Source organism: Rhinatrema bivittatum, chromosome 16 (genome assembly GCF_901001135.1).
Source record: "Rhinatrema bivittatum chromosome 16, aRhiBiv1.1, whole genome shotgun sequence".
NCBI classification, from domain to species: Eukaryota; Metazoa; Chordata; class Amphibia; order Gymnophiona; family Rhinatrematidae; genus Rhinatrema; species Rhinatrema bivittatum.
In genome coordinates this window covers 27798729-27868052 of record NC_042630.1, presented here as the reverse complement: position 1 = coordinate 27868052, position 69324 = coordinate 27798729, and the positions used below count along the sequence as shown (strand labels likewise).

Genomic DNA, 69324 nt, shown 5'->3' with positions numbered 1-69324 from the left:
TCTTTGCTGCCCCCGGCGACCACTTAGTTCGCCTATTGGGATGCGCCAGTCCTGTTGGTACTCGGTGGGTGGGGCATATTTAGTATTTGTCCTGGTTGCTGGGATGGGGATGATATTGATGATGCTGGGTTAGAGGTGATGTTACTGGGTGTCTGGGGTATATTTAATATTTGTCCTGGTTGTTGGAGTGGGGGCGATGGTGCTGGTGCCAGATGGGTGGAGTATATTTAGTCTTTCTCTTGATGTTGGGTAGTGGGTGGGTAGAGTATTTTTGTCCTGGTTGCTGGGGTGGGGGTGATGATTATGGTAATGGTGCTGGTTGAAGGGTATATTTAGTATTTGTTCTGCTTGTTGGGGTGGGGGTGATGGTGATGGTGCTAGGCGGGTGGGATATATTTAGTATTTGCTTTGATTGCTGGGGTGAGGGTGAAGGTGATTCTGCTGGGATGGGGGTGATGGTACTGGGTGAATGGGGTATATTTAGTATTTGTCCTAATTGATGGATGGGGTAGGTGATGGTGATGGTGCTGAGTGGGTGGGGTATATTTAATCCTGGGTGCTGGGTGCGGATAGTGCATGCATTTCGTTTTTCTCATGGTCCTAGGGTTATACCGTTCAGATGTAGCCGACTGTTGTGTGTCCTCCTCGCCAGCAGATGGCGCCCCACCTCTCCTCTCCTCGTCTCTCTAACATCCCGGGCGGTTGGAACTCTCTGGACGCGCAAGCGGAGTGAGCCGCTTCCGGTCTTGTTTGTAGACTGTCGGGCTCTGAGCGACAGGCGGCGGCATTATGGGTAAGGGGGGTCACGGAACCGAACCCGAACGATACCGGAAGTTCTGGGATAGGGTTCAGGGGAGCTGGGTTGGAAGAGGCGGGGCTGGGCGGCAGCCCTGAAGCGGGAGGGAGCGGGGATAGGGAACGCTGACGTGGCGGAACCGGCACCCGCGGAAGCTCTTTGTGCGGTAGAGGAGACCTGAGAACCGCGGGGACTAGCAGGGAGAGGGAGAGAGCTGTGCTATACCTTACCCTGTCCCATATACAGAGGGAGAGAGCTGTGCTATACCTTACCCTGTCCCATATACAGAGGGACAGAGCAGTGCTATACCTACCCTGTGATATACATAGAGGGAGAGAGCCTACCCTGAAATATACATAGAGGGGGAGAGATGTGATATACCTACCCTGTGCTTTAGCTACAGAGGAGAGATGTGATCTATCTACCCCGTATCTAGAGGGAGAGAGATGTGATATACCTACCCTGTGCTATATCTACAGAGGGAAAGAGATGTAAAATAACTACCCTGTGCTATATATACAGTGGAAGAGAGATGTGATATACCTACCTTATGCTATACACAGAGGGAGAGAGATGTGATATAACTACCCTGTGCTCTACATACAGAGGGAGAGAGCTGTGATATACCTACCCTGTGCTACACATAGAGAGAAAGATGTGATATACCTACACTGTGCTATACATACAGAGGGACAATAGCAGAAGGAGAGAGGTGTGATATACCTACCCTTTCCCAAATAAAGAGAGAGACAGCTCTGATATACAATCAAAGGGAGAGTGAGGTAAAATACCTACCCTGTGCTATATATACAGTGGAAGATAGATGTGATATACCTACCTTATGTCATTCATACAGAGGGAGAGAGCTGTGATATACCTACCCTGTGCTACACATACAGAGGGAGAGAGATGTTATATATCCACCCTTTGCTTTACGTTCACGAGGGAGAGAGATGTGATATCTCCACCCTGTCCTACATGTACATGAGGGAGAGAGATGTGATATACCTACCCTATCCCATTTACAGAGAGAGAGAGAGCTGTGCTATTCCTAACCAGTGCTATACACTCAGAAGGAGAGAGATGTGATTTATCCTCCTTGTGCTATACATATAGAGGGAGAAGGTGTAATCTCTCCACCCTGTGCTACACATACATGAGGGAGAGAGCTGTGCTATACCTACCCTGTGCTCTACATACAGAGTGAGAGAGATGTGATATACCTACCTTGTGCTATACATACAGAGGAAGAGAGCTTTGATATACCTACCCTATGCTATCCATACAGAGGGAGAGAGGTGTAATCTCTCCATCTTGTGCTACACATACATAAGGGAGAGAGCTGTGATATACCTACCTTGTGCTCTACATACAGAGTGAGAAAGATGTGATATATCTACCTTGTGCTATACATACACGAGGGAGAGAGATGTGAAATACCTACCTTGTGCTATATATATACAGAGGGAGAGAGATTTGATCAAACTACCCTGTGATATACATACAGAGGGAGAGAGATTTGATCAAACTACCCTGTGATATACATACAGAGGGAGATAGCAGTAATACACCTACCCTGTGCTATACATACAGAGGGAGAGAGTTTTGATCAAACTACCCTGTGATATACATACAGAGGGAAAGAGATGTGATATACCTACCCTGTGCTGTACATATAGAGGGAGAGAGATGTGATCTATCCGCCTTGTGCATTACATACAGAGGGAGAGATATGTGATATATCCACCCCATGCTATATTCATTTGGAACGACAGCATATAAAATGTCTAAATAAATAAATAAATATTTAGCGGGAGAGATGTGTGATATTTCTACATTCTGCTGTACATATAGAGGGAGATGTGATATATCCACTGTGTGCTATATATACAGAGGGAGAGAGGTATGATATATCCAAACTATGCTATAAATATATGCAAAGAGAAGGAAATGTGATATATCCACACTGTGCTATTCACACAGAGGGAGATGAGCTATATCCTTGCTATGAGATACAGAGAGAGAGGGCGGGAGATATGATATACCCTTCCCTTTGCTATGCATATAGAGAGATGTGATATAACCACACTGAGTTATATATATATATATATATATATAGGTGAGAGAGATATAATATATCTACCCTGTGATATGTTACAGAGGTCGATATGATATTTGTACACTGTTATATAACACATGGGTACATATGATATATTCACTCTGTGAGGTATACAGTTAGAGATGTGTCATTTACACTTTTGATATATAAATATATCTCATAGGAACACATGCAAATCCCAGAGTGTTTATTTTAAATTTGGATTTCTAATCTGCCTTTTCTTGCATGGTCAGCCCCATCAAATTGGATTACAGTAGTTGAGAGGCAGATTTTAAATTTAGAATGAGTGACAAGCAGATTGTGAATTTCAAACTGGATTGCAAATTCTTATTTGTACACGGCAGTGCTAATGTGCAATGCAGAGGACATTAAGAAATGCCAGGCTGGGTCAGACCAGTGGTCCATCAAGGCCAGCATCCTGTCTCCGACAGTGGCCAGTCTGGGTCACCTGGAACTACCCAGCAAATCCCAATATGAAAGCCTGTTTCATGTTCTCCCCTAAAATTGAGAGGTGGGGAAATCAGTGACTCTCTGGCTAATAGTTAGTTTTGGATCTGTTCTCCAGAAACCTAGTCAAACCTTTTTTTAAAGTGACTTATACTGCTAGCCTTAACTTAATTTTATGTTGACTGAGAAAATACTTTTTAGATTTGCTTTAAATCTGCTTGCACTATGATTGTCTGGCTTGGAGACGGCTGAGACCATCCTGTGAGCCTTGCTGAGAGGGTGCAGTGTCGCCTCATGATGGAGCAGGCGCACGCTTGGCCGCAGAGTCTCCTAACCACTGCTCTCTGCCCTTCCAGTCACCCTCCTGTGTTTTCTGCCTTTAGTGGTTGGCACCGGGACATCGCTGGCTCTGTCTTCCCTGCTCGCGCTGCTGCTTTTTGCCGGCATGCAGATGTACAGCAGGCAGCTGGCCTCCAGTGAGTGGTTCACCATCCTGGGTGGTGTGCTGGGGTCCAGCCTCTTCCTGTGTTCTCTCACTGTATCCTTTGTGACGGGCAGCTGCGGGGGCTGCATGGAGATGAGCGACCTGGCTTCCATGCTGGACAGGGGTGGGGTAAAGAACTATTAATAGACCAGGTATACATAGAGAGAATGCCTCACCTAGACACATTTAATGGTTCTTCCTTTTGACACATTTTATTTCATGTGAATGGACAAAAAAAGCAGTTTATCGAGTTACAGTGACATGCAGTCAGCACCTTGGTGCACTGCAATTCCTGATATGTGATTGTACCAAGCTTTAAACTGTTTTTCTCCAGAAGGCCTACTGAAAAAGGACTGGATAGATTAAAAACCAAAGCCATAAACCTGTTACAAACTGCCTAGGGTGTGCATAGGGCCAATCTGGGAAACTAATTGCACTTGTTAGATTTGTAGGCACCTCCCTTACAATTAGGAGTGTAAAGTTAGGAGGATGCCTTTACCAAGGAATTGAGAGAGTTCTAGCAAAGATGATCACAGAGCAATGTGTGTGATGGGAGGGAGACATACTGTATGTGTGCATATTTGGGGGGAGAGAGAAGAGCTGGGGGGGGGGAGGGCACTGGAATGCATCTGACAGCAGGCGGAACCCACAGATGGAGGGTGTTCCGAGGCTGCAGTGAGGTGGCGAGTGCTAAACCCAGGGACACTGTCACACAGTTGCAGGGATGCCGGGCAGTTAAACGTTAAGTTGCACGCTCTGCTAGCCTGCAGGATCTGAAGTTCTTTGGAGGTGCGTTCAGGAGGGCTCTGCCGTTATGCAGAATGGGACCGGGATACCTCTGCATTTCCTTAACTATCTTGTTTCAGGCTTTCAACAACCTAGAAAACTTGGTCTTCGGGAAGGGGTTCCAAGCCAAAATTTTCCCCGAAAGTAAGTGGTGGTCTTTATCCTTCGGGTTTCATAAGAGAGCTGGCAGAGAGCACAGTGGAAAGATGCTGGTCAGAAAACGTCGGGCTGTGTTGCTGGATGACGCTTTCTCAGCAAAGTCCAATGTACAGAAATTAGATCTGAATTCCATGAAAGTAGAAATTTATTTATTTATTTATTTATTTTTAGATTTTTATATACCGGTGTTCCTATATGAAATAAAGATCACATCGGTTTACATTGAAACAGAACATGAAAATTGCCAAAAGGCATTACATAGAACAAGGTTATGAAACTTGGAACAGTGTACATAAGTTCAAAATTTAACAATAACGTTGTAACATTGATGACCAAAAGATAAAGGAGAAAAAAAAAAAAAAAGACTTAAACAATTAAGTTGACAGGTCTTATTGAGCATAAAAATTATAACGTGAAATGTGATCAAAGGGGCAGCCCTGGCTCAGAGAAATGATTTCCCTGTGCAGTAGAAGATGCTGTGAAAGCTAGATGTCTCTTGGTGGGATCGGAGAGAGTACGTCACCCATCCAGGGCAGGTTCAATTCCATTCAGTCTCGGGTCCTCCGTGCTGCCGAGTTCCCTGATGGTGCCGAGCACCACAACCTCTGGTTGTTCGGCTCGACCGCTGCATGCCCAGGTAGAGTTTTGCAGTGGGGAGCTGGAGCCGGGCCTGCACTCCCCCCCCCCCCGGTTCCTCACCGGTGAACCTCAGTCCTGCCTTGTTCCATTCAGACGTGGGGTGATGATGTTGCTCTGGTAGTGGCTACCTCTACCGGCGTCCCATCTCCAGCCTCATCCTGCTGGCGGTGGCCCAGCAGAGCCTGCTTCTTTAGCCTTCTCTCTGCTGTATGCCAGCTGCAGCTGTCTTCTTTTCTGTGGGGGAAGGTCATTTTCACACCGTTCTATCTGGGGTAATTTGGAAAACCCTGCATAGACTTTGCACCTCCTACAAAGCAGGGGCAAGGCCTAAAGGTACAGAAGCAGCCACAGTGCCAGCCGGCCCCTGGAGTTTTTTTAAAGGGAACTTTGCTTGCAGACCTGCGGGTACAAAAGTACTCATAGATCTGCAGGCACCCCACAGATTTAAAAAATTGCCCCCATAATGTGTGCGCCTCTGACGCTGTCACTCTGTTCTCCTGCAGTTCTTGTGTGCCTGTTTCTAGCGCTCTTCGCCTCGGGCCTTGTCCACAGAGTCTGTGTCACTACTTGGTAAGTTGTGTGTGCAGAGGTAAGCACTGCCTAAGCAGCAGTCCCCTCGAGACCGCTCCTGTCGTGGGAGTTTAGCAGAAGTGACCCTGAGGGGACTGCCAGTAAATACAGGGTCTGCCAGTAAATAAATTTACTGGCAGACCCTGAGGGGACTGCCAGTAAATTCCAGGGCAGTTAATGCTCTGAGCTTTAGGAGAGTGGCGGTGCTGATGACTGCTCTTCCGTAAACTGTTTTTCCCCTCTATTCCAGCTTCATTTTCTCAATGTTTGATCTCTACTATGTAAACAAGATTTCTTCTGGGCTCTACCAGTCAGCGGGTCCTGTTGTAGCACCAACCAAGGCCGTTGGCAAAAGCAAGAAGAGAAGCTGATGTCCTCCTGCCCCCTTTCCTGCTTGGTGGATTGGGTGATGTCGTTCCATTCCATTCTTGCATTCAGTGAACCTTGGTGCCATTTCCAGACTGTTCAGTAACAATAAAGTCCTTTCTATTTGTAACTGATCCTGAGCCCTTTGTCACCATTTTTTATGGGGGTTGATTTCATGCAAATCCATTGGGACTTCTCCACTATGCAGCATTGAGAACACCTGCCCCCATCTCTCACCTAGGATCAAAAAGAAAAAAGGAGTGGATGTGCTAGAATGGGCTCTGGTAAGATAAGATCTGTGACATAGAGACAGCCTCCCCGCCTTCAAATGATGCTCCTACAAAATGCCTTCACAGCTTTGGAAACAGATGATGCTCCAGAAAGGATAGTAAGTGAACGGGAAAAATAGGACAGTAGAGAGGTTGCAATAAATGCCAAAGTGGACCGGATGTCTTTAAGTAAAGTGCAGAAAGATTCCAAATTACTCCGTCAACTGATGAGCAGGTTGTTAATACAAACAAGAAACACACTTTGAAATGTCTGCATACAAATGCTAGAAATCTAAAAAATAAGATGGGAGAATTAGAGTGTATATCACTAAATAAAGAGGTAGATATAATTGGCATCTCCGAGACCTGGTGGAAGGCAGATAACCAAAGGGACACCCCGATACCAGGGTACAAATTATATTGAAATGATAGGATGGATAAAATTGGTGGATGGGTGGCACTATATGTTAAAGAGAGCATTGAGTCAAACAGGATAGAAATTCTGCAGGAACAAAATACAATGTTGAATTTTTATGGATAGACATTCCAGGTGAAAAGGGAATGCTTACCATCCACCTGGCCAGAATAAACAGGGGAATGAAGAAAAGATGATTTATTTTCAGACAACGACTGAATTACATAGTCTGGGTAAACAAGCATGGGTGTAGCTTGCTTGTTACGGCGGTTACTACCCCGAATCAATTAAGCCTGATACTTCACTTTCAATGCATATCCAGCATAGCTCTCTGCTTCAGCGGTGGGGTGGGGGGTGGGGGTGGGGAATGAAGAAAAGTGGATTTATATTCAGACAACCAACAAGGACTGAATTGCACAGGCTGGGTAAACAAATAAGCATGGGAGCAGCTTGCTTATTGCGGCGGTTATTACCCCTAACCAATTAAGCTAGATACTTCACTTAGATGCTAACCAATTAAGCTAGATACTTAGATGCAGTTCCAGCTCTGTTCTCTACATAAATGGTGGGGATGGAAGGGAAATAGAACCAAAAGGTTACTAAGGGCCAAGAGTAACAGATAAGTATGAGGGAAAAAAAAGTGTGAAAGCTAGCTGGGCAGACTGGATGGGCCGTTTGGTCTTCTTCTGCCATCATTTCTATGTTTCTATGACAATAAAATGCTAAAAGAAATTAAGGAAGCTAACAAAATCAGAAGCGCAGTAATAATGGGTGATTTGTTACCCCAGTACTGACTGGGTGAATGCTACATCAGGACATGCTGGAGAGGTAAAGTTCCTAGCTTGAATAAATCACTGCTTCATGGAGCAGCTGGTACAAGAGGCAACAAGAGGAGAAACTATTTTAGACCCAGTCCTTAGGGGAACACAGGATTTGGTGCAAGAGGTAACAGTGCTGGAGCCACTTGGCAATAGTGATCACAACATAATCAAATTTGACTTAACTAAAGAAATCTACTGTAACAGCATTTAACCTTCAAAAAGGTGACTATGATAAAATGCGGAAAATGGTTAAGAAAAAACTGAAAGGAGTAACTGCAAAGGTTAAGAGTTTAGCTCAAGCATGGACATTGCTTAAAAATACCATCTTGGAAGCCCAGACCAGATGTATTCCACGCATTAGAAAAGGTGGAAGGAAGGCTAAATAACTACCAGCATGGTTAAAAGGTGAGGTGAAAGAGGCTATAATAGCTGAAAGAACATCTTTCAAGAAATGTAAAAAGGATTCAGATGAGGAAAACAGGAAACAGCATAAGCACTGGCAAGTCAGATGGAAAGCATTGATAAGGAAGGCAAAGAGAGAATTTGAAAAGAAGCTTGCCATGGAAGCAAAAACACAACGCCTTTTCAGGTACATTCGAGGTAAAAAGTTGGACCATTAGATGATCAAGGAGTCAAAGGGTATTTAGGGATGACAAAGCCATAGCAGGAGACTAAATTAATTCTTTGCTTCAGTATTCACTGAGGAAGTTATAAGAGTTATACCTATGCCAGAAAAGATATTCAAAGGTGATGATTCAGAGGAACTGAAACAAATCTCAGTGAACCTGGAAGATGTACTAGGGCAAATTGAGAAATTAAAGAATAGCAAATCACCTGGACCAGATGGTATACATCCCAGAGTGCTGAAATAACTGAGAAATGAAATTGCAGACCTGCTATTAGAAATTTGTAAACTATCAGAAACATCGTCTATGGTACCTGAAGATTGGAGGGTTGCCAATATAATGCCAATTTTTAAAAAGGGGTGATCCAGGAAACTAGAGACCAGAGTCTAACATCTGTACCAGGCAAATTGGTAGAAACTATCATAAAGAACAAAATTGCTAAACATATAGATAAGCATAGTTTGATGGAATAAAGCCAACTTTTTTTGAGGGCGTAAATAAACGTAGATAAAGCTGCTCCAGATGATAGAGTGTATTTGTATTTCCAGAAAGCATTTGTCAAAGACCAGACCCTCATGAGAGACTTCTTAGGAAATTAAAAAGTCATGGGCTAGGTGGTAGTGTCTTATTGTGGTTAAAAGATAGAAAACAGAGAGTAGGGCTAAATGGTCAATTTTCCCAATGGTGTGCCCTAAGGATCTGTTCTGGGACCACTGCTTTTTAATATATTTATAAACGACCTGGAAATGGGAACAAAGAGTGAGGTGATAAAATTTGCAGATGACAAAATTATTCAAAGTTATTAAATCTCAAGAGGATTGTGAGCAATTGCAAGAGAACATTGCAAAACTGTGAAACTGGGCATGGAAATGGCAAATGAAATTTAATGTGGACAAGTGCAAAGTGATTCATATAGGGAAGAGCAACCCAAATTATAGCTCCACAATGCAAGGTTCCACATTAGGAGTCACCACTCAGGAAAAGGATCATTGTTGAAAATATGTTGAAATCTTCTGCTCAGTGTGTGGCAGCAGCCACCAAAGCAAATAGATTGCTAGGGATTATTAGGAAAGGAATGGAGAATAAAACAGAGAATATCGTAATGCCTCTGTATCCCTCCATGGTGCAACCTCATCTTGAGCATTGTGTGCAGTTCTGGTCACCACATCTCATGAAAGATATAGCAGAATTGGAAAAGGTACAGAGAAGGGCGACCAAAATGATAAAGGGGATGAAAGACTATGAAGAAAGGCTAAAGAGGTTAGGACTCTTCAGCTTAGAAGAGACGGCTGAGAGAGGTCTTTAAAATAATAAATGGAGTGGACTGAGTAAACATTAATCGGTTGTTTACTCTTTCAAAAAGAACAAAGACCAGGGGCACACAATTAAGTTTCTAGGTAATATATTTAAAACTAATAAGAGAAAATAATTTTTTAATCAACATATAATTAAGCTCTGGAATTCGTTGCCAGAGGATGTAGTGAAAGATCTTAGTGTAGCTGCATTCAAAAATGGTTTGGACAAGTTCCTGGAGGAAAGGTCCATTAACCATTATTGAGGTAGAGTTGCAGAAATCCACTGCTTATTCTTGGGATCTACCTACCCCCTGGGATCCTGCCAGGTACTTGTGGCCTGGCTTGGCCACTTGGAAACAGGACACTGGGCTTGATGAATCCTCTGTCTGACCCAGCACGGCAAGTCTTATGTTCTTAAGGGCATCTGAAGTGGTAATAGATTTGCAAAAAGACAACCACAGCACAAAAAAATATGAAAGGCAACATTAAAAGATCCCAATACAATGGGGAACATTATAGTCAAAGGCATTGACTTGACACATTTGGGAGGAAAGAAAAAGGCCAAATGCCTACTGAGATCCTTGGCTAGCAGGAATACAAGGGAAATTATTCTCACTATCAGAGAAGGACAAAGTGATTCTGACATCGATGTTATAGTTCATTTGGGGGACCAATGACCTGGCTAGAAACAGAATCAATGTAGCACAAGGGGAGCCCCAGATTTTGGGCGAGGGGCTTAGACCTCTGGCAAAGACCATAGCATATTCAGAGCTGCCACCTGTTCAAGGCAAGGGAGAGGAAGCCTCTGTTAACATCGCTGACTTCAATACATGGCTCAAAAACCTGGTGCACAGAAGATTTCAGATATTTATCTGATTTATATTCCACTTTTCAGGCACTTCAGTTTGCATGCAGGTGCTGGAGGTAGCTAAGCTTGTACCTGAGGCAGTGGAGGGAAGTGGCCATGTATGGAACAATAATGTAATGATGACCTGAGTCTTTCTGTCTGAGAAAGAATGATCCTAAGTGAGAAAGTCAGATCATATGTTGATAGGAGGGGATACCGATGGATGCAGCCTGTCACCCACAACAAAACAAATGAGGGATCAAAAATGCGAGAAGACAACAGGGAAGGTGAGGGGAGCAGGTAAGAGGCTCAACAAAGTGCAGAAAAGCCAAGGAGAAATACCTGGAAGGCCATGAGCACAAATGCTCATAATCTAAGCGATAAAATTCCTCATCCGCAAGCCCTCTTGGTGGAGGTGGGACCCGCACATCATTGCTATCATCGAGATGTGGTTCAGCGAGTCCTATGAATGGAAAACAGCCATACCGAGCTATGGTCTGCTTAGGAAGGGTGCAGATGGCAGAAAAGCAGGAGAAGTAGCTCTTTACTTAAAAATGTAATATCAAAGCAACTGAAACGCTGCGCAAAGGAGGCGGCCCTGGGGACTGTATTGGAAAGGGGCAATGGCCCTTCCATTTATAGCAGGTGGGGTCTGCAGACCTCTGACTCAGGCAGAGGAAATGCCCAGAGATCTGGCTGAAGACATCCAAAAGGCAGAAAGGAAAGAGGGGGGGAATTTTAGCCTGCTGAAAGGTGGATTGGAGTATCTCGTCTACAGATTTGTTTAGATCATGGACTCCTTTCAAGGAGCTCTGCTCAGACAAACGGTGATGGAACCCAGTAGGGAAGGGGCAATAATGGGCCTGATAATTACGAATGGAGAAAGCATCTCTAATGTCCAGGTAGGCGCCCACCTGAGCACCAGTGATCATCAGACCCTATGGTTTGTTATAACCGCCAAGTCATTCAAAGCTCAAAGTCCTGGATTTCAAAATCAACGACTTGGGGAAAATGGGGAAAAAAGTGAGTGGGAAAGAAACCAGCATGACTCTCCAAAGAAGCGGCTGAAAGAGCAGCTTTCAGGAAGTACAAAGGAGCACATGTCGAAGCCGAAAGAGACAAGGAAAGAAATCAGAGTGGTAAAACTAGCTAATGAGGTATAGTCAGGTGACAAGACTTCATTCAGGTATATCAGTGAAAGGAGGAAATGTAAGATTGAGAGGAGACGAGGAGCTATGTGTGGAAAAAGCAAAAACGCTAGACAAATACTCCTGGTGGTATTCGGTGGAGAAGACGCCGCTGACATTTGCAGGAGCAGGAAAGATACGACACCATTAATGGAAGAGTGCGTAACGTGCACAAAGCCATGGGGCTCCCTAGCTTCGGGGGGAGGAGGCTCTGTTCAATAGATCTTTGGAGATGGGAATCGTTCCATGGGAACGGAGAAGGGCAGATGTGGTCTCCTTCACAAAAGCAATAATAAGAGAGGAGATTGAAAAGTACAGGCCCTCGGAGCCTTCCTTCAGTTTCATGTCGGGTCCTTTCTGGCCCCCGTTATGGGTTTCGGGTTAGGCTGTTTGGGAGGCAGGGTCTTACATGACGGGCACAGACCTCGCTCTTAGGCCCAGGGATGTTGGGAACAGCCCTAGTCTCTCAGATTTGCCGCCAGTGCTCTTGTTCATGTTTGCAGTGTGGCAAAGATCCTCCTCCTGAAGCCTACGCAAAGTCACGGTGCACCTGGAATACAGCTGGCACTTTCTCCTTTCAGTTTGGCTGTCTAACCGCTGGAGAGCAGTCTTGCCTAACAGTGTTTCCTCTTCCCAGCTCTCAGGCCTTCAGTTTCCACTCCTCAGGGCCCGGGTTTAGCGGGCCTGGCACATAGGTCGCAGGTTCAGAAGCTTCTTTCTGTTATTCTTCCCTGGTGAGCTTTCAGTTTTAGACTCTCCTGTGTCCCATCAGAAGGGAAAGGAGCCCCCAGCTTATTTATTCCTGGTGGTCACTGAAGAGGGGAGGGGGGAGGTCAGCAGGGGTCAGTGCCCCCATGGTTTCTCCAGTTTCACTTTATTGGGTCCGAATAGTTTAGCTCAGCAATTATCCACATTCCAGGAGAATTCCTTCTGCGTGGTTGCTTATTCTGTAAAAGCAGCTACGGGGGGGAGGAAAGGATCCCTTGCCTTAATTAAATATTTTGGAGACGCGGGGCTTTAGGTACATCGGGGGAAGCGGGACAGCCTTTGGCACACACTAGACACGGACTCTGTCTCTGGTGGTTGCCCATTGTACACTTACCCCAAGGACGGGACAAGCAGAAAGGATTAGCCTTCACCAGGAACAGCTTCTGAACCCATCTCATTCTGTCTCGCCTCCTGGGGTGGGGTGGGCAAAGGATGCCCATCCTGGGGCCGAGGCCTTAGCTGCAGCAGTACGTGCCGCTGGGAGTAATGGTAATGACTTGCCATTTACTGGAGTGTTGTCACTGTACACGGCACTGAACTTATGCATCTCGTGGGCCTAAGGTTCTTCCAATTTAAGGCTGAGCACTGGAAGGCTTTCTCAGGACCAGACAGTGTGTTGGTGGCAGGGGTGGGATTGGAACTCTGGTCCTAATCTTTCACAGCTCTCTGTACTGCAAGCACTGGTCTGTACTGCTCTGATCTGGCTCCTTCCCTGCTTAGGTCTCATTGGGCAGGTCTGTGACTCACAGCCCCCCCCCCCCCCCCCCCCTCTCCTTGCAGGAGAAAAGTGAGACAGTTCTGGAAATGAAAATCTCCCTTCTCTGCTGACACAAAACGCACAGTTCAGCTCCCTCCGCAGTGCTGCCTGCTGGCGATATCCGAGTCATTCCTTCCCAGTGTTACCTGACGGCTGACGGAGCCTAACAGAGCCCCCTCTTCACCAGCTGTCATAGGAAGGGAAGCTCTGATGAGTGATGCTGCGGTGTCAGGATCTGTCTAGACGAGAAATGTGGTGGGAAGAGGGGGAGGGAGCTCCGTACACCTGAGCAGGTAAAGGCGAGCTCTTTGTTCCTCAGCCAGGGCAGCCGCTGCTTTAGTACCGAGGTGCTCTTCCTGTTCAGGCAGTTTTCTCCCTCTGAAGAGTGGTCAACATTTCCAAGGTCACTCACTGGACGCTCGGAGCCTCCTGCTCCATTTGCGGACAGGGCCCAGTGCCTCCATCATGGCAGCCCCTAATAACCGCTGTACTGACTATTCGACAAAATGAATTAGCACCTCTTAAACATGTAAATGTAGAATGTATTTTTTTTCTATCTATTACTTTACTTTAAATTATTTACATTTTATTGTTTTTGTTTTTGTTTGTTATGTAGTTTTTTGTTTAGTTTTTCTTTTAATTTTTATACTTGACAAAGTCTTGGTCAGACTTTGTCTGTGAAAGTCGGTATATAAAATGTTTTAAATAAATAAAAATACACAAAAGAGAGGGAAAAGGATCAATGTCCAATATCAATCTCAAACCCACTTAATTGGCAAATGACAATATCATAAACAGTCTTTGCTGTGGCGCCATTTTTGAACAAGAGCGGTGAGACATTGTTTGTCCGGGATATTGAAGAATATTGGCTGTGTCAAGTAACGAGCATTGTGAAATGATCCCCTGAAGAAGATTGTTTTACAATCGAAACGTGATTCATGTCGGGAACAATTTGATTTACATTTCACGTTGACTTGGCTAAGTATTCTTTTATAGAAGATTTAGGGTTAAAACAGAGTGAAAAGTGAGAAGTATAAAGTTTTTCATACTGGTATACCTTTCTTAGGGGTGTTTAGAATTAAGTTTAGTGATAAATTATTTTGAATAAAGTTCTGATTAGGGATAGGCAATATGACAATAAATGATTAAAAAGGAATTACACTCTGCTTTATAAGCTGATTGAAGCTTGCGGCCCATTGTGAGGCGAGAGGCTGCAGATGTAAATCTTTTAAAGCAAAGACTGTTTATGATATTGTCATTTGCCAATTAAGTGGGTTTGAGATTGATATTGGACATTGATCCTTTTCCCTCTCTTTTGTGTATTTTTTATCATCTTAGAGAGGTGTTCTGCTTCGTTGGTTACTGATCATTTAAATAAATAAAATACATAAATAAATATGACAGCAGATAAGGATCCGAAGGTACTTCATGGTGCAACGTCCTAGACCGCAGCTGGTCTCCGGCTTCTCCCAAGCTTCCTTGACTTCTGGCTCCTGTTTTTGCCTCCACCACTGCCCCGGGGGGGGGGGGGGGGCATTCCAAGCATCCCCCACTTTCAGTGAGGTATTTGCTGATCTTGCTCCCGAGTCTGCTCTCTTGCTCTAGAGCATTCGTTCAGTTCGGGGAGGCCGTCCTCAGGGCTGGTGCAAGAGTATTTGGCGCCCTAGGCGAACCTTGGGTCATGCAACTCCCCCAGCCTCCTTCAGATTACCTCTTGGCGGCAGCTCCGACATAGCGCTCCCTCTTACCGGTGATAGCGGCTCTGGCACCCCCCCCCCCCGGCCTTACGCTGGCAGGGATTGTATTGGGGGAGGGAGATGTGTATCTATTCCCAGCCTCCCCCATGGCTAGGGTCAGCATTTCTAACTTTTCTTCCATGGTATTTCCTCCTCATTCTCTCTCTCTCTCTCTGCCAGATGCAGCCTGGCCCTCCCGTTTCAGCTCCGCCACTGAATGAGCCCGTCAGGGTAGCATCCCGGCCTTGTCCCAAGCCAGGGGAATGGTTGGTGTCAGGTGGATGAGATCACAGAGGAGATGGAGGAAAGTTACATCTGCAGGAAGGTACTTAGGGGTCCAGGAGGAGGAAGATTTCCCCCAAAAAGAGATGTGGATCCATTCCCTTCCTGAGGCAAGGGACCCGCACTGGTGGCATGGCGGGGGACAGCTGGGACCATGCACCCTACATGAGGGAGACGCGCCTTTGAATGACCAGCACTCGGGGCGGGGGGGGGGGGGAACCCCATTAGAAAGCACCTGGAGCAGGTTAATTAACCCAGCAGCGTCAACTTTTCGGTCCTGGTCTAATCCTCTGGCCTGACCTGACTAACAGGCCGATTCAATACAGTGTGCTCCGGCGGAGCGCACTGTTAACCCGCGATTGGACGCGCGTTTTGGACGCACTATATGACCCCTTACTGAATAAGGGGTAAAGCTAGCGCTTCCAAAACGCCTGTCCAACCCCCCCGAACCTAAGGTAGGCGCTAATTTCTTCGGGCACCGGGAAAGTGCACAGAAAAGCAGTAAAAACTGCTTTTCTGTGCACCCTCCGACTTAATATCATGGCGATATTAAGTCGGAGGTCCCGAAAGTAAAAAAAAAAAAGTAAAAAAAACAGAAAAAAAATTTGAAATGTGCCCGCGGCTCGCAGGTCGAAAACCGGACGCTCAATTTTGCCGGCGTCCGGTTTCCGAGCCCGTGGCTGTCAACGGGTTTGAGAACCGACGCCAGCAAAATTGAGCGGCGGCTGTCAAACCCGCTGACAGCCGCCGCTCCAGTCCAAAAAGAGGCGCTAGGGATGCGCTAGTGTCCCTAGCGCCTCTTTTTACCGCCGGCCCTAATTAAAATAAATTAAAATACTGTATCGCGCGCACAGGAGAGCGGGCGAGCGCCCGCTCTCCCGCGTTTTTACTGTATCGACCCGGTTTGATTGCAGGAGCTCTGCAGGGGGTTAGGCCTTGCTCATTCAGGGAGAGTCTTTGAGGGGGGGGCTCTGGAGGATGGAGGGGTGGGGGGAGGCAATCAGTCATTAGCAGTAAGAGATGGCCTGGAGGTTGGGAGCCCTGTCTGCGGGAGGTCCTCTGTCTGCAGTCTAGACGCCGACGTTCTCCTCCTCCTGTTTGGCCAGGATGACACTTCTTTCCTGTTATCACGTTTCCAGCTGATTGGAAGTTGTTTTTCATTTTGTTTTGTGAGGTTTGGGGGGTTGGTTTGCTGCCAGGCTCACTCTCTGCATTTCAGGAGTAATGTTTATTATTACTCATTTGGCTGAATAAGAAAAGAATCAGATTGTTTTTCTCCAGCAGTTCCTGCCACTTTATTTGCCTCAGGGTAATTGCAACATTTTGTACAATTTCCAATTTCGTTTTCATCTGCAGCGTCAGCTTTAGCTTTACACTCCTGCTAAGCCTTTTGTTATTGTTTTTTTTTTAAACATTTTTGGTTGTTTATTTAAATATTTTTCTAGCAAACAGTGCTTGCAAAAGGTACCTGATGGACAGACAGCGCTATAAACACAATTCCTTACTGCCGCCCCTGGCCCCCCTCCCAACAGAACAGGTACAGCACAGACAGCAGCACTGCAAGCCTCATCCAGTCACACACACACAGTCCCATCATGGAACAGGGACAAGCTTCTGTCTCACACACACACTGCCTCATTACAGAACAGGTACAGCACAGGCAGCAGCAGTGCGAGCTTCTCTCTCTCACACATACACTGCCTCATTACAGAACAGGTACAGCACAGGCAGCAGCAGTGCGAGCTTCTCTCTCTCACACATACACTGCCTCATTACAGAACAGGTACAGCACAGGCAGCGGCAGTGCAAGCTTCCCTCTCACACACACACACTGCCTCATTACAGAACAGGTGCAGCACAGGCAGCAGCAGTGCGAGCTTCTCTCTCTCACACACACACTGCCTCACTACAGAACAAGTACAGCACAGGCAGCGGCAGTGCAAGCTTCCCTCTCTCACACACACACACTGCCTCATTACAGAACAGGTGCAGCACAGGCAGCAGCAGTGCGAGCTTCTCTCTCTCACACACACACACTGCCTCATTACAGAACAGGTACAGCACAGGCAGCGGCAGTGCAAGCTTCCCTCTCTCACACACATTGCCTCATTACAGAACAGGTACAGCACAGGCAGCAAGAATGCAAGCTTCCCCCTCCTCCCACACACCCAACAGGCAGGGCTGGTGCAAGGGTATTAGGTGCCCTAGGCGAACCTTCTGCCTTTTGCCCACCACCCCCTCCCCCACAGTCCAGGCCCCAGCTCGGACCTCATTCACTCATTCTTTGCCTCTTTCATACAGGCTCTCTCCCTTCCTCTCACTAACACCATTGCTCTCTCATACACATACAAACTGAGACGCCACTTGTGGTCTGCCAAGTCTCTGTTTCTCTCGGCCGCAAGCAGGATGGGCACTGTTGGTAGCCTGCCGAGTTTCTACTCCTCTTGGCCGGAAATGGGATAGGCGCCACACGTGGCCCACCGAGTCTTTACTCCTCTCGGCCGTAAGTGGGCTTGGACTCCACTCGTGGCCCCATATGGCCGCTCTTTGCCGCCCCCTACTGGCTGGCGCCCTAGGCGACCGCCTTGTTTGCCTGGTGGGACATGCCGGCCCTGAGAACAGGTACAGCACAGGCAGTGGCGGTGCAGGTTTCTCTCATAGTGATAGTTAACAAGCGGATCGCAGACTGCTCTGCCGGCATATCTCAGCCGTGCTCTGGACAGATCATTGCTAGGGATGAGAGGATTATTCCCTCCCCAGTTCAGTTTGGATTTTGAGGTTTCTGCTGGTGCTAATTAGTAGGGGTTGCAAAGGGTCTGCGATTCCTGATTTCAGCTATAGAACTGCCAGTTACTGGGTGTTGTATGTTTACAGGGAGGGTTTCCTGATTTTTAGGCTGTAAAACCTTTGGGGTTTGGATATTCAAAAGCCATTTAGACGGATAACGGGGAAAGTTATCCATCTAAATGGCTTAAGCCACATATTTAAAAGACTTATTTGGCTGCAATTTAGCCTGAGGCAGAAGGTAGGCGTCCCAGGGAGGAGCAGAGTCAGTCGGTTACCTTAACTCGCTAACTCTAGACACGCTATAGGGCAGGTCTAAAGTCAGCCATATGTCGATCCGGCTAACTTAACTAAGTCACTGAGCAGCTAAATATTGACCCCCTCGTGCTTTCTATCTTAATTTCTCTCTACTCTTTGACCCCCTTCTCTGGTGCTAGAAGGCCACCAATTACTGGATGTTGTGTGCTATAATCCCTCCCACCCTGCCCCTCACCCGCTCGCCTCAGTAACAAATGCACTTGTATAACCCATTTCTTTTGTTTATTTTAAAAGATTTCTAATCCTCCACTCTTGGCAGAGAACAGTAAAACTGTACATAATAATAATTAACTGAACACGAAAACAACAAAAATAGAATAAAATTGCAAGCCTTAAACACAGAAAAACAGCAATAACAGTCCTGCGTTGAGCTAGACCCTGGCAGTTTAGAGAACGTAGTCCATAAAACACCAAAAGAGGTTAAACTAAATCCACTGAGATGGACAGAGAGGGGTAAAATAAATAACCGCAGTTGCCAGCAACCAAATGCGGCCTTAAAGAAGGTGCTCTTCGGCTGTTTTCTGAAAATCAAGATGCACTCGGTCACCCGACTATTCGTCTAGCCTGGCATTAATCCATTAAGGGCTGTGAGCTGACTGAAGTAGGCCCACACCCTCCGTTCTCTTCTGCTCAGGGTTTCACCCCCCCCCCATCACACGGCCCATCGAGGCTATTCCCTCCCAGCCAAGCAGCATGTGCTCCATCCCATCATCTCATCTCTGGCCCCCCCCCCCCCCCCCCCCGCTTCATCGCCTATCTCTCGTCTTCCAAAAACTGGTGGACATTTGTTACCTCTTCATCTCTCCAACTTTTAGCTGTAACTGAGACTTGACCTTCCCCTGAAGCCTTAAGCCTCAGCTGCAGTTTACTCCTGCCTCAGACATGGCCTTGCTGGCTTATCTCAGACTTTGTTTGGTTTTTTTGTTGTGTCTTCTCTGTCTGTCTGCACTAGATTGTGAGCTCCAAGGAGTAGGGGCCGTCCAGACTATGCTCTTGTCATGATGATAATCATATCTAGTCTCCCAGAAACTGTTTTCCCCACAGTTGGTGAACTTCCTGAATCCTTTAGGGAACGATCCGGCTCCGGGTCATGAGCAGCAGCCAGTCCTGGTTTTTCAGCTTCTTTCCTTTGCTTCTCCTGTGAAGAAACTCCGAGGAAGACGAGACCTAACTCGCTTCAGTTTTCATGACCTGCAGCCCGCGGGTTCCTTGCCCGTGGCTACCCCTGCCTTCCCTTCTTGCTTTCTCAGGAAGATTGAGGTTCCGGCGCAGGCAAACCCCCCATAAAACAGGTGTGAGCAGCACTGGAGTTTTCGGCGAGTGGATCCATGGATGTGAAGACGACCATCTCTGCGCCCCCCCCCCCCCCCCCCCCGGTACTCCTCCGTGGCCTGAGGCGGAGAGAGAAGGCAGGCTCTGGGAAGATGGGAAGAGAAATCCCACCGCGCTCGCTGCCTGCTGCCCAGGAGTGAATGGAGGATGGACCTGTTTACCCGTCGGCAAAGCATGGCGGCTGACGAGTCTTTAGGGCAGTCGGAGACCTTGGAGATTCCTTGACAGACAAAAGCGGCTCCAGGGTGGCGGGGATGCGCGAGTGGTGCTTTCCTCTTCCTCTCACCGAGGGCAGTCACTCGCCCTTGAAAAGGGTGCAGTGCCCTGTGCACAGCCGCCCCCCCCCCCCCCCACTGTAAGGCTAATTCTCCTCTGTGGACATCCCTCCCCCATCGGTTATTGGATTCACCCCCATCACGACCAGGAAAATTGTCATCTTTAACGCCCCCCCTCCCCCCCCGAATCCGTACATAAGCAGGTCTGAAGCCTTTCACCGCCGGGACAGCAGTTTGAATTTTGAGAAGGGCGGCACAGGGCTGGGGGGGTGCTATCTCTGTGCTTTCCTGCCCCCGATTCCACGGCCGAGGTGGCTGAACGGAGATGCCCGGGAGGAGGGTCCAGGACCAGCTTTCATGCCGGTGCCTGCTTCTCCATTTCTCCTTCATGGTCCTCATTTGCAGAGGGCACAGCGGGCTGCCGGTGGTTTGGAAGGGAAGGGCTATTTATTTATTTAACGAGTTTTATATACCGTCATTCGGAATCGTCAAAATAACGCCATCGTAATGATTCACAAAACAAGGTTACAGGGATAAGGGACGCAAGGAACAAACTGTTATTAAGCATAGGGGATAACGTGTGTAAGGATTTAGTTCAGTTTTTTTGCTTCATTTCTTATTTATGAAAACCTAGATGTGATGAATTTCATTTCTTTATTCGTGAGGTTGGCTTGGAGGGCGATGATGTTGTGTTGTTCATTGGGTGAGTTGGTATGCTTTGTTGAACAACCATGTTTTTAACTCCTTTTTGAAGGTTTTTAGGTTTTCTTGAGTTCTGAGCTCAGTCGGTAGGGAGTTCCAAAGTTTTGGGCTACCAAGGGAGATTGCTCTTTTTTGGGTTGAGGTGAGTTGATTTGAGTGCGTTGGTGGTGTTTTTAGGAGTCCCTTATTTGCTGATCTAAGGTTTCTGCTTGGGGTATGTAGTTGTACGTAGGGGCTTAGCCAATTTTCTTGTTCTTCATATATAATTTTATGTAGGATGGATAAGACTTTGTATTCAATCCTGTATCTTATTGGTAGCCAATGAAGTGAAATAAGTGTTGGGGTGATGTGGTCATGCTTTTTTGCTCCTGTGAGGATTCTTGCAGCTGCGTTCTGCAGGATCTGGAGTGGGCGAATGGTGTTTAGAGGTAAGTTGAGAAGAAGAGAGTTGCAGTAGTCTATGTTGGAGAATGTTGAGGTCCAGCTCTGCATTCACTCTTCATAAAGAGCAGGGTACCAGGACAACTCTGCTGGGCCACCCTTTCTCTTACTGTCTCTAGAATTGTGGGCTGGGCTGAACAAGATGGCCTAGTGGTTCAGTCAAGAGGCTAGAAGGCACTCGGGGTTTCTAGTCCAGGCCATGTGCCAGGAGAGTTACCTTACTTCTCTGTGCTTCTAGTGGAACATCCGCTCTGCCGCTGACTTTCTGCAGTTGTGAACGAGCGCCTTTAGATTTGGGGCTTCTCTTGACCCAACTTTGATTGGATAATGAGTGCAGTACTGGTACAGCAAATGCTCCATATAAATCAAAATATTAGCTGTCATGCTCCTGATGGGAGACCTGCGAGCGCACGCAGGATGCCCTGTACCTGTCCGAGCACATGCAGCACCCGAGGGCTTTAGACTGGGATTGCACAGAGATGTTATGAGGATACGGAGGCCAATATTCAAACAAGCTGAGCTCCTAAGTTTAGGGACCTAAAATTACTAAATTCAGGCCTGTACTTCACGTGCCCAGATTTTTCGCTCCTAAGTTAGGGGCCCAGTGCTGCAATGCCACCCCTGTAGCCACCCACCTACATGTAAGCCCTCAGCTGGGCTCCCCTTTCAGAATTGACCTCATGGAGGGTATCAATGGGCGTGGCTGAGAGATTTCACTGATGGCAGATTCTAAAATACTATAATGAACTGTTACCATGAGAATGCTGCTTGGGCAGTGCCACGTAGTGTCTTGAGGCCTTTCACTAAGCAGTAGGGATCCCGATGGGCCCGGTGGCTCCAGCTGAATATCAGCCTGGATCCATGTGTGACAAGGACCCCTCAAGCAGGACACGGCGATGTCTTCTCAGATGATTTCCAGCCACCCCCTGCCCTGCTGGATATTTCGCAGCCTCTAGGAAGGTAGAAGAGTGGTTCGGGGGGGGGGGGGGGGGGAGGAGGTTGCTCTTGTGTTTTCAGGGGAAGAGGCGGTGACGTTCCCTGTGCTGGAGCCATCTTTACCAGAGCCACAAAATGCGATTGGCCTGACAGTTCAGAACTGTGTGGCCCAGGCGTTCGGCCGCGCGTCACGCCGTACGAAGAAAAAGCCAACAGTCTCGCTCTTCCAGCCGGTTTCTCCCGCTCTCTGCTCTGCGGCTCTGTCCCATTCTGGCGCCACTGGAGAGCTGAAGCGAGACGGCCCTTGAAATCATGCAGCCAGGTCTGGCGGCCGTTCCTTATGGATCTGGTGGGATCGTGCTTCCGCCTGGCCCCACGCCGAAGGGATGATTACGTTTGCCACAAAGCACCGGGTCGTAGATGGCTCTCGCTTTTTTTTTTTTTTGCTGATACCTAAACCACATTCAGGAGTGTTTTCACATGTTACCAACAGCCCTTTCTTCTCTCCTGGGGAGATTATACTTCTCAAGCCTTAGTCGCAAATGCGTTAATTTAGTCCAGTCATCCAGTGAGAAAACCTCTGCCTCTGTCACGCAGCAAAAGCCACCCTTTGCCATTACAGCTTCTGTCCTGTGCCTCATTTACTAATTCTGTGGTAGAAGAAGGGGGGTCCTGAAGGACCCTGGAGATCTGGGAGCAGCTTCTTATGTTCAAGCCAACATGGCTGAAGGCCATCGAGTCAGAAGGCCAAGGGCCCCACATGAGGAAGTACAGCCGTACATTTTGGTTACAAACTGGGGAAAAAAGATTCAAGTCACTTTATTTCAGCGGGGCTTTACGATGTCTCTCCTTCTCCCTACGTCTTCCAAAATGGCCTTTGAAAGTGGCAGCCAAGTCCCCCGTTAACTGACCATTGCATGGGCAGGCCAGAGATCCCCTTCTCTGGGGCCGGCAGGCAATGAATTGGCTCCAGGGGACTGGCAGGTTTATTCCCGCCCTGAGAGAGGCTACAGCCAACCTGGTAACAGCTGTGTTCCTTCTCTGGTTCTTTTTCTCCACATACTGGGGGGGGGGGCCCCGTAAACCCTGCGGGTCGGCTGGGAAGAGGCGATGACGGCCTCTCCATTCCCACCCTGTGCATGGATGTGCGTGAGAGGGGACGGCTGGAGATGGAGAGGGCCATCTCTCCGAGGTGTGGTTTACTGAAAATATGTGAAGGAGTTTGGGTCAGCAAAGAGGAGTCAGTCAGCCAGAACATTCCCTGAATGCCTCCCCTATCTAGAATGCCTCCTTAGTACTGACTGGCTTCCCTGTTTCCCTCTCGGCTCCACGTCTCCAGCATTTTCAGCCTCTGCACGCTTGCATTTGCTGAGACTCCACTACTTTCGACACCTGAAGAGTCCTCCTCCAGGGCAAAATCTTTTGCATGTGTGTGCCGCCATGTCAGCAGAGTCCTGAAAACCCGCCTGCCTGCTTCTCTCTTCTAGTCACCCCTCGTCCTCCTTATTCCCACCCTACCCCCCTCTCCTCCATTCCCTCTCCCCTTCCTCTTGCTGTGCGCCTCGGCTGCTTTCCACAAGGAATAAGACCTCCCAGTAATCCGAGATTACAGCATGGGTCAGCTACTCCTCCGAAAATCCCAAGGGCAGCTTGTTTGTTGGTTTATTGGTGCCGGCTTATTTCAGTTTGGGTAGCTGCCTGGCCAGAGGGGAGGGCATCCGTGCAAAGGCACCAGTTCCAAACAAGGCAGGTGCCCCCTGCACCTCCTCGGTCACCCGTCGATGAGAGCTGCGAGAAATGGCGATGCACTGGCGTTGGGGGCTGGGATTCTGGAGGAGACAGAGGGAAGAAAAATCAGGGCCAGAAAATTAAGGAGGCACTGGGAACTCGGTGGTTCCTGCTCTTCTCTCCCAGTTGTGGCAACACCCCCCCCCCCCCCCCCAAATAGAAACAGTTTCAAATCAGAAGAACACGGCACCACCAAAACCTATTAAAGAAGGAATCACTTTGTCCACCCCAGTGATGTCATGGTTTGGTGTGAGGTCATCAGTAACAGCCGAACTATGTATTTATATATGAATGGTGTGCATGATAGGCTCACTGCCTGCAAACAGAGCCCTGGCAGGGTAAAGCCAGCCTGGGGAAACAGGTGCTTGATGGGCTTGCATTTTCCTGTGGGAATCTCAGCGCTGTTGGCTCAGCCAGCTCTCCATCCCCTCCTGACAAACAAAGATATTTGGAGGGGAAGCTTCCTGTGAAAGCTGTGAACTGCAAGCAGAGCAGCAGCAGGATTGTTAGCTTCTACACAAGGAACAAGGCTTTGCCCTCACCCACCTCTCATTCCAGAAGCCCCTGATCACGGGGCGGGCGGGCGGCCTGCAGGACAGAGCAGTGCATCTTTAACCCCTAATGCCCTTCGTCTCGGAATAGGATGGGCTACAGTCAGAATCCTCGCACCTTTGTGTTCTCTGTTTCCTATCTGATGCCCTTGGTTTCAGACTAATATTGATTTGTAGGTGACTAAGATTTTGCAGATGGATCATTCGATGACTAAATGTTCATCAGGTTTCCAGAAATATTCCAGACGTTAGGACATATTACTGTCCATGGCCCCTGCTGGTGGCACTGTCATGACGTCAGAGAGGGAGCCCAGAATGCATTGTATATACACCCTGTTAAAGCCCAGGTATGATTGCTGGTACCAGCTGCACTCCAGTCCTGCAGGAGTCCACTCCAAACCAGGTGTAACAACCACAATAAAACCGCATGGACAGCCAGAGATTCTCCCAGTGCTGGAGAGGAAGCCCAGATGCTTCCTGAGTCTGCCCCTGTTACAAACCCTCACACTTAGAGCCACTGCATCTCCGTAAACAACACAAATCCTGTTGTTTTTCTGTTGGCCAAGGCCACACAGGAAGCAGTGAGACATGTCCGGAGGAAGAGCACGCCGTGAGGGGCTCTCTTGGACAGCAGAAACGGCTCAGGGACCATCTGCACCCTCACCTCTGCCCACTAAACCTGCACATCTCCAACCTTTCGTGTCCCGTGATGACTGATTCTGGCAATTTGACCCTTTCTGACCCACTCAGCCTAGATGAACACATAAAGCCTTTGAGGCAGGGGCCATGTTTTGTAATTCCCTTGTAAAGCACTGAGTACACTGCCAGTCCTTTAGAAATAATAAACGTTGTTCCTTTCAATAATATCAATAATATGCTGATTTCTTTACGAGCGGGTCCATCTGCAATCCCAGCGCAAGAGAGGAGCCTGTAAAACCCATTTGCTGGCACTCGTTCCTCCTGCAGTCACAGCTCTGGGCTCTTTTTCTAGGCATTTCACACCACTGCGCCAAGCAGCGATATCTCCCCAGCGATTCCCAGGCCCACAAAGGGGTTCCGGTTCCTCCTTGCTTTAATGGAGCAAAAAAGCTGCTAAGAAAAGATCTGGGAGACTGTGCAGATGAAGGCCTCTGCTAGTCTCTGCTGTTATGTCTGCCTTCGCTGCCCTGGCTCCCAGGGCTTCCTCTACGTCACCCATCCCTTGCTTTAGTGCCAGTGAAAAGAACGTCTCCAGTGAGAATGTGTGAGTGCCCCGTTCCCACTGCCACATGACCCGCGAGCAGCCTGGGTTCCCAGAACAGGCCAGCTGAAGTGTTGTGCTGATAAGGCCACGGGGATGACAGATACGGCTCTGCTCTGGACCTGCTCTGGCACTCTCCACTACTAATCATATCCTGCCCTTTTCCTGCCCTACCGGGATCAGACCCAAGAGCATAAACAACACAGGCAGCCTAGGGGTAGGAATGGCCAGAGCCCTCTGTCCTCTTCGGGAGAGGAAAGGGCTTTATTGGGATTATGAGTCGGTGTAACTTTTTATGTTCTTTCACTGTTGTGTTTATATGCTGTAACCAGCTGTATTTATGTAATGGTCTCAGTAATGGCTTTTCTGTTTAGTAGAATCAACTTGTTTTTGTTTACTATATATTGTATGTTGTTATTATTTTTACTTTGTATCAAATGCTGAGTTTTGTTAACTGCTTTGATGTCTGTGGGAAAGCCGGTCTATCAGATGAATGAACTAAAGACCAAACTCGGGGAATTTCCCTAATGTTAGAAGCACAGTTCTGAAACCGATTCTCAGATCCTCTGTCTTTCAAACACTTTCCAGTGGGGTTTTCAATGGTATATTCTTCCCAGGGTACTATTTCCTTCTTTTTATGAACAGGACTTCCCTTCAACTACCCTGCGCCCCTCTCCCCCCCGGATTTAGCACCTGTTTTACATTCAAAAGCAAGAAGGGGTGCGACAGTGAGGTTATCAAATCTGTGGATGACACAAAATTATTCAGAGTAGTTAAATCTCAAGCGGATTGTGATGAATTGCAGGAGGACCTTGTGAGACTGGAAAATTGGGCATCCAAATGGCAGATGAAATTTAATGTGGTCAAGTGCAAAAAGTGATGCAAATAGGGAAAAATAATCCATGCTGTAGTTACACAATGTTAGGTTCCTTATTAGGAGCTACCACCCAAGAAAGAGATCTAAGCGTCATAGTGGATATTAATACACTGAAATCGTCGGCTCAGTGTGCTGTGGCAATCAAAAAAGCAAACAGAATGTTAGGAATTATTAGAAAGGGAATGATGAATAAAACGGAAAATGTCATAATGCCTCTGTATCGCTCCATGGTGAGACCGCACCTTGAATACTGTGTGCAGTTCTGGTCGCCGCATCTCAAAAAGGATATAGTTGCACTGGAGAAAGTGCAGAGAAGGGCGACCAAAATGCTACGGGGCATGGAACGTCTGCCCTATGAGTTAAGGCTAAGGAAGTTAGGGCTGTTCAGTTTGGAGAAGAGATGACTGAGGGGGGATATGATGGAGGTCTACAAAATCATGAAATGATTTAAAAAAGTTAATGTAAATTGGTTATTTATTCTCTCAGTTAACAGAAGTAGCACATTTAAAACAAATCGAAAATTATTTTCACTCAGTGCATAGTTAAGCTCTGGAATTCATTGCCAGAGGATGTGGTTACAGCAGTTAGTGGAACTAGGTTTAAAAAAAGGTTTGGATAAGTTCCTAGAGGAAAAATCCATAAACTGCTATTAATGAATAAGCAATAGTAGCTTGAGATCTATTTAATGTTTGGGTACTTGCCAGGTACTTGTGACTTGGATTAGCCACTGTTGGAAACAGAATAGTGCACTTGATGGACCCTTGGTCTGACCCAGTATGGAAATTATTTTCTTATGTGAGGTACACATTAATGGACTCTGGAAATCTCGTTCTGTTTTGTGAAAAGTGAGTGAGCAGCCGCATCTCCTTTTGCCGTCAGACACATGTCAAATTATCCGGCTGCTTGAAGTTATCTGAATCTGACTTACAGGAAAGACGCGCCAAGTTGGAACTGGTGAGTGCAGCGGAACCTTGAGTCAGTCTGGTGCTGCTGGTTCTGGAGAGGACGGGTCTTTCGCAGAGCACCAGCCTCACCCATGTTTAGAGTTCCCAGGCCCTCCTACCTTTGAATGCTCTTCCTGAGGAGCATTTTGCATAGCAGAGTTAACCCACTGCATTGGAAACAGATTTCTGGGACTCACTGGGTGTAATAGGTAAGGTGGGCCTGGAAGGTCTTTTTAATCGGGCTGGTGCCGCCCAATACAGTTGGCACTCCTGCTGCTCCTGTATCTGTCTGCCACATTTTCTTGGTCCCTGATTGCATCTATTGGCTTATTATTGTTATAGACAGAGAGATAGAACAGAAATATATCTGTCTCGTTATAGCTATCTCTATAACTTTATCGCTATAGATCTTTATATTTGTCTCTGTATAGCTATCTATATTTCTATTATTAAAAAAGAAGATAAATATAGGCATATATATAGAGATGGAAAAGCTATGAATCTATAGCTGAGGTGGGTATAAAGAATTACAAATATAGATATAAAGAGAGAGACAAAAGGGAAATATAACAATACAAATATTTGTAAAAAGAAAAAACAAAAACCCTATTGAAATAGATGGAGGGGGCATATTTCAACCAAAATAGACGGAGGGGGGACAGGACTGGAGACAAGCACTACGACTCCCAGCAGGCTCTGGGCCGCGCAGGCGCTTTGGGCCCGTGGCGCATGAAAATGACGTATGCGGCGATACTTCCGGCTTTCTGCTGGCCGCGGCTTTAGGTAGGATTTTTTGCTGTCCTTCTGGCGAAATCGGAGTCCCATTCAGCAGAAGCTTCATCTGAGAGGCCCTTCGTGTCCCGGGGCAAAAGCAGGTTTGGAGCCGCCTGTCTCTGTCATCACAGTGTGGCACACGGTAGCCCGGGGAGGGGCAGTTTGGGTGAAGGGGCTATGAAAGTGGGGAATGAGGATGGAAAAATAGGTGGGGTAAGGTGTCGGCAGTGTGTTAGGGGATGTGAAGTCGAGGACGAGGAGGGAGGAATGGGTGGGTAAGGTGTTGGAGAGGTAAAGGTGTCGGCACTGTTTTTGGGGGTGTGAAGGTGGAGATGAGGAAGGAGGAATGGGTTGGATAAAGGGGTGGGGTGGGGGGGGGGGTGTTTAAAGGTGTCGGCAGTGTGTTAGGAGATGTGAAGGTGGGGAAAGGAGGGAGGAATGGGGTGGGGTAAAGTGTTGGGACCTGTATTAAAGGGGAGGGGAGGTCTCTGATGCTGAGAGTTGTGAATAAAATTTTCAGGAACTGGCAGGGAGCTGCAGGTTTGATGCTGAATTTTAGCCTTGCCCTTAGTAACTTGTTTATCTTTTTTCACATTTCTATTGTGCACCGTTACTCTGAAGCCCTGCAGTGTGCGACATTACGGCAGCCATCATGACGAAGCTAATGGAATGGCTCTTTGGCCTGGCCTTGTTGAGCACAGTATGGGCAACCCTGAGCTTTGACCTCCTCAGCCTGAACCTCCCAGAGACCTACCAGCAGGCCATTTGGCCTTTTCCCATCTACCTGCTGATGATTTTTGGTTGCTACTCCCTGGCTACTATCGGCTTTCGTGTGGCTACCTTCAATGACTGCGAAGACGCAGCCAGGGAGCTACAGGAGCAGATTCAAGAGGCTAAAAAGGACCTTGCTAGACGGGGGCTGAAATTCTGACTTTCTTCCTCATGGTAGCTGTGGGTTGTTAAGGACTGCAAACTGGACTCTTAGACATGGAAATATTTTTACCTTCAAATTTAAGAAAATATGGAAAAAATTAAAGGCTAGTGTAAATCACCTGAAACTCAAGCGGGGGACTCAGGAAATGGTCCCCTTGGAGCAGAACTTCCTGGTGAATAGGTCATGTGCAGACTTGCCAAGTGTCTTATGCTCGCTCTCTCTCTTTCTCTCCTTTTGGATTTCATCTTGATTTCACCTTGAATGACTTGGGATTCAACTACATTCCAGTCTCATGTTTGTGGCATATCAAAGAATTGAATCATGAAATTAAAGCAGTCATTTTCTCTTTTGCTGGCATTTTTGTCCACAGATGCTTTCCAGATGTGATAGTTGGGAGTTGGGTTGTTCTAAAGAGAGAGTATTATCCTAGCTGCAGTAACAAATACCTTTCTAGATTTATATTCATGGTAGATGTCGTTAGTTTGATTCATAGTACCACCTTTCCAATACATCTAAAAAAAAAGAAAAAATGCCCTCAGTACATGAAGAAGCATACAGTGCAATAACAATTAGCACACAAACACTAGCTAAAACCCAAACTATCCAATAAGACAGCATTTAAAACAGTTATAGCAATCCACATAAAAATGTGTATTGTAGAAGGGCCACTGGAAATACGGGTTAAAAATTGCAGTCTCCCTAAGTCCTTCCTCCAGTTTTAGATCATTTAAACTGTTTTCCCCAGCAATTTTCTTGTTTTCTTTTTAACCTTTTTAAAAAAGTTTTCTTTCTTGGCCAAATTACTGGTATCATGTATTAAAGCTATTTATATTCTGCCTATACTGGAACACTGTGCTAAGTGGATAGTATCTGAATGTAATACGCTCTGAAGTGTCATGAAAATCAGAAATAAAAAGAATGATTCTTCTGTCAACCCCTGCTAGCTTTACCCCTTATTCAGTAAGGGGAAATAGCGTGTCCAAAACGCGCGTCCAACCTCCCCCCCCCCCCCCCCCCACCGAACCTAATAGCGCCCGCAACATTCAGATGCATATTGATGGGCCTATTAGATATTCCCACACGATTCAGTAAATAAAATGTGCAGCCAAGCCGCACATTTTACTTTCAGAAATTAGCGCTTACTCAAAGGTAGGCGTTAATTTCTGCCGGCGCCGGGGACGTGCACAGAAAAGCAGTAAAAACTGCCTTTCTGTGCACCCTCCGACTTAATATAGCGATATTAAGTCTGAGGTCACGAAAGTAAAAAAAAAAAAAAATTTGAAATAGGCCCGCGGCTTGAAAACTGGACGCTCAATTTTGCCGGCGTCCGGTTTCCGAACCCGTGGCTGTCAGCGGGCTCGAGAACCGAAGCCGGCAAAATTGAGCGGCGGCTGTCAAACCCGCTGACAGCCGCCGCTCCTGTCCGAAAAGAGGCGCTAGGGACGCGCTAATGTCCCTAGCGCCTCTTTATACCGCCGGGCCTAATTTAAATAAATGTATTTACTGTATCGCGCGCACAGGAGAGTGTATCGCCTGCTCTCCCGCGTTTTTTACTGTATCGGCCCGCCAGTCTGGGAGGCACATCTAACTAGTTTGCTTTTCTAGATAAGCACCCTGAATATGCATGTCTCTGCGGTATGCAAATCTGTCTTGTGCATATTTGTTACAGATCTCCTGAAAACTGGTGGGGGAGCACTGAAGTAAGAAAATATAAACCATCAGCTGCCAGGAGGAAGCTCAGACTTTGTGAGAGGAGAGCAGCATTCCCCTTCCGCCACCAGCGCGGGGAATCTGAGTGCAGCTCCTCTCCCGGCCCTGGTGCACATGTTTCATTCTCATTCTTTCCACTTTGCAAACGAAGGGTTCTTTACAACTGAGAATTTCATGTTCAAACTAGTGTGAAATAGGCTCCACCCCTCCATCAGTACCTGGAATTAAAAGGCACCAGCCCTTTGACCCGTAATAGGCTGTTTCACTTGCCTTTCGTGACAATTGCTGACGCACGCCTCCGCTACGCCTGAGTGACTCTTGTTCATCACTCCCAAAGTGAAAATGTCAGAGGTTCTGAAATGGATTTTTACTAAGGAGAGTTTAGCCTCAGGGGAGGTTGGGGGGAGCCAAGTGTGTTGTGTGTTTTGCTGTGGCTGTAATTAGAGCTGTTTTGATCTGTCACATGCGGTTCCTAAATTACCTGGATCAGAGATACAATGGCTGCTTCTTTTTTTTTTTTTTTTGCATTTTTGACTGAATGCTAATCTGTTTTTGCTGAAAATGAGTCCAGATGATGCACAGATGTATTTATCTAAAAAGGTTGGCACTCACATGACCCCAAGTTATTGGTGAGTTAAATAAAAAAAACCTTCATATGTCTATACAAAAAGTCAAAACATGCCCCACTCATCTCCATGTTAATCTCTTCAGAATTGTTACCATCAAGTCTGGAGGTATCTGTGCTTGCATGAGGCCTTATAGTGCTTTTAGTTGCTTCTTCACTGTGGTTCAGTGTAGTTGGATAACGAATTCCATAGCACTCGATCAGTTACAGCAAATATTTGCTCACGAGTCTTGTGAAAGTGCACTAGATGGGGGGCGAGATTCTGATCTGCTGAGCAGGGGCCCGAGTTGCTCTGTAAATATTTAGGAAAGCCCTACTGCACCTTGGCACTTAATGGCTTACAGCTTTATGGTTTGAATATAAGAATCTTAAATGTGATTCTGCACTGAGCTGGAAGCGTTGTAATTACGTGGCCCGTTCAGGTCAATCTTGATAACTCAAGCAGCTGCGTTCTGGACAATTTGTAGAGTCCTTAAGCTGGCCTGTAGTAGTCGGACGCAAATTGCATTGCAATAATCCAGTGGTTTGGGCTTGCAACACAGTCCTAAAATCCTTTTGGCTAAGAAAAGGTTTAGGTCTCCACAAAAGTCATAAAGGATCCCCTCGCTACCGTCTTAACCTACAGACTTGATGGTAGGTTTGGTCCTAAAATTACAGCATGTGGCCCATTTAGTCTGCCCTCCATCCAACTAATTTTGCATTATAATTCCCATCACTCCCTCAGAGATCCCTTGTATTTATCCCATGCTTTCTTAAATTCAGATACTATTTTCATCTCCACCACCTGCACGGGGAGGCCGTTCCATACATCCCCCACCCTCTCTGTAAAGCAATATTTCCTTACATTACTTCTAAGTCTAACCCCTTTCAACCTCATCACAGGACCCCTAGTTCCAGAGCCGCCTTTGGAAGTATTTAAATGTTTCTATCATATCTCCCCTATCTTGCCTTTCTTCTAGGATATACATGTTCAGATTTTTTTGTTTGTCCCATATGCTTTAGAACGAAGACCAATGCCCATTTCAGTAGCCCCCTCTGGCCCGACTCCATCCTGCTTATATCCTTATGAAAGTGCGGTCTCCAGAACTGTACACAGTATTCCCAGTGAGGTCTCACCAGGGACCGATACAGGGGCAAAATCACCTCCCTTTTTCTGCTGACCAGTCCTCTCCCTATGCAGCCAAGCATCTTTCTGGTTTTTAAAGTCACTTTATCTACTTCTCTGGCCACCTTAAGATTATCAGATATGATCACCCCTCCAAGATCCCCTGAAGACGACGGACAACAGATACGTGGGCAACAGGCTGGGAGCGATATGGTGGTGGATTACCAGGCAGCCGCATCCAGGGGACAATGGTCTGAACAGGTGCAGAGCTCCCTACTGAGTATCTCGTGCAGGGCCCGGCTGTGTAATGCTAATGATGGCCTACAGTCACAGAGTATGAAAAGGACATGTTTGGCGGGATAAGATCACGCCACACACACGTGTGGGTAACTAGTAATAGCCCAGCCCTCACGTGGTCACGCCTCGACGTGTCATTAGGGTGGTTATGTAACAGTCCCAAGCACTGAATTAAAAGGAATGCAGTTCTATTTATAACGACTTTATACAGTGCATTCTTATGTAAGAGTATTTGCTGATCATTTCACAAGTGGAATTCCTGCAAGTGTATATCCTGTGATTATCCCAGGAACAGCAAGGTGGGTGCCTGTCTTGCGGCCGTGTCCATCACACTTTATTAATAAAGCACCTAAAACCATGGCGCTTGCTACATCAGGAATCGGATTTTGAAGTCACTTTTTAGTTTGGGAAGGGTCCTGTGACTTTGGACCAGTGTCGCCCCTCCCCCCCCCCTTTTAAATAAGGACTGTACTTTCCAAGGCTTCATTTGGTTTGTAATCAGGTCAGAGGTGGCAGTGGAGGCCCCAGGAGTGGACCCCTGCAAAGGGCTCATGAACCATAGTCACCTGAATTCAAGGCAGAAGACTCCAAGAATCTGCTAAGCAAAGAAATAATTTCTGCCCTTGGAAATCTCTGTTCTAGGAAAGCACTCTTGTGCTTGTTGAGCAGAAGTAAGAATTCAGCTGAGGGCAGCTATCCACTGGTTTTGGCTGAACCCGACAGTAAGAACTGGTTTGTGGATGCCCCTGCTAGAGTGTGGTGTAGGGCAGGAATGCCAGAGACTTCAACAAGCCCTTGTGAAAAACCAGATATACTATGTCAACCAACTCACCCTTATCCATGTTATGGATTATTAGTAGCAGATCTGCAGTTTCACATTCGAATTTCTTTAGAACTCTGAGGTGAACGCCATCAGGTCCCAGTGATTTGCTACTATTTAGTCTGTCAGTTTGCTCTAGCACTTCTTCCAGATTCATAGTTCCTCAGAATCATCATTAACAAAGAATGGTTCCTGTTGTGGAAAGGTCCCTAATATCCTCTTAGTGAACACCAAAGCAAAGAATTAATTTAGTTTTCCTGCTATGGCCCTATTCTCTCTCAGTGCCCCTTTTACCCACTGCTCAATGATCATGCTGTCTCCCTTACAAGTTTCTGGGTTTTGATTATACTTGAAAAACTTTGTATTGGTTTCGGTCTCTATAGCAAGCTTCGTTTCAAATTCTGATTTGGTGAGTCATATTGTTTTATGTCTAACTTGCCAGTGCATATGCTCTTTCCTATTTTCACATTTAGATCTGCTTTCCATTTTTTGAAGGATGCCATTTTGGCTTTATTTATTTATTTAATTTATTTAAAATTGTTTATAGACCGTGTTTTCAACTAGGGTCGGTCAAAACGGTTTACAGAAGATATATACATAATAAAAACATAAAACCATACATAAAAATAAAACTGATACAATACTAATGACAAATTAAAAACAAATCTGTAACAACCAATTTTCCACACAAAATCAGTCTCTTTCACTTTACCATTAAACCATGCTGGCAGTTGTTTGGTCTTCCTTCGATCTTGTTTTGACTTGTGGAATGGGTTTCCAAGATGGTATTTTTAAAGTTTCTGGGCAGACTTTTAATCAATGTAACTGGCTCCTTTTAGTTTATTTTCTAACTGGTCTCCTCATCTTATAATAGTCTCCCTTTTTAAAATAATAGGTTGTTGTAGTAGATTTATTTTTCCCCTTCAGTGATTATCTCAGGTTTGATTGCTTATGATCACTATTACCAATGCGTCTTGCACCAGAACCTGCACTCTAGTGAGAACTAGATTTAAAGTAGCTCCCCCTTCTTGTCAATTCCAGGAAACAATCATTTCTGGCCTCTAGAACCTTAACCTCTCTATCATGCCCTGTTGAGACATTCACCTAATAAATATTGTGGTCATTTAATAAATACTATGATGCCCATACAGCAATTTGTCTATTGTGCGTATATGAGTTCCCATATGGAACCCCACATCCACTCCTCTTCCTCTCCCAATATTTACATACATTTGATAATGCTGCCTTTTTCCAAGAATGACCTCAAGGCGGATTACAAACAGTTTTTAAACCAAGCAGTTATGGTGCATCGATCGGTCATTTACAGTTAGAACCGCATGGAGAGCACAGGTGTGTATAACTTATAAGCACAGCAGCCTTTCCCCCTTTTAGACAGTTCTTACGAGGCAAAGGGAGCAACGTACGGCCCCTAATGGGGTCCTGCAATCTGATCCTTGATTTTCACGCACGTGGCCAGTAACCCGTTAACCGTGCTTGCCACGCAGTGCAATGAATTAAAATCTCTTATTATTTTTCCCAATTTTGGTAGCCTATCCGACCTCTGTTAGCGTTTCAGTCTCTTTCGCCATGCTGGTCAGCTAGACGGTAGTTTACCCCCATGGCTATGCTCTTCCCCGTCGTGCCTGGAATTTCTGTCCAGAGATTCCAGAGTGCGGTTTCTTTCCTGCAGAGCTGCTATTGTACTCGATTCTCTGCCTGCCTTAACGTGTTGGGAAAGGGAAGATGGGAAATGCAGGCCAGGTCTTCTAATAAGGTGTTAATGTGCACTGAAGCTTGTAGCTTGCTTTTGGTCGGTTGCCGACCATCTCTTTGGACTACGCCCTAGTCAGCTGGCAAACAGGACGTCTACTTCCTTTTGCTGCACAAAGGTTTTACAAATTGCAAAGCTGAACCAGACAAGAATACCTCTTAAAGCACTGGTCAAAGGTCACTTTGAAGGTGCTACTAGCAGTCTGCTTTATTTTTGTGTTCGCCTTTGCGCCCGTCAAAGACGATGGTTGGCGCGCATTGGCCAATGAGGCCCTCTAGCCTCCGTGCAAGGTTCCACCACCCTGCCCCTGCCTGTGCGCTTCCAGGGCGCTCTGGAGACACTGGGTAGCCAGAGGTGAGGAACGGAGGCCTTGTCCCTGCTGAGACTGCCAGCTAAAGGGGTACTTGGAGGTTTTGGAGATGTCACCACTGGACTGACTAGAACCAAATTATCGTAACAACTCGGGCATTGCAGGCTGTGGGATGAAAGACCAAGATCAGTGTGTGCCATGCTAAACTGAGCTGACCCAGGCTCCACAAAAGCAGGAAATTTGAAACTAAACCAAAGTAAAAACCTAGATGAAGAGTGAGAGAGGACCCAGGTGTGTAGACAGGCAGGCGGATAAGGCTGAAACGCAGGGTGGATGTTAAGTGCCCGGAGTTCCCATCCTCTCATGGTAGTGTCTTTGGGGGGGGCAGAGGAAAAGTGAGGACACATTCATGCCATGGGGGGAGGAGGGGAGGGGTGATGCCAGGCCTGGCCAGTTGGGGTGGAGAGAGATGATTCCCAGGGGGTAAAGGCCAGGGGGGACCACCAGCGTGATGTCCCAGTGAAAGATTTATCATGGCAACTAAGGAAGAATCTGTTTGCCAGGATGCAATAAAACTCAGAAGATAATCTATCCCTTCTGTCGCACACCCCCCTTTCTCCTCCTCCATCGTGCTCACAGGCAAAACCACTTCCCTTTCTATCCTGGTGGTACGCGCATGAGAAGCCATTGGTTTGTCGGTTTGTAATTGTGCCAGAGAGACCCTGCGACACCGACAAATCAGTGAGCACCGAGAGAGACTTGAAGGGCAATTCCAGGAAGAGGGGAACGGGAGCTGGAATTTTGCAGATAAGTGGACTGGACGTTCCTGGCAGATTTCATGCATTGTTGGAGGGGAAGCAGAGATATTAGGCGTCATCCATTCCATCGGATCTTACCTCAGTTATACAGATCATGAGGGACTCCATAGTTTGCAAGGGATATTCTTGGTACTTGGAATGAGCACAGTCCCTCTAGCATTAGGGGAATCCTTGATAAAATGTTTCCGGATACAGAGGAACTTGAGAAAGGGACTGGCGTGCGTGGAAACCTCTCTCTGGGTTTCGGTCAGAAAGCGGCGTTCTTGCATGCTTGTATGCAGGCCTGGAGCAGCAGGAACGGAGGCTGAGTGAAGTGTGTCTGATCCTCCCCTCCTCTGGCAGTTCAAGAGCTGCTGCAGAGGCTGAACCCATGCTGATCCCACTCAGAGGAAGAAAAAAAAAAAAAGTATGTCCCAATCTGCTGGGCCCAGCTGCAGTGATAGATTATCTGAAAGTAGGAGGCAGACGAGCTGGGCTGCCCGTTACCTTCACAAACTCTACTTGGTCTCCAACTCCACCACCACTAACTAAGGAATCTCTCTCCGCCGCCTCGTACCACAGCCCCTTGCCCTAGAACGTCCTTTCCACCCAAATGTATGATTTCAACTTTGAATTCCACCCCCCATAATGGGCCTGAGGTCTCCGTTCACCTTCCTGGTGAGCAGGATTAATCGGTCCGGGTGAAATAAGTTCCCTTCCTGCGGGCTTGGAAATTAAAAACAGTAAACCGACAGCACTTGCGCGGAAAGAAAAGGGAGGATAAAGAACCCATGACACCAAATGAATGAAATTGGCAAAAGCAGTTGGATTTTATTGTCAGAAAAGATGCAAATCGGAAGGCATGTACCGTAAAATATACTAACAATGCTACAAAAATAACTCTCTGGGCTCACTGTTGTGCGATTGCTTGGTCCCATTAGTGCTGAATATCAGACAGTAGTGAGGGGGGGGGGAGCAGCAAATTAGGCCAGGACACCATTTTATTAAAGAAGGAGAGACTCTCTCCAGTGGAAACATCCTACAACCCCCCTCCCCTGAACCAAGGCGGCAAAGAGTAATGCCTGGGAGCTGACCCTGCCGGCTGGCAGGAGATCCAGCCCACCACGCGCTTCTAGACGCTTTCTCCACGGCTGGCGAACCCTGGCTCAGGAAGGGTCGCCGCGGTGCCTGCACTCCCTTCCAGAGGGAACAGCGGGGACTGCCCGGCCAGGTGAAACTCTTGTGCTCTCGCTGGAACACAAGTCCACGTCTCGCCCGCCATCACTTCGGTTCGGGTTCAGCTCCAGGTAAACAGAAAATTTCAGGGTTGGGGGTCATCCTGCCCTTTGCCATGATGGACATCTACAGGGGAGACTCGAGTGGTAGCGTCAGATGCAGGCACCGGCCATCACGTGTGCATCCAGTAACGGCAGATCCTCAGCTGAAAGCTGTCGAGGAGCCCAAGCTCCTGCCTGCTCGTTGGAGATCTTGAATTTATACAAAAATCTACGTATACAAATATATTGATACAATGATCAATGATCTGGTTTTTTATTTCAGGCAGAGCGTTGCTTCTGAATGTGTTTTATGGAACTGGTGCCACTCCTGCCCCCCCTTCCAGGCCCTGTCGTCTTTGGAAAACGCTGTAACAGCACTTAAAAGTCCCTTCTCCGTTGTAGTACTGTGGATCTGCCACCAGTACTCGTAAGCTGTGGCCCTGCCTCTTGCAGGCTGCCGTCAGCGCGCCCCCCCCCCCCCCCCACTCCCCCCCACTCCCCCTCGGAGGCCGGGAGCAGGCACTGCCGAGGAAAGCCGTCCGAGCTAGCAGCAGAAGCAAACCCACCTCACAGAATTTGCACCCGTTTCCTGCCCCCCTAATGCCCCGGCATGTGTCGCGGGTACAGCCAGCCACCACCCAATAGTGCCAGACCCGTTTCCCACCACAATCGCGTGGCAGTCAGATTCCTAACTACACCCTTCAGAGGATCCTATGCGGTTCCTTCATTGGTTCGCTGCCAGGACAGGGCCCCCGGCCAGCAGCCTTCAGGCATGAAGGGACTTGTACGAGTACATGTTCTGCTCTGCAGGGTACTGCCAAAACAGCCAGAACCGCAGGAGACTGGTGAATATTCCTGGCACATTGGGTACCTGCAAACGGGAAAGAGCAAAAGAGAGAATGAATACCTAGAAGGAACGATTCGGGGGTGGGGGGGGGGACACACACAGCCTAGTCCCCTTCCCACAGGTACTGCTGCTGCTGCTGCTTTAGTGCATCAAATACAGAAAACTGCGCTATGGCCCGGTTTTTCATAGACTGGGGGAGCCACTAAATCTTTGGCACCCGGTAATGAACGCCAAGTGGTGGCCCCAAGCTGGAGACATGCGAGGAAGGGAGCCGGTGCCATTGCCCGCTGGGCATCACTTACCATGATATAGACATCAGCCAGCTGCCAGCCATACAAAACCCAGGAGGTGGATGCCAGGAACGTGGCCACCGCCAGCGGGAAGGACAAGCACTTGGTGGACTTGGTCTGGATGATTTGTGCCTGCAAACAGATACAGGCGGGGGAATTCTCAATACAGCTGCAGCATTGTCTTGAGTCTCCAAGCAGCGCGGGACCGTTCACATCAAATCTCTGCCAAATTAGAGAGGCCATTTCAGCCTCAACTGAGCCGGCAGCACTTCAAGGGTCTTAACCGAGAAGCCCCGAGAAGCTCTGAATTTAAGAGCCCTGGGACGTGAAGGCCTCCACCTGAGCCAGGAGAATCGGGGGGTGGTGCTCCGCTGCGATCACCATCAGAGCCCAGGATGGGCACTGGGCTGATGCACACAAAGCACGGGCTCGCTGCCAAAGCAATATGCACACGATTCAAATAAAAGGAGAAAAGACAGGAGGTTTAAAAAGAAGGTAGGGCCTGGGTGTGACCACGATAAAAGGTGCACAGCATTGATTCCTAAAATGCGTGATTATATGTTATCTGGGAAATTCTAGCAGAGGATGAGATCTGAAGGCAGCAAGTTGCACTCTGCAGAGCTCACTAGGAGGATGAGATCTGAAGGCAGCAAGTTGCACTCTGCAGAGCTCACTAGGAGGATGAGATCTGAAGGCAGCAAGTTGCACTCTGCAGAGCTCACTAGGAGGATGAGATCTGAAGGCAGCAAGTTGCACTCTGCAGAGCTCACTAGGAGGATGGCTTTCTTGCTCTGCAAAGGGATGGCTCAGTTCCAGTGACAGAAGCCTAAACTGACACCCACAAGCCAGCCCTGAATTACCTAGAGGCTGTTGCTTGAGCCTTTTGGGCCAGCTGTAAAGGGACGGCTGCTGCTGAATAACCCGTGGCGGGGGGGGGGGGGGGGGGTGGGTACACACCAGGTCGGCCATTGGTGAGAGATACATGCTGATCGTGAAGACGCTGCAGAACAGCCCCAGCTGATTCAGGCGGACATCCAGCTCCGGGATCCTGAGGTAGAAATAGCAGTAGCCCAGGACCAGCACCCCCAGCGAGAGGAGAATCTTCACCAGGACAGAGCACTAGAGAACAAAAAAAACCCAAAAACCAGTCCCAATATAAGTGACTGCGTGTCCCAACCGATCCGGATCTCGGTTCCCTTGCTGTAGCACCCCGGGGCTCGATTAATATGAACCAGGCAATATCCTGCACAGGAGGACCCGCTGCACGTGTAAGCTGAACCACAGCCAGTGGCAGGGCAGAGATTAAGGCTCGGTCCTGAAGCCTCCTGCGGTGGGATGTACCATTGCCCTGAAGGCCACCCGCCACACTTCCTGGACCAGCAGAGCTACCCTAGCATAAGATTAAGGGGGTGCAGTGACCGAGCTGTAGTGGTGATAAACTTGGTCAAAACTCAGCCCTGAGTCAGGGAACACAAAAGGTAACAGCAATGACCCTTAGCATGCCCCCCCGCCCCCTCGCTTGGTACCTTCTCTGGGGTAAAGAAGGAGTAAACGAAGATGTATAAAGTCTGCAGCAATGCCCCGGTGCTGTTCACGATGATCAGTGTCCAGTCGGTTTTCAGGTACCCATAGTACAGCCAGCCCAGGTTACTATGGAGGAAGAGCAGAAACGTCGCCTTAGCTGTGAGCAGAGCAGACAGACTGCAGGCAGGCGGTTAGCGAGGGGCCTGCACTTTCATGTGAGGCTGGAGTCCTAGCGCGTTTTCTTCCGGGACGCCGGATTGCCAAGTCCTGAGGAAGCGCAGGAATGGCCTAGGAGAGGTGACGCTACTTGACTTGTGTCTCTCTCGGCTATTTTGTAAGCTCTTGGGAGCAGGGACTGTACAGTGCTGTGTACAGTTAGAGGATGGGGGTCTGCTGTGCTTGGGACTGCTCAACTCACAGTTTCTCAGGGGAGGACCAGGGACACTCGCTTGTCGCCCCACAGGGCTCCTACCTACTTGAGGTGGGTGGTGAGGAAAGGCAGGAACTGGATATTGTCGGCACTCCTGGTGGAGAACATCTTACGCAGATCTGCCCTGAGGAGAAAAGTCAGGAGAATAAATGAACATTAAAGGCTGTGGGGGGGGGGGGGAGAATCTCAGGATCTTGGTGGCTCTGTCCTGTTTTAGCAGAAGGAGGGGGGGGCTCAGGATCTTGGTGGCTCTGTCCTGTTTTTAGCAGAAGGAGGGGGGGCTCAGGATCTTGGTGGCTCTGTCCTGTTTTAGCAGAAGGAGGGGGGGCTCAGGGTCTTGGTGGCTCTGTCCTGTTTTAGCAGAAGGAGGGGGGGTGCTCAGGGTCTTGGTGGCTCTGTCCTGTTTTAGCAGAAGGAGGGGGGGCTCAGGATCTTGGTGGCTCTGTCCTGTTTTAGCAGAAGGAGGGGGGGGGCTCAGGATCTTGGTGGCTCTGTCCTGTTTTAGCAGAAGGAGGGGGGGGGGCTCAGGATCTTGGTGGCTCTGTCCTGTTTTAGCAGAAGGAGGGGGGGGCTCAGGATCTTGGTGGCTCTGTCCTGTTTTAGCAGAAGGAGGGGGGGCTCAGGATCTTGGTGGCTCTGTCCTGTTTTAGCAGAAGGAGGGGGGGCTCAGGATCTTGGTGGCTCTGTCCTGTTTTAGCAGAAGGAGGGGGGGCTCAGGATCTTGGTGGTTCTGTCCTGTTTTAGCAGAAGGGGGGGGGGGGCTCAGGATCTTGGTGGCTCTGTCCTGTTTTAGCAGAAGGAGGGGGGGCTCAGGGTCTTGGTGGCTCTGTCCTGTTTTAGCAGAAGGAGGGGGGGGCTCAGGATCTTGGTGGCTCTGTCCTGTTTTAGCAGAAGGAGGGGGGGCTCAGGATCTTGGTGGTTCTGTCCTGTTTTAGCAGAAGGAGGGGGGGGCTCAGGATCTTGGTGGTTCTGTCCTGTTTTAGCAGAAGGAGGGGGGGCTCAGGATCTTGGTGGCTCTGTCCTGTTTTAGCAGAAGGAGGGGGGGGGCTCAGGATCTTGGTGGCTCTGTCCTGTTTTAGCAGAAGGAGGGGGGGGGCTCAGGATCTTGGTGGCTCTGTCCTGTTTTAGCAGAAGGAGGGGGGGGGCTCAGGATCTTGGTGGCTCTGTCCTGTTTTAGCAGAAGGAGGGGGGGGGGCTCAGGATCTTGGTGGCTCTGTCCTGTTTTAGCAGAAGGAGGGGGGGGGGTTTCTCACGACATGAAATGGGCAGAGGTGCTCCTCAACCCCTCCCACAAAGGGGGAGTTTCCTTTTAAATCGGGAGGGAACTCAGCGCTCCCCGGCTCCGGGGGGGGGGGAAGAGAGCGCGGACCCCTTGCCCCTATGGACAAACGCTGCCGCCCTCCTGCTCCCCCCTCCCTCTCCGGTGTTCGCAACATCCTTCGGGCGGAGCGACGATCACCCCCCCGGGAGCTCGCGGTATTATTCCCGCCCGCTCTTCCTCCCCCTCTCCCAGGCCCCGATCTCCGGTTCCACTCATGGGATCCGATCCGCGGGCTCGCTGCAGACCTCGCCGTCTCCCTCCAATCCCGGGCCCCGATCCCCGGCCTCTCCCCGCCCCGGTGGCACTCACAGGCCGGCGGAGAACATGGCGAGGGTGCAGAGCACGCAGGCCCCGGAGAGCAGCGCCAGAGCGTCCGCCATGCTCCCCTCTCGTCCTTCTCCTCCTCCTCCCGGCCACAGAGGCAGGAGGGAGGGAGCCGGAACCGGAACCTGCAAATGTCGCACAGCCAGAATCTCACCATTAACCCTCCCGCCCCCCACCCCCAAAATCACTTCCCCCGACCATAATCCCCCAAATCACAATATCACTATAACCCATTCCCCACCCCAAAATTACCTCCCGGACCATAAATCCCCATCCCCTACCCTCATTCCAAAATCACCTCCCTAGGCCATAAACCCCCCCCCCCAACCCAAAATTACATCCCCAGACTATAACCCCCTATTCCTACCTTCATCCCAGAATCTTACTATATAACTTTCCCATGCCTACCCTCATTCCAAAATCACCTTCCCAGAATCTGACCATAACCCCCACCCCCATCCCTTTCTCTACGCCAAAATAACCTCCCCATATCATAACCCCACCCGACCATCATCTCCCCAGACCATAACACTCTCCTACCCTCATCCCAAAATCAGCTCTCCACACCATAACCTCCCCAAAATGTCACCATAACCCATCTCCCACCCTAAAATCATTCCCCCACCCCAAAATCACCTCCCTGACCATAAACCCCATCCCCAAAATAACCTTTCCTGACCATTAACCCCATCCCTTACCCTCATTCCAAAATCACCTTCCCAAACCATAACCCCCACCTTCATCCTAAAATTACCTCCCCGGAATCTGACCATAACCCCCCCCCCCCCCCCACCCCTACCCCAAAATAAACTCTCCAGATCATGACCTCACCCCACCCCTAATCATCTCCCCAGGCAATAACCCCCACTATCCCAAAATCACCTCCTCAGAATCTGAACCTAACCCACCCACCCCACCTCTACCCCAAATCACCTTCCCAAACCATAACCCCCCTCCTACCCAGATCCCCAAATCATCTCCCAAACCATAACCCCTCTCCATTCCAAAATCACCTCCCCAGATTCTTGTTCAGAAACACACACACTCTCCAAAACTCATAAACACCCCCCCAACTCTCCAAAACTCCAGCCCAGACTCTGACCACAACTATCCTCCGCCTCCAAATAATCAGTCCACAGAGTCCAGCGCCCTGCCTCCAACAGAGTCCAGTTTGAGTCACAAGTATCCAGTAGATCCCACAAAGTAGATTAAACGTTGGGGTGGGGAGATTTGACCTTCTTCAAAACTACACCTCACCAAAGCCGACACTGGCCCAGCACCCCAAATATCCATCAGTCCCCACAAAGAAGGCCCCTTCTACGGATAGCCAGGTGACACTGCGGGCTCATCGTGCTTGGAGCCCAGCAGGTAGTGTTTCACTTACCTGTCTCACACTCTTTGTCTCCTCTTTAGAAAAATATTTCCCACCAGGTCTCTTCTGTGGTTGTTTCTCTCATATCCCTATTTTCCAGAATGATGCCTGTGTCAAATTCTGCTGATGATCAGCACTGTTGCACCCCGCTGTTCATGGGTGTGGCTAACAAGGAAGAGCTTTCAAAACCTTTCAATGCTGATATTTCCCAGGGAATGCAGTAACAAAACCCAGGGGCGAGCAGCTCAGGAGTGGCATGAGAGGGTGACAGGAGATCTAGCTGGGATCCTACCTGATGACCACTTTTTTTTTTTTTTCTGTGACAAGGGAATTCTATGAGGGGGGCGAACTACTGCGAGACTGGTAGGCAGCCTTGAGTAATATAGATGAGAGGAAGTCATTTTAATTTCATTCCATTTCTGGCACATATACCACAGCACCGGATCCTGAGATCTGCTCAACACAGTGTTTGTCAATCCACCTACTCTTCCATCTAGCGTAACCGTAAAATAGTAACAATGGCAAAAAAAAGACACACTCTAGTTTTACTTTTTACTGGTTAACCAAAATTGCTTGCAGTGTAAGAACAGGACAACAGAAAGATGTTGACAAAAATACGTGCCTTGATTTTCACTTGTTTGCTTCTATGCGAAGGAAGAAAATTACTAAAGAGCTAGTAAATGAAGCTTTTTCACCTCGACAAAAATGTTTCTGTGTTACAAACAAAAGAATACTGACCAGAAAAATCTGCCTGTACAAATCTGGGTTATTTGGGGAAGGGAGATTCTTTTATTATGCGAATGCCATTAAAACACTCAATTCATTATTTAATTTCTATTTGAACTATAAAATCAACTTTCTTGGTGACCTCTCCTCTGGAAAAATTATAGTGCAGGTATGTATGTGAAATTCTTCATAGAATGTGGGTGGCTGCATGGCAGTGGGAAGGAGAAAAGCCTAAAAGATGTGAAGAACAATTAGGACAATCCTTGGTGGTGGGAAACACCAATACCTGCAGAACCTGAATGCAATTTGCTTTGACTCACAAGATCCGAATGAAGGGAGAAGGCACCTTCCAATAACATCACCCCCCCCCCCCAACCTCCATAGCATGCATGCCCTCTGCCACCTGCGTTGCAATGACTCTGCTTGGAAATTCGTCCTCCAGGAAAAAAGGAGGAGATCCTTGACTCTTCTCTTTGTTGTTAGCTGAGGAAATTGCTTTTGAGACTTTTGGAAAAGATCCCCCAGAGGAGAAAGCCATTTTAATCAAATGCATTTTATTTCAGACCAATATAAAAAAAAAATCCAGTTTTATAAAAAGTTTCTCATTTACAGATATTTATACAAATGTACATTTTTTTATACAGTATAAAGCAGCTTGTAGGGAAGCATGAAGGGAGACCTAGAAAAATGTCCAAATGATATCCCAGGTAATGCTAAAGAACAAGCTTTAGTGTTCGATGCTGCATACCAGGAGTAGGGCGAATACCCTTCCCTTACATGCTCAATTATAGATCACAGTCTGGCTGGAAATCCTCTGCCCCCGCAGGGTGAGGAGCCTGGAGTCCATGTCTGAGAAGTAATCAATACCAATTTTCACTCTAGGAATTTTATACAGTGATTGTCCTCTGCAACCTTAAAAACCTTTATTTTGTCTTATGAAATATAGAGAAAAAAAAAATCTTTAAAGAGGATGTTGTTCATATGGCTTGGAAAGGAGAATACTCAGAGCCCTGCTCCCTGCTGGTGGATTGCATGCACCTTCCTGTGCTCCTGCATGATGCTGCCCCCCAATCAGTACCAAAACAGTCAAACCCAGACTAAATTATCCCGGATTGTCTCCAGCAAACAGTCCTCCGCTGTTAGCCCCTGTGGAAGCAACACAATTCTTTCATGTTTCATTCATGGAAAAAATGCGGAGAGACAAATTCACCAGGGGATTTGATCGTATCCCGTTCACCATTTTAAGCGAGATGATTGTACACGGCATGTCTTTCGTCAAACAGATACATAACGGCAGCAGACCAGAAGCCCACATTCAGCCTCTTCCACGGGGAATGGGCCGGACATGGTGCTGACAGGAGCAATAGTTTCACTCGAGACACCAGGTGACTTGTTCTCAGTCGCACAGTGCAGACCAAGAATCCCGGTTCTCAGTGTCATGTTCCACCTTCTACCTAACAGGAGGTACTGTATACAAAAAGGGGGAAAAAAAACAAACAAACCCCGATGAAATACACTCCAGGAACACCCACCCTGTCTGCACACACCTGTAGCAAGAGCTCCCGGAGGCTATCTGCTGTTTCTAGAAAGTATTCCTGTAGCGTATGCACTGTTCCTGCAGGCTGTGAAATCAATCTCTTCCCGACTGGATATTACTTATAACAATATGAAATTTGGCTCTTTGGCAAGAGATAGAATTGCTCTGAAAACCCTGAAACAAGAGAGCAGGAACAATACAAAAGAAATGGGGGAGGGATTTTCAAAAAGGCCTGGAGATTTTTCTTCTGTGAGCACGGTCTTCCAGTACAATTTTTTTTGTCAAGACGGTGATCATTACATGGTACACCTCTATAAATTATTTCTGTATAAACACGTTAAAAAAAAGTTATTTTACACTGTACAGAGTTCAGGCTTTCGCAACCGTCCCCGTTTTGGCTGGATAAGGCCAGCAGCCGCTCCAAACGGGGGACGCAGAAGGAGAATACTGCTACACAAAGTCACTCTTTAACTGCCTTCGGAGAGCGCAGCACTTTGCAGTGAGGAGCACTCCACGTCTGCGTGTGCACAAAGGGGGGTGGAAGGATTTTTCAAAGCACACGTGCCTGCCTGCAGGACAGTGCTGTCCAATTGTTCCCAAGCTCCGTCAGAAGGAAGAAAAAACCCCGGCGGCCATCTGCTCACACCGAGCACGGCTCTGGGCTGGCCTGACGTCTTCATGGTTGTCAAAAGCAACTGGTTTTGAAAGTGTCTCGTTTCTCACCACTTTGGCCAGTGCGCACACATATCGTTAACATCAGATTTGCAGAGGGAGGGAGGGGGTTACTTTGGCGACTGAGCCCATTTTAGACTGTGGTTAATACTGATAGCTTGATCCCGTGCGCTCTTGAATGCCACCCTGGTTTGTGATGGGCCGTGACGGTGGACAGGACCCGGCGCCACGTTTCCGCCCTTGGCTCTCTCGTCAGTCCCACGTGGCCTCCGGCAGCGGTCACAGTGCAGGCAGCAGCAGGAGTAGGAGAATGCACCAGGAGAGGGGCGTGGACCTTAATGCCGAGCCGCGGCCCACGCTTCGCAAGATCCCCGGTAGAGCTTCAGCAGGTTCATCTGTGGTGGGGAGAGGAAACGAAAAGGCCAGATTGATGAAAACCCCTTCCCATCTACGTTTTTGGGGTTTTTTTTGTGCAAAAACGGTTTAATGGTGGGGGATTGTTCGGCAACTGTAGCACCTGGGCGTGGGTCCGTGTAGCACCGCTGGGTAATATGTGCAGGATAGACTAGATAGGACTTCTTGGTGTCCCCCCCCCCCCACCCCCAAACTGTCTCCCCTCTTTTTCTGTTTCTGTGGATGGTGCTCCTGCTCTCATCCTCCCACTTCCCTTGGCCAGTAATCTTGGGGTCGTTCTTGATGCCTCTCGCTCCTCTACACACATCCAAAGCACTGCTAAAGCATATCATTTCTTCCTCCATAGCATCATTAAAATCCTCCCCTTCCTCTCTCAACACGCTCCCAAAAAATGCTCATCCACTCTCATCCCCTCTCTTCAAAATTCAGCTGCACGAATTATCTTCCTTCAGTGCTGCTGTGACCATGTAACTCCTCTTCGTGAGTAACTACATAGGCTCCCCAGCCTCTTCCACAGATCACTCACGCTGGTCCTACTCGCTCGTAAATGTGGTTCCTCATTACCTGTCTTCTTTCCTCTCTCCCTACGCTCTTCCTCGTGAACTTTGTTCATCAAACAAGTCACTCTTGCCTGTGCCCTTCTCCTTCACCACGGATTCCTAACTCTCTGCTTTCCACTTTGCTGTGCTGTCTGCCTGGAACAGACTCCCTGAGTCAGTGCATCGTGTTTCCTTTCTGGCTTTTGGAAAGCTGCTTTTAAATCCTAAGCACCTCACAACAATAAATACACTTCCCATAGACTCTTATTTGTCATGTATGTTAGTCTTGGCTGCCTTTGTGTATCTGTGCAGTGCTACATGTGTCTAGGAGGGCTTTAGAAATGATAAATGGTAGTAATAGTATCTGCCATCTTCGGCCCGTTGACCAGGCAGCTCCAATGCAGAAGGGGCAGGCTGAACAGGTCCTGGTCGGACTCTCAGTGCATCCATGGACCAGATGAAATGCACTGGGAGCCAAACCAGGACTGGCTCAGCCTGCCCCTTCTTGATGGTGGGAGGTAGGGGAGAAGATGGCAGGAAGTCTCAAAATTCAACAAGTTAATGTAAAAGTTTCCATCAAATGCCAGAGCCAGCTGGGTTTGGGTGGGTGGGTGGGTAAGTTTCCAGGAGGCAGCTCTTTGGTATCTCGGCATCGGGAAACACTCTCTCTCTCTCACACACACACACACACACACACACAGTTTCCTGCCCACGCACCTGATTGTATCCTGGCCTTGTGCGTATGTGCATGTGGCGGAGGTGCCTGAGCTGGGGAAAGAAAAGCAAAAGGATGCTCAATGAAGGCAAACTTTCTGTAAGAATCAATTTAACAAAGAAAATATTAAAGTCGCAGTGCCTCCTGCTTACTCAACTGAGGCCAAATTTCGGCAAGACTATTCCCCTCGCCCCCCCCCCCCCCTACCCAGGCAGTCCTTCCATTCCTGTCTTATTCCGAATTAGCAGAAAAATACTTTTACAAGGAATAATGTCGGAAGATCTCCGTTAAACATGACCACCAATGCACCGGTGAGATTTGTAGCTTCACTTCTCCTCCTGTTGGCTGGGACACAAACGGAGAAAGAAGCCAGGCGGACCCCCCAGACCTGGGGGTCTTCTCGCGCTTGTCCTGGGGACCCCACAGAGCTCTCAGGATATCCATCATGGATGCGCTTACACTGCAGACCCAGTGGCTTGCAGTCTGAAAGGGCTGATGAGCTGTGGGGGTCACCAGGACAGGCTGGGGAACGCCACGCTTAGAAGATCTGACCAGTAAAGGGGAATCGTTCTACAAAACGGACACAGAGGGCAAGAGGACATGGTCGGCAGCTTTCTCTGGATGCGTTACCGAGGGGCACTGTGGAAATCGGACCGGAAATGACTAGACAAATGCACCCATTCCACCAGTTCTGCTAGAAAAAAACCTTATAGAAGGTCCAGAACATCTGGAGCCGAATATTCTTACATAATCATGTGTTGTGGGCACCAACTATTTCAAAAGCTGAAGCAGGAAGAGCTGCAGGCATCCAATAGGCAGGGGCTGGGCTCTGAGGATGAGGCAAAGGAGCTCCTCCTCTGAACTAACTGAAAACTCTCGGCCATGGTAGGAGGGACACTTACTGGATCTGCTGCCCACGAACACCTTCAGCTTCAGACAGTACTCTCCATGGTGGTGGATGGGCTTGGCTGGGAAGGAAAAAAAAAAGGAATAAATATTGGTTACCAAAAAAGGGGGCAATAAAACAAGTCAAATGTTCTCCTTTTGTCCAGAAAACCAAGTTCACCCAAGGCAGAAACGAATAACAGTGTGGAGGATGGGAGGGTCCAGGGCAAAGCCCATCAACCACACCAAGAGGGCTCATTGACAGCCCAAGCACAATACAGCTCCAGTCTGGACTGATGCTTCTGGGACGTGTTCGCCTTAAAAGAAAGCTTAGACAAGCTTCATGTAATCAGACCTGGTCTGTGGCAGGTAGGTTGCTCATGCTTTATTAACGATGCAGAGCAAGTGTCCCGGGGGGGGGGGGGGTCGTCTCCGACAGAGGCTTATGCAGTGTCCGATCGGCTCCAAAGACTTTTCCCAGTCTTGGTGCACTGACATGCAGCTACTGGCCAAACTGGGCTAACGGCGGCCAACACCACAGAAGAGGAACAAGTCGCCTGGAAAGGAGCAGCTACCTATGATGAAGGACAAGGGCGCCCAAGCACTTTTGATTACTATCAGGCCGATACAGCACTGTTAACCCGCGTTTGGATGCGCGTTTTCGACGCGCTAGCTTTACCCCTTATTCAGTAAGGGGTAATAGCACGTCGAAAACGCGCGTCCAACCCCCCCCCCCCCCCCGAAACTAATAGTGCCCGCAACATGCAAATGCATGTTGCGGGCGCTATTAGTTATACCCGCACGAAACAAAGTAAAATGTGCAGCCAAGCCGCACATTTTACTTTCAGAAATTAGCGCCGACCCAAAGGTAGGCGCTAATTTCTCCGGGCACCGGGAAAGTGCACAGAAAAGCAGTAAAAACTGCTTTTCTGTGCACCCTCTGACTTAATATCATGGCGATATTAAGTCGGAGGTCCCAAAAGTTAAAATAATCAAAAAGTAAAAAAAAAAAAAAGTAAAATCGACCCGCGGCTCACTGGTTGAAAACCGAACGCTCAATTTTGCCGGTGTCCGGTTTCCGAACCCGTGGCTGTCAGCGGGTTTGAGAACCGACGCCGGCAAAATTGAGCGTCGGCTGTCAAACTCGCTGACAGCTGCCGCTCCTGTCCAAAAAGAGGCGCTCGGGACGCGCTAGTGTCCCTAGCGCCTCTTTTCACCACGGGCCCTAATTTGAATAATTTTTTTTTCTGAATTGCGTGCACAGGAGAGCGGGCGCTCGCCCGCTCTCCCGCGACTTTTACTGTATCGGCCTGTATGTGTTGGCGGGGGGTGGCAGTATATTTTGGAGATGATGAGTGCAGGACGGTTTCCCCCCTAGTTCCACCTCCGGTTTAGAACTGGCTAAGGCTCCACCTCATCTCATGTCAGTCAGAGCCCACGAGGAACTTACAGATGTAGTAGTAGCTGTGCCCTTCCTTGAACTCTTTGCCCAGAGTGAAGGGCGTGAACCTCTGAAATTTCTCGGAGAACTTCTCGGGCCCGTGCAGGGCGAAGGGCTTGTTGCACTCCCAGCGCACCTGGTCCTTGGAGCGGGGTTTACACGTGGCGTACTCCTCGTGGTCCACCAGGTAAAGGATATAGCGCTCCACGGTGCGGGAGGGGGAATCGCCTTCCTCGTAGTGCGGGCAGATGATGTCCAAGTAGTCATTGAGCCGGACTTCCACGGTGTAATCGTCCCATAAGAACCTGAGGGAGGAAGCACAGACCAGGAGAGTTAGGGCCGGGTCAGGAGGGAATGCACATCAAGACCCATCCGATCACCTCGGCTCAGGGAACGGTGAACAGACCCAAGACCTCAGTTCCTCCCCGTATGCCGCTCTGAACGAGACTGTGACCCTCTGATGGACACATCAGCTCTTTCCCCTTCAGACTGGTCACTTTAGGAAGAAGTGGGACCTGCTCTCTCCGGCCTAGGCCCCCCCTCTTAGGTTAACTATCCCAGCTGGCATTCTGTTGATGTACCCCTGGGGTGTCCTAAGTCCCTTTGGTTGTCACACAGCCCTCATTAACCCCAGCTCGGCCAGACTGGAAGACTCCACTCCATGCTGATACAGCCATTAGGTAAACAATCTCCGAAAATCTCGCCACCTAATTAAACACCGCCCTGAAATGGGAGAAGCTCCTCTTCCCATCCCATCCCCCACCAGCCTCCCGCCCCCTGTGGGAGCCGCAAAGGAGCTGAAAGAAGACAAAGAAATGAAAAGATATCAGAAGTTATTCATGTGCAAAGCAGCCTATGACTTCTCTGCGACTGAGGAAAATGTACACAAACACACAAAGTGCATGTACTTAATCCTGATTCAAGATCTTCGGTCAGTGCTGGCTCTGACCTAAACTGTCCACAGCAGAGAAAAGGACAAGCCAGGAGGAGCCTTAAAGTGGAAACAGAGAAAGGGAAAGAGACAGAGGACCCCCCTCCTTCCCCCCCCAGTAAAACTGCTATTAAAATTATTGGATAGCATCATTCAACCAATTCTCCTGTACAGGAGTAAAGCCCGAGATCCATCATTAACCTCAAACTACACAGAACCCCAACAGAAATCCTTCACCTCCAGATCTGCAAACAGATGCTCCACCTCCACACCCACACACAGCAATGGGTGCAGAGCAGAATTGGGACATTTCCCTTTACTACTCACATTGCAAAAAAGAAAATTCGAGTTCTGGTGCCATCTCAATAATGACGACACCAACTCCCTCCACTAGCAGGCCCTCTGTGAAGTAACACAAAACCCTGCAAAAAAAGACACACTGCACCTACGTAGCAAACCTGCAGAACCATAACAGCAAAAAAATACCAGGTACAAAAGCAAAATCCCCACCTAGGAGAAGACACTGAGCCGAGGAACATCAATACACCTCCAGCTGGGATAAGAGAACAAGCTGGACATGCTACAGATCCCTAGGCAGACACTGCTTGTGGGCCAGCAGAACCCCTTAGCCCGGACACGCATGGAAAACACAGCAAGACCCTCAACAAGCAAAAAGTGAACTGGAAGCCAAGAAGCCAAACTCTGCATAGTTTCATGGTAAGGATGGCAGAAAAAGACCAAATGGTCCGTCCAGTCTGCCCAGCAAGCTTCTTATGGTAGTAACTGCCGCTCCGTGCAGGTTACCCCATGCCTTCTGTTAAGGGCAGTAATTGCCGCTCCATGCAGGTTACCCCCATGCATTCTGTTAAGGGTAGTAACTGCCGCTCCGTGTGGGTTACCCCATGCCTTCTGTTAAGGGCAGTAACTGCTGCTCCATGCAGGTTACCCAATGTCTTCTGTTAAGGGTAGTAACTGCCGCTCCGTGCAGGTTACCCCCATGCATTCTGTTAAGGGTAGTAACTGCCGCTCCGTGTGGGTTACCCCATGCCTTCTGTTAAGGGCAGTAACTGCCGCTCCATGCAGGTTACCCAATGTCTTCTGTTAAGGGTAGTAACTGCCGCTCCATGCAGGTTACCCCCATGCATTCTGTTAAGGGTAGTAACTGCCGCTCCGTGCAGGTTACCCCCATGCATTCTGTTAAGGGTAGTAACTGCCGCTCCGTGCAGGTTACCCCCATGCCTTCTGTTAAGGGCAGTAACTGCCGCTCCATGCAGGTTACCCAATGTCTTCTGTTAAGGGCAGTAACTGCCGCTCCATGCAGGTTACCCAATGTGTTCTGTTAAGGGTAGTAACTGCCGCTCCATGCAGGTTACCCAATGTCTTCTGTTAAGGGCAGTAACTGCCGCTCCATGCAGGTTACCCCCATGCATTCTGTTAAGGGCAGTAACTGCCGCTCCGTGTGGGTTACCCCCATGCATTCTGTTAAGGGCAGTAACTGCCGCTCCGTGTGGGTTACCCCCATGCATTCTGTTAAGGGCAGTAGCTGCCACTGCATGAGGTGCACTGCAGGAGAAATGGAAATGCATTTCCTCCTGTAGGGTAGCAGGCACCCCTATGCACCTGTGTACCATGTATAGCCAATGCCATACATGGCAGCATAGCATAGAAGACCTTCGTTTTGCTAGCAAGCAGCTCTCTTTCTTTACAGACAAACATACATTTTTCTCTCATAAGTCCTAATCCCAATGTTTTTCTTCTTAAACCCCGGGTATTAAACCAAGTCATAATCCGGCTCGCCGGTCAATGTCTCTTCAAGTTATCTCCCTGGTTACTTCAGTTCTATGATCCAAGTTTGTACTTCCTTATTTAATGTAATGCGTTCTTTTATGCGCTGGTTATTGTTACAATGTAAACCGAAGTGATTTGTAACTTGTTACAAGACTATCGGTATATAAAAGTAATAAATAAATAAATACTCGCAAGCCCAATAAGCATTCAAAGCAAAGGGATACTTTAGGCACCAAAAGTCACAGGGTAGGGTCATTCGGGGCACTGCCTCTAAGCAGAGCATTGCCATTTGCCTACAAGGGAGTTGATTTCTCCCTGACAGGTCAATCCAGTAACGAGTGGTAGGAAGAGCTGCGTTAGTGCCCGGCGCACCCGCGGTTGCCGCACGCACAGTGCAGCTCACCTACCACTCGATCCTGTATGTAAATAGCTTGCAAATGCAAGCTGCGTCTAAGAAGCGTCCGTGAAGCGTTAGGCCCGCGCAACCCATTTTACTGTATAGAGCGCTATACAGCGCCTATACAGTAACCTGGGTGCGCGGGCCTAACGCTTCACGGACACGCTGGTATCTGTCATTTCAAATGTCATTTGAAATGACATTTGAAATGACAGATACCAGGAAGTGGACGGTTCTCCGACGCTCGGGATTGTCAGCCGAGACATGCCGTGATGCCAAAAGTCGTGACGTCACATCTTGAGCGGCCCAATTGCACGCACAGGGGCCGCTTTCGCCCGTGCGATGCGTCTATCTTCGCGGGCAGCTGGAGGCAGGGGAGCCGCGGTCGTCGTCGCCGATGTCCGTCTCCGGAGGGGGGCTGCAAAAAAAGTAAGTCGCTTCGTCGCTTTACACTGCCAATCCTCTCTCCCCTCCTCCCGAAGCAAGGCGCGAAAAGCAGCCTTGCTTCGGGAGGAGGGGAGAGAGGACTCTTGCAACTCTTGCAACTTTTTTTCGCTTTTGTTGCTTCGGGAGGAGGGGAGAGGACTGGGGCTGCCCCGGAGACCAGCACCCATGGACGCGGCCAGGGCAGGTGAGCGGGGCTGGGGGAAAGTTTGCCACCTACCCTTACCCCTGCCTCTAACGCAGGGGTAAGGGTAGGCGGTAAGTTAGCAGGTTAAACGCGCGGCAAAACGGCAGGGTAAAAAAGCGATAGTCGGGGCGCGGGTTACTGGATGGTAGGGAATAGCTAATTCGCTCGTTTGCATGCAATATACACGCCGCGGGCGGAAGGGGTTACCCGGGGATTTAAGGACGCGGTAAGAGTAGGTTAAAGGGGATTCTGGATCGCAGGAAGGGCTAACGCGGCCGGGAAGTGAGTAGAAAGCGGGTTAGGAGCAGGGTAAACGCGGCTGCACTTTACTTGATTGACCTGTGAGTAACTTGGGAAGAATCCAGTGAGAGCCTGAGTTGCACAAGGCTGGGAGGAATCTAGCGAGAGGCTCTGCTCGATGTGGGGGGGGTTTCCTGCCCCGAGGTAACATCTTCCTAATGATTTATTACATTTCATGAAAAGTGGGGCTGGGTGAGCTGTGGCGGCTATAAAAAGTCACCATGAATCCACAGAAGATGAGACAGCTTCGGGGGCAGCCGGTCCCTGGTACTGCTGACCTGGTACTGCTCACCCGAGTCCTGGCAGCTTTGCCAGCTTGAGACCAGTTCCCCAAGTGAGCACAATCTCTCACCCAGCCGAAGGGTTTCAGGCCCCAGGAATGCTCTCTCCCGTGGGCTCCCCACCTGGCTAGAAAATGTTGATTTTCCACCCCGCGTCAGCTTCTGGGCTTCGCCTGTGAGCGAATTCCTGCCTCAGAGCATCCTCTCTCTGAAACAACAGCTCTCTTTCCAAATTCAACAATGGAAGAGGAGCTCGCCTGTTTCATCCTCCGAGTTTAATTAGGCTCTTGGCAGCTGGGCATCTTTGATCTGAGCTAAGAGATAAATGCATTTGGGCTGTTAATTAGGCAGGCTGTCGTGCTAAGCTCAAAAGTCGGAGCCCAGGCTGTGCTGGCGCGGGCCTCGGTTCCGATGACGCAGGAGATCCATCCTGCGTGGGCCTGCTGGGCCGCTCGCCTGCCATGGCAGATGGCTGCCCTTCCAATTAAGGCAGCAAGAGGGAGAGAGAGCTCATGGGCACGGTCTGCTAAAGGCGGCAGCACAGCCCGGCCTATCCCTTTCCTGGAACACTCGTCTCTTCCGGGGTCTTATTCCTCCCTCTCCTATTTTTTTTTTTTTTTGTCCTATTACTTTTGTTTTCAGAATAAATAGGCGAGTCCCTTTTTATTATGGTGACAACCCTCACTTTATAAAGATGGCTTCCCATGCATCTGTTTTTTCAGCACTCCCCTGCTGTAGTTATGCCGGGGGTATGATGCCCTCGTGGGATATTGATGACGAGCAGCACAGCGGCACCCTTGTTTTATTCGAGGCTCTTAGCAGCAAGAATGGCATTACAGGAGAAGTTTTCAGATTCAATTGTAAGCATAAATGTCTCCTCAGAAACCCAGAACAAAAAAAAAAAAGGGGTTTGGAATGATTTAAGCACTGACTGAATGAATGGGAAAAGGTGTAAGTGTGTGAGGGGGGAATACTGCTGGCAATTTTGCCTCACGGACCGGACTTTCAGCCTCATGGAATAGTAATTGCCCTGCGGTTGTGGAGTTGAAACATTGGTGTATTCTGGAGTTTTGGCTGAGACACAAGTGAAATTAAATCCACTTTACCTGCAGGAAATACGCAGAAAGCCCTGCTCCCCCCTCGGATGACTCCAATAAGTGGTTTTTATCTATTAACAGAGAGCAGGAGGCTGCCGAAGGGCGCACTAGAGCTTTGGGGTTCAGTCTCACAGCCCCCTACCCCGGGGAGAAAATCTTCCTTCTACAGCAGTGAGGACAATTTGGGATCTCAAGCTAAGGTCAGAGATAGCCCTCCAGGCAGCCGCGCCCAGATATTCACTGGTTCACAGGGAGGCCAGGGTTACTAGCCAGTCCCAGGTGGGCAACAGGCTACACCCCGCCCCCACCCGAAGATACCGAACACTGACAGCCTTGCTAAGCATAAGGGAATTAATTTATTATTATTTTTTGTTTGGAACAGGCTATTCCACTTTTAATTACGTGTTCTGGCTTTTTTTTTTTCCCCCCTGACTTGTCTTCGTGACTGAGTACCTCCAGCTTGCCAAGCTCCCGTTGGAAGTAGCTCAGAGCTAATCTGCACTCCTATCTGAAGGAGGGTGCCCTGCCAGCCATGCCCCCCAACCAGTCACTCAGTCACTGGATCTTGAAACAACAAGACCACCTGCCAAAGAGGAGAACAGTCCTGAAACGTTTTAACATGCAAGGATTTTTACATTCCCAGCTCACCATACTCCTGATTCAGTGGAGCAGACGAGGGATCATCTGTCAGCAAATCTGCTAGAAATCCCCCCTCAGTTATCTGAAGATACTCAGACAGTGCAGACAGCAAAAGGAGAAAAAAAACAACTCAACAACTTATTTGTTGGTTGAGAAAGCAAGCTTAAGTCAACCAGAGAGATAAAGTGACTTGCCCAAGGTCTCACTGAGAGGCAGCAGCAGAGCCAGATTACAGCTAAAGCACGGAGAGATAAAATGATACAGTCAGAGTCACGCAGTCAGCGGCAGACCTGGGATTAGGACCCAGGCACAGGGAGCTAAAGCGACTCACCCAGGGTCACCCAGTCAGCGGCAGAACTGGGATTAGGACCCAGGCACAGGGAGCTAAAGCGACTCACCCAGGGTCACGCAGTCAGTGGCAGAACTGGGATTAGGACCCAGGCACGGGCAGCTAAAGCGACTCACCCAGGGTCACGCAGTCAGTGGCAGAACTGGGATTAGGACCCAGGCTCGGGGACCTAAAGCGACTCACCCAGGGTCACCCAGTCAGCGGCAGAACTGGGATTAGGACCCAGGCACAGGGAGCTAAAGCGACTCACCCAGGGTCACGCAGTCAGTGGCAGAACTGGGATTAGGACCCAGGCACGGGCAGCTAAAGCGACTCACCCAGGGTCACGCAGTCAGTGGCAGAACTGGGATTAGGACCCAGGCTCGGGGACCTAAAGCGACTCACCCAGGGTCACGCAGTCAGTGGCAGAACTGGGATTAGGACCCAGGCACGGGCAGCTAAAGCGACTCACCCAGGGTCACGCAGTCAGTGGCAGACCTGGGATTAGGACCCAGGCACAGGGAGCTAAAGCGATTCACCCAGGGTCACGCAGTCAGTGGCAGAACTGGGATTAGGACCCAGGCTCGGGGAGCTAAAGCGACTCACCCAGGGTCACGCAGTCAGTGGCAGAACTGGGATTAGGACCCAGGCACAGGGAGCTAAAGCGACTCACCCAAGAACATGCAGTCAGTGGCAGAACTGGGATTAGGACCCAGGCACGGGGAGCTAAAGCGACTCACCCAAGAACATGCAGTCAGTGGCAGAACTGGGATTAGGACCCAGGCACGGGGAGCTAAAGCGACTCACCCAGGGTCACAAAGTCAGTGGCAGAACTGGGATTAGGAAGATGAAGTGACACCCCCGCCTCCCAGGGTCACACAGAATCAGTAGTGAGTGTCCAGGCCTCTGTCCCTGCAGGTAATGGTGGTTAATGATCCACCTGTCCAGTGAGACTCAGAACCTTCTCCATAAATTAAAAACTTCCAAAACGCACGCCCCTCACGGAAGCTCATTGTAACCGGCAGAAAATCACTGCCTCCCCCATCCAAGGATGAGAGCAACGTGACACGATGGGTTTTACTGAAATGTGAACTCTGCACCACAAACTGGCAGGAGGTCAAAAAAAGCGCCCGAGGAGTCAATGTCCTCCAGATCTGCGCCTGGGATAGAAAACCGCAATTGTGTCAATTCCTAACCACTGCAGCTGCAATCTCTGCAGCCCAGGCAGAGTCCCTCTGTCCCTTAATACAAACAGGGCTTAACGCAATAAAGAGTTTTGTTTTCCACAGGCACAGAGGGAGGGAGGCGTTTTATATATATATATATATATATATAGTTGTTTTTTTTTCCAATAAGGAGCTTAGAGCGCTCTCGGGGAAACAATAGAACCCAGCATTCTGCACCAGGGTCCTGCATGAGCTCTGCTCCAGGGTATCCAGTTCAGATCCTTTAAGTCAGAAATGCTTAAAGGCTGGGAGAGGAAAAAAAAAAAAAGTTGCTACTGTTTCTGGCATTCCTCTTGTTCTTGCCTGGAAGGCAGCGAGATAAAGAGGGGTCACCCCAGTGTTTGCTGAAACTGGAGCTGTCTGACTGGGTTCCCTCCAGGTTATTTGGCTGCTCAATCACTCTGACAGATCTGCCTTATCTCTCCCAGAGCAGCTTGTGGCAGGCAAAACCTCACTGGTGATGTGAAGGGGGGGGGGGGAGGGTCAGGGAGGGCAGAGCAGCCCCCCCCCCCCCCAGGATAGGGATTAGGGGAAAGAAACAGCCCCCTTGGATGGGCCTGGGGAGGAGACGCAGAGTTTACAAGTCACAAAGTCGCCTCAGCACAGCCACACAAAGTCTGAACTTGTCTGCGCTCGGCTGGGTTTGTAACCTTCGCTGCCTCTGGTCAAAGCTCTTTCTTAGTTGTGTTTAGTCCTTAACTCTCGGATTAGGTTAAGTGAAATGTGGGCATTTGAAGGCTTTTGTTCTTCTGAAGTCACAAGTCAGCCGATCGCCTTAGGTTTGCACTCTGGTGGGTATTTTATCCGTAGATGTGTTTCTGGCCTCATCAATGCAGCTCCAGCAGCCCTCAGCTCCCCAATAAAAGTTACACCCCTGTCATCCCTCGAGGATGTGACACCCCCCCCCCCCCCCATCCACCACCGCCTCGTGACCACCCCTCAGCCTCCCTGTGCTAATCTGCAGCCAACTTGTGCATCTTGACCCAGAAACCAAAAGGCCTGGAGCAGCGGCCTGCCAAGAGCCAGGGTTCAAATGTCCAGTCTCCCAGTGCTGCTCCTCATGACCTGGGGCGACTCTCTTTACCCTCTGCTGCCTCGGGCACAGTTTACAGGCCGACTTAGCAGCGAGCGCAGTTTTATCCGCAGTCGTATCTGCGTGCAAAGGTGACTGCAGTACAGCAGGGAATTCTGCGCTTATAAACGTGCGTGAAAAAACGTGCGGCCTGCTAAGCACCCTCGCGTGGAAATCCCATGCAAATGAAGGCATTAACTATCACCCTGCTGGTCTGAGGTGGTGCCAAGTGCCGGGACCTGTAATCGGGGTTTCTGCACAGAAATCGTGCGTTGCATGCACAAAGCATGCTTTCTGCGCTGAAATCGCGTTTGATGTACATAAAAGTCTTTTATCCACGTAAAACATGAATCAGGGCTGCAAGACCCTCCCAAGCTCAGCCCGTGCCGAGTGCACTTTTCTAACTCCCTCTAGTTTAGGTAACCTCTTTTGTACCCTGTGCATGAGTTGAATTTCAGCTCCCAGGTTTAACCCCCTTAGATTGCAGGGTCCTACCTTCTGTACCTAAAAGCAACTCATCTTGAGAAAAAAAAAGAGTGCTGCTTTTTTTGGGGGGAGGGGGTCAGTAGGGGTTTCCATGCTGGGATCCCCCGGTGTGCCTTCACCTGATGCCCCTCTGAAGTTAGGGAAAATCAGGGTTCCCCTCCCCCAGCCTCCTGCCACCCCTCTCTCGCCCTTCTGGTGCACTTCCACGGCTCCCTCTCCCGGCTCCAGCCCGTGGCTGCCATGGCGAATCAGCCTACCAAGCACAGATACCGCTCCTCCGAGCAGGGCCCACAGCTTATGCTTCAGGTGGGTGAGGGGACGGGTAGAGCCTGTGCCAGGCACTTCCAGTGACCGCCAATGGAGGGCGCCAGGATCTCGGATAAGAAGCCACCCGCCCTTTGCTAAGACTGTGAAATGGTTCCTTAGCTCCCTCCACCTCTCTTATCCTTGGCAGCCTGCCCGGATCCAGGCCAGGAAAGAAAAGAAAAGAGTGCCTGTTCCAACAGAAAGGGAGGAAACCTCCTCATCCCAGCTTCAAACCTGAGAAAAAGGCCCAGTGTAAGGGGAGGTCTTCCTTCCTCTCCCTGCTCCCGAACTGCTGTCCCTTGGCACCACTGCAGGAAAAAAACAAGGTCTGGGTCTCTGAACTCTTAGCCCTGGGCCGGCCCCTCCCCCTAGCACTGCATCCAGACCAGGAGCAGCGTCCCCCATCTAAGGACCTCACTCTGGGGGGCTTTAAGCGAGGCAGGAGCCCCTGGCCGCCAGGGGCCAGCGCACTCCACGGCGAAGCCTCAGAAGAGCCAGTCTCCCTCCCAAGCTTTGCCCATCACCTGCATCTAAACCGGGCCCCTCTCCAGCCTGCCATGATGGAGAGAGCCCTTCAGCAGGAAGGGGGCGAGTGCCCTGCGCTCTTCCCTCGCCTGGGGGCCCACAGCGGCTCAGTCCCAGGACAGCTGTATGAAATGGCAGCCTTCTTCTTTCATGCACATAACCCCACTGACTTGCATGACCGCGCTCCTTCTGAGCACAAACTCAACAAGCAGGCTGGATGGGCCCTGTGCTCTTTTTCTGCCATCAGGATTCTCATACTCTCAAGAAATTATAAAATTGCCTGTGGTAATCCCCCCCCCCAGGGTTTTCGGAGCCAGCACCTTTACTAACGCGGTGGCGGTCTGAGTGATGCTATCGCACCAGGCCAGCCTGGAGACCTTCTGTCCATGGGCTTCACTCTTTGCTTGAAGGAGACTACAAAATGTTTAATTTTTTTTTTTTTAAGGAAATCAGCAGAGAGATCAGGGTTCCATAGCCGGGGGCCAACCTTCATCTCTTTCTGGTATTAATCCAGAGGAAAGCATACAAAAAAATCCACCACCCCCCCCCCCCCCCCCGCACTTGTTGTCAGTTCCCCAGGCTCCGTCTCCAGATGTGCCCCATCTGGGACCTGTCAGGCCCCTGAAAACCTGAAGTGCAACGATGTTTATCTCCAAGGTGACTGTGGGTCTAGCCAGGGTGTGCAGTGCCCTCTATGCCCTGGGGAGAGGTCCCTTCCACTCGCAGACCCACAGGGAGAAAAGCAGCCCAGCAGAGAGACAGTAATGTGCCCCGGCGTCTCCCCGTGACAAAGGTAGCTTTAGGGGGGTGGCAAGATCTCCGGCGAAGGGCTGCAAAGTCATCCATCGGTCGGCAGTTGGGTTAATTTCTGAACCCTGATCACAAGCCCCTACTCCCCCCCCTCCCTGACACAGCCCCAAACCATTGCCCAAGCCCCTGCCTCCACAAGCTGCCCCCTCCCCCCCACACACACACCCCCCTCTTCTAGACACCTCCTCAAACCATTGCAGGTCCAAGCTTAACCTTGAGAGAAAACAATGGGACACAGCTGGATCCTCTCCAGGCTCCTAGACAAAAGGACCTCCCTTACTCCTTAACCCCCCCAGCTTCTTGTTTACCTTTCAGCTATCTTCAAAAGAGTTTAACCCTTTGAGAGCTCTGCAGCCAATGTTTAATTCATGGCCCACTTCTGATCTCTCAGCCGGCCATGGTTGGTTGGGCTTGCAGGATGTTTTTTGGGCTCTGCAAAGGGGGTGTGAGCTTCTCTCGAGAACAAAGGGATTTTGGGGTTGGCACCACATTAATCCAGGGCTGTGCTACCCGCAGGTCAGCTTCCTATATCTTTATTTCCTGGAACTGCAGGCCTCTCTCAGGCTTTTATCTCTCTGCTCCTCGCCTTCCCCATTCCCTGGCACTGCCGGAGTGGTTCTCTGCCTGAACACACCTGGGCCAAGGCTGTGTGTAACACTCACCAGTGAACGACTGTGACTCAAGCCTCCGTCACCAGTTTATTACTCAATCCTGAACTGGCTGAAATCAGTCTGTCAGCCTTCCGCACACAACGCACTCCCCCAACATCCCAACACAACCCCCCCTTTCACTGCACATCCCAGCACTCTCCCATCCCTGCCCCCTGCTGCACAGCTCAATGCCATCTCTTGCTCCCCCCCCCCCCCAATCATTGGCTTCTCAATATAATCATCTACTCACCCCCTCCAGCATCCAAAAACCAGCTCCTTCCATTACACACTTTTAACACAACTACACTTGCCAATAAAACCCACTCCTCTCAATGTTCATGCCAACACTATCCCCCTCACAGCACAATTCAACACCCATCCCCACTTACTGCACATCTCGGCATAATCAGCTCCCCCCAGCTCAGCATCCCAACACTACTATCTTCTACTACACATCCTAACACAACCCACAAAGTACTTCTCAACCCTACCCCTTCTCACTGTGCACATCTCAGCATAACTATTCCCTCTTCCCCCACAACATCCCAACACAACTGATTCCACTAACATCTTAACACTACCCCTTCTAATGGCACAACTCAACCAACCCCCCATCCTTCCCCCGCCGCACATCCCAACAGAACCAGCTCCATCAACATCTTACCACTATCCCTTCTCATGGCTCGACTCAACACAACCTCTCCAAATGTCCCCTCGCATATCCCAAGACCACCCGCTCCACCAACATCTTAACTCAACCCCTCCTCATGGCACAACACAACGCACCCCTCCCCCGCACATCCCAATGAATCAACACACTTCATCAACATCTTACCACTATCCCTTCTCATGGCACGACTCAACACAACCTCTCCAAATGTCCCCTATGCATATCCCAAGACCACACGCTCCACCAACATCTTAACACAACCCCTCCTCATGGCACAACACAACGCACCCCTCTCCCACACATCCCAATGAATCAACACACTTCATCAACATCTTACCACTATTCCTTCTCATGGCACGACTCAACACAACCTCTCCAAATGTCCCCTATGCATATCCCAAGACCACACGCTCCACCAACATCTTAAAACAACCCCTCCTCATGGCACAACACAACTCACCCCTCCTCCCAACTCGCTCCCTTTAACACAACTCAGCTAAACCGCCCCCCACTGCACAGCTGGACACATACCCCTCCCCTCTCTCTCTCCCCTGCCCCTCTGTGCGTGTGGGTGTGAAGGGGCGGTATAGGGCAGGCTTTCCACTCCAGTAACCAGACCCTTTCATTCCAGCAGCACAGATTCCCCTCTTTGTTTGGGTGCCCTGCGACCTTCCCCCGTCCGAGGAAGCCCCTGCGCTCTGCAGCCTTACCCACCACAACTCTCCAGGTGTGCAGTGCAGATGTGGCTGCAGTTTCACTTTTCGCAATCTAAGTTTCCAAGTTGAAGCGCTGCTATCAGCCGCCTGGCATCCTTTGGGAGCCTTGCAGCTGCCCAGGAGCCCCAGCCTCCCCCCATGGCTGTCACTGCCTGCCCTGCCCATGCAGATGCTGAGCCCCCTGCTTCATCCCCCTTCCGCTCCAGCTGTGCCAGAGGCTTAACCGCTGCCTGCATCCAGAGCCCAGGGCTGCAGCCGGCTGCGGACTCCCGCTCTCTCCTTTCAGGGTGGCCGGCAAGGCAAGATCGCAGCTTTTCTCCCCCACTCCTGAAGCCCAAGAGGAGGCAGCGGGCACTTACTTGGAGTTGGAGCTGTTCCAGAACACGGTGTGCCTGTCTGCCGCGACGATCCGGAGCCCGATCCAGAGCAGAGCAAGCCCCAAGAGCTCCATGGCTGTGCGTGCCTTTAGTCCGGGCTGGCTCCTGGCTCGGGGACGGATGAGTCAGGCACTGTTTGGCTCCGTAGAGCTTTGGCTGAAGCTTTTCTCCCAGTTGGCGCGCACTGACTCCGCCCCCCCCCCACTCCTCCTCCTCCTCCAGGGCCCGGTGGCTCCTCCCCCTTCCCTTCCTCCCGAGCCAGGGCTTGTGTTTTGACTCCTGCTCTGCCTCACTCTGAAGCGGTGCCTGCTTTCCCTCTCTCGGGTGACGGAGCCCCGAAGCGATGGGACCGGAGCCCTGCCCTCCCCTGGGCACAGAGCAGGAGGTGGCCCGGGGTGTGTGTGTGTGTGTGTGTGTGTGTGTGGCAGGCCCTGCTTCTGTGCTCCAGCACGTGGGTGCTTGTGCCTGCATGTGAATCTTGAATTCTCTGTGCTTGGGATTTACACGTGTGACTCTTCTCGCTTCCATTGCTCAGAACATCGCTCTCTGCCTGCTCCTTGGTTTATTTTGCCACTTTTCTCTTACTTTCAGGTCTCTGTTAACTATTCTTTGCTCCATTTTTTAAAACATTTTCTCAAAAGGAAATATTGTATTGTCACTTAAGTGCTGTATTCACTAATCAGTGAGACACCTGCACGGGCACCGAAGAAGATCTGCTCTGTCATCTGTACCTGCTGTATTCATGCTTTACATGTATCAGTGTGACACCTGCATGTGGCACTGAGAAGATCTGTCCTTCAGCTGTCTGTGCTGTATTCATGCTTTACATGTATCAGTGTGACACCTGCATGTGGCACTGAGAAGATCTGTCCTTCGGCTGTCCATGCTGTATTCATGCTTTATGTGTATCAGTGTGACACCTGCATGTGGCACTGAGAAGATCTGTCCTTCAGCTGTCTGTGCTGTATTCATACTTTACATGTATCAGTGTGACACCTGCATGTGGCACTGAGAAGATCTGTCCTTCGGCTGTCCGTGCTGTATTCATGCTTTACATGTATCAGTGTGACACCTGCATGTGGCACTGAGAAGATCTGCCCTTCGGCTGTCCGTGCTGTATTCATGCTTTACATGTATCAGTGTGACACCTGCATGTGGCACTGAGAAGATCTGTCCTTCGGCTGTCCATGCTGTATTCATGCTTTATGTGTATCAGTGTGGTCAAGTTGAGTGATGTCACTGGGGCACCTGGCTCTGACTGACCCGTTCCTAGGCTCCAGGGTATCTAACATTGACCCCATTCCTGGAAGCTTGTGGCTACCTCTGGCGCTGATGCAACTATGTTTATTAGTGCAGTTTGGGGGGGGTGTTTTTTTAAACCCGCTTCATCCACTGTTCTGCATGGGGAACAAAAGATACAAGCATAAAATAATAGGTAAGAAACCAGATTTACAGAGAAAACAAACAAAACCAAAAAGCCACTTCTGCGTGAGTTCCTGAAAGTGCTGCCCATTGCAGTGATAATTACACCTTTATCATCCATGGATGCCCTCCATGTGCCAGGGAACGTGTCTGCTTCTGTCTGAGCAGACTCTTCCTTTCTCCATGCCCGGAATGGGCATTACATGGGGCCTGACCTGCCTTTCCTCCATGATTCACGCCAGGCTTTTTCCACCTTCAGCACAGAGAAGTGGGTCCAGCTCAGTCCTTCCAGTGCTGACCAGTGCATCACCGCTGTCCTGTGACCTGCAGGCTGGAGGGAGGAAATTACTCAGCACTGGGCAGTTTGGACTTTACGACCTTGTATTCAGGAAGATCTGCAGCAGAACCAGGCGTTGATGATCAGATATTCTCTGCAGGTCAGAGAATTATTTTCTGTTCCCCCTTTCCTCGCTGTTCTTTTATTGCTGTTCTGTTTTTCCTTCTTCAGTTTTCTGCCTTGCTTTTCTCTTTTTCTGTTTCTGCTTCTTTTTGTTTTCTCGTGTCTCTCTCGCTCTCTCTGTTTCTCATCTCCTTCCTCCCCATTTCATTTTGAAGTGGTGAAGTTTGGTATAATCTCCCAGACATGCTACTCTGTATCTGCCCCTAACCCCCCCCCCCCCCCGGGGTTACCAACCAGCTCCAGATTTTCAGGACAGGTTGATCCAGTCCTGGTTTTACTCCCCTGCATGCAGGGTACTTATAGTCTTGATTTTCTGAGGGAATGCAATAGGGAAATCAGAATAGGTTCCAGCATGCAATGGGGTAAAACCAGGACTGGATCAACCTGTCCTGAAAATCTGGAACTGATTGGCCACCCTAACCCCCCCCCCCATCTTATTAATCACAGATGTAATTAAATATATCCCAGAATGGCTGCATCTGTGCCTCTGCACTGTGTCCTTTCATTGTGATACCTTGCATTGCTCTACAATTTTTTTTAAATTAAAATCAGGAGAGTCTCCCTTTGGCTGCAAAGCATGGCCCGTTTCAGTGTTGCATCCCAAATCTTTCTTGTGGTGAGACAGGTTCATTTCCCATGCACTCGGCCCCTGCCAGATGGTGAGGGTCCATGTGGCAAGAGCCTGGCAGTGGGAAATCACCAGCCTGGTACCATCAAGCAGTCAAGGCAAGTGGCCAGAGCCACAGTGCAGGATAATAAGAGGTCAGGTTCCAGTGCCTCCTTCCCCCGCTGGGGAGAGGACAGTAGCTGCGGGTTCCTATGGAGGCGGAGTGTGATTGCAGCTCACCCCAAAACCTAGGAGTGGGGTTTGCATCCTTTTTCGGCACGGGTGGCAGCAGTTGCGTATTACACACTTTTATTAATTTCACATCATAATTCACATGAAATACAGGTAAAGCATATTTGCTAATTGTTTGCACAGGAAAACATAGAACACGCAATAAATCATGCAAACGCCCACATAATAAAGGGGGACAATTTTACAAAAAAACCCCCCCGAAAATATTGCTGGGAACTCCCAATCCCATTTAACCGGGATTGCTTTTATCTATCAAAAAATCTCTCAAGATCTGCTGGATCCACAAACATAAACTTATTACCATGAAAGGAAATGACCCACTCACATGGGCATTCCAAATAAAAACCTTCATCAAAAGAAATTGCTTCCTTCTTGACTGGGTTTCTCTAGAAACGTCAGGAAAAAATGTGAATCTTATGTCCACAAAAAGTACTTTCCTTATATTTAAAGTATTGCTGAAAAAAAATCTAACACAAAAGTAACTATAAAAGTAGCTCATGTATTAACATCATCCGATTCAAGTAAAGATGAAAGATTAAGGCTTTCTATTGGTGTTAACTCATCAAAAGACCCATCTAACTGATCCCCCCCCCACCCCCAATATGAATTAGATAATAAGAAAATCTCATCATCCGAAAACTGGAGAACCTTCCAGGCATAGTTTTTTAAATAACTCAACCCCAGATAAGAGGCGAGTTATAGGAAAATGTAACAATCGCAAATGTTTTCAATGAAGGCAGTTCTCCAAAATTTCACATTTTTGGTGGGTAATCAGATTATCTTTTATACTTGAAAAATGAAGTTGATTGCAATTTGGATATAATTCCATTTTGCAATGTAACTTCCGATTCTAATCTTATTGATCTTGTTTCTAATTCAGAAAACTGGAGAGAGGCTTTTTCAGGATATGAAGATAATTGGCTTACTGAGTTTGTTTAAAGTATTTTCAGTTCTAGAGATAGCTCTCCAAATATCTTTAAGAGAGAACTTCTGCAGGTTCCTCGTTAACGATACTCAATGATCCGGTTCCTTTAAAAAATGTAAAGGAACCGGATCAGGAATTGGTACAATAGCCCTTGGTAAAAGAGACATATCTTCAGAAGAGGATTTGACTGTATCTACTACTCCCCCAGTCACTGACTTAACGGGTGCAGGACTAGGATCCAAGAACTTGTTATCAAAATGCTTAGAAGAATTTAAAGAGATGGTGAGATTAACTTATTACAGAAGTCCGGGGAAAAAAATTGGCAGAAGGGGCGCGCTCCTTTGGTGCGTGGCTTCGGCGTGCCGCAGGATGCCGCGCGTAAAAGTCCTCAGGGGGGGTCCTCGTTCGGGCAAGATGTCTTGAAAAATGCCCGCACGTGGTAGAAGCCTCCAGGTCCCGGCAGAGACGGGAAGGTCCCCGTCTTGGGGGTGAATCTGATTCAGCAGCTTTGTGACATAGGGCCAGGGCGAACAATACTCGAAGGAAGGTAACCGAAATGGTGCGGAGCCTGCACTGAAAGCCTGAGGAGCTAGAGAGGAGAGGCAGTGGGGATATAATGCAGACTTTTCAATTCCTGAAGGGTGTTAATAATGCACAAGAACTGGAGCCTGGATGGGCCACTGTTGGAAATAGGACGCTGGGCTGGATGGGCCCTCAGTCTGACCCAGTAAGGCGAGAATCAAACGTTTTCCAGTGGAAAGGAAGCGGTAGGACTAGGGCCCATGACATGAAACTCAAAAGGGGGCAGACTCAGGACTAACATCAGGCAATATGCTTTCACAGGGAGGGTGCTGGTGCCTGGAGTATACCCTCCTGGAAGAGACGAGAACTCAGAAGGGCACGGGATACAAACAGAGGATCCCTAGTGGTTAAAGGACAGAAATTAAGAAGTAGGGTAGCAGTTCCGCTTTGCGGGGAGGGGGACCTGCCCGGAGAGGCAGTTACCACCCTGAACACCTTGCTGGGCAGACTGGACGCACCTTTTGGGTCTGTAGCTGCTATCGTTGACTGCATGCATCCTGCAGTACAAGCCAGTGAAGCTTTTTTTTCTGGCAGAAGAATTACCTCATTAGGACATAAACACAGGTGTAAAGCTTTACCCTGAGTCCTTATCTAATCTGTCATGGGATTTTTCACGCTCTCCCGTGCTGGTTGTAAGGACCTTTGGCTTTCTTGTCCACTTGAACTTGTCAACAATGAGTTGTTTTTTGCTCGCAGGGTAGTAATTAATGTCATTGCCTCCTGAGTTCATGTCTCAGTGACTTTCACGCCCCGCACGCAGAAGCTCTCCTACCTTTCCCGTGGCCTTTCATTCAGGCCGAGACCATGCGGTCGTCCGCTTCGGCGCCGGCTT

The 69324-nt window shown here is 49.0% G+C and overlaps 4 protein-coding genes and 1 long non-coding RNA gene across 8 annotated transcripts; 2 read left to right on the top strand and 3 right to left on the bottom strand.

Annotated features, from left to right (window-relative positions):
• The first annotated feature begins 636 nt into the window (after window positions 1-636).
• KRTCAP2 (keratinocyte associated protein 2) lies at window positions 637-6500 on the top strand. The gene is made up of 5 exons (XM_029580978.1): window positions 637-793; window positions 3746-3900; window positions 4713-4776; window positions 5934-6000; window positions 6251-6500. The coding sequence occupies exons 1-5, from the start codon at window positions 790-792 to the stop codon at window positions 6369-6371; spliced, it is 411 nt and encodes a 136-aa protein (XP_029436838.1). The 5' UTR covers window positions 637-789; the 3' UTR covers window positions 6372-6500.
• Window positions 6501-28199: 21699 nt separating this feature from the next.
• DPM3 (dolichyl-phosphate mannosyltransferase subunit 3, regulatory) lies at window positions 28200-29614 on the top strand. Of its 3 annotated transcripts, none has more exons than XM_029581317.1 (2): window positions 28200-28340; window positions 28953-29614. In XM_029581317.1, exons 1-2 carry the CDS (start codon window positions 28300-28302, stop codon window positions 29260-29262), a joined length of 351 nt encoding a protein of 116 aa, XP_029437177.1. In that variant the 5' UTR covers window positions 28200-28299; the 3' UTR covers window positions 29263-29614. The 3 variants fall into 3 exon arrangements, with proteins under 3 accessions (XP_029437177.1, XP_029437178.1, XP_029437179.1); XM_029581318.1 differs by having other exon boundaries at window positions 28276-28432; XM_029581319.1 differs by having other exon boundaries at window positions 28293-28473.
• Window positions 29615-29639: 25 nt separating this feature from the next.
• Window positions 29640-37041, bottom strand: LOC115078406. The gene is made up of 2 exons (XR_003853112.1): window positions 36800-37041; window positions 29640-29777 (listed from the first exon to the last, which is right to left on the bottom strand). It is a non-coding gene; the product is annotated as an uncharacterized LOC115078406 (long non-coding RNA).
• Window positions 37042-37506: 465 nt separating this feature from the next.
• SLC50A1 (solute carrier family 50 member 1) lies at window positions 37507-42852 on the bottom strand. Of its 2 annotated transcripts, none has more exons than XM_029580265.1 (6): window positions 42699-42852; window positions 41115-41192; window positions 40641-40764; window positions 40072-40233; window positions 39127-39246; window positions 37507-38848 (listed from the first exon to the last, which is right to left on the bottom strand). In XM_029580265.1, the coding sequence occupies exons 1-6, from the start codon at window positions 42767-42769 to the stop codon at window positions 38744-38746; spliced, it is 660 nt and encodes a 219-aa protein (XP_029436125.1). In that variant the 5' UTR covers window positions 42770-42852; the 3' UTR covers window positions 37507-38743. The 2 variants fall into 2 exon arrangements, with proteins under 2 accessions (XP_029436125.1, XP_029436126.1); XM_029580266.1 differs by having other exon boundaries at window positions 41115-41187; window positions 42699-42826.
• A 2492-nt stretch (window positions 42853-45344) lies between these two features.
• On the bottom strand, window positions 45345-64401 carry EFNA1 (ephrin A1). The gene is made up of 5 exons (XM_029580267.1): window positions 64227-64401; window positions 51024-51319; window positions 49591-49656; window positions 48691-48741; window positions 45345-47415 (listed from the first exon to the last, which is right to left on the bottom strand). Exons 1-5 carry the CDS (start codon window positions 64316-64318, stop codon window positions 47300-47302), a joined length of 621 nt encoding a protein of 206 aa, XP_029436127.1. The 5' UTR covers window positions 64319-64401; the 3' UTR covers window positions 45345-47299.
• Window positions 64402-69324: the final 4923 nt, after the last annotated feature.

Coding starts and splice junctions, on each gene's coding strand:
- KRTCAP2 (XM_029580978.1), top strand. Junction 3,901..4,712: donor TCTTCCTGTGTTCTCTCACT/GTATCCTTTGTG, acceptor ATCTTGTTTCAG/GCTTTCAACAACCTAGAAAA. Junction 4,777..5,933: donor AGCCAAAATTTTCCCCGAAA/GTAAGTGGTGGT, acceptor GTTCTCCTGCAG/TTCTTGTGTGCCTGTTTCTA.
- DPM3 (XM_029581317.1), top strand. CDS start 28,300: ATGCGGCGATACTTCCGGCTTTCTGCTGGCCGCGGCTTTAG. Junction 28,341..28,952: donor TCTGCTGGCCGCGGCTTTAG/GTAGGATTTTTT, acceptor GTTACTCTGAAG/CCCTGCAGTGTGCGACATTA.
- SLC50A1 (XM_029580265.1), bottom strand. CDS start 42,769: ATGGCGGACGCTCTGGCGCTGCTCTCCGGGGCCTGCGTGCTCTGCACC. Junction 41,193..42,698: donor GCCATGTTCTCCGCCGGCCT/GTGAGTGCCACC, acceptor TTTTCTCCTCAG/GGCAGATCTGCGTAAGATGT. Junction 40,234..40,640: donor CCTTCTTTACCCCAGAGAAG/GTACCAAGCGAG, acceptor TTTGTTCTCTAG/TGCTCTGTCCTGGTGAAGAT.
- EFNA1 (XM_029580267.1), bottom strand. CDS start 64,318: ATGGAGCTCTTGGGGCTTGCTCTGCTCTGGATCGGGCTCCGGATCGTC. Junction 49,657..51,023: donor GCACAGCTACTACTACATCT/GTAAGTTCCTCG, acceptor TTTCCTTCCCAG/CCAAGCCCATCCACCACCAT. Junction 48,742..49,590: donor GTTCGTGGGCAGCAGATCCA/GTAAGTGTCCCT, acceptor TTCTTTCCCCAG/CTCAGGCACCTCCGCCACAT.